At 43.2% G+C, this 63192-nt stretch overlaps 2 protein-coding genes across 11 annotated transcripts; both read right to left on the bottom strand.

Annotated features, from left to right (window-relative positions):
- Positions 1-4694: 4694 nt before the first annotated feature.
- On the bottom strand, positions 4695-25931 carry RAB9A (RAB9A, member RAS oncogene family). Of its 6 annotated transcripts, none has more exons than XM_049704460.1 (5): positions 25754-25931; positions 24259-24403; positions 9727-9819; positions 8895-9078; positions 4695-5795 (listed from the first exon to the last, which is right to left on the bottom strand). In XM_049704460.1, exon 5 carries the CDS (start codon positions 5762-5764, stop codon positions 5159-5161), a length of 606 nt encoding a protein of 201 aa, XP_049560417.1. In that variant the 5' UTR covers positions 5765-5795; positions 8895-9078; positions 9727-9819; positions 24259-24403; positions 25754-25931; the 3' UTR covers positions 4695-5158. The 6 variants fall into 6 exon arrangements, with proteins under 6 accessions (XP_049560417.1, XP_033283847.1, XP_049560416.1 ...); XM_033427956.2 differs by having other exon boundaries at positions 9051-9078; XM_049704459.1 differs by lacking the exon at positions 24259-24403.
- Positions 25932-27677: 1746 nt separating this feature from the next.
- TCEANC (transcription elongation factor A N-terminal and central domain containing) lies at positions 27678-61122 on the bottom strand. Of its 5 annotated transcripts, XR_007474705.1 has the most exons (5): positions 61031-61122; positions 58960-59084; positions 44533-44696; positions 31163-31274; positions 27678-30839 (listed from the first exon to the last, which is right to left on the bottom strand). XR_007474705.1 is itself a non-coding variant. In XM_049704455.1 (3 exons), exon 3 carries the CDS (start codon positions 52634-52636, stop codon positions 51578-51580), a length of 1059 nt encoding a protein of 352 aa, XP_049560412.1. In that variant the 5' UTR covers positions 52637-52753; positions 56209-56286; positions 58960-59067; the 3' UTR covers positions 51550-51577. The 5 variants fall into 5 exon arrangements, 4 of the variants coding, with proteins under 4 accessions (XP_049560412.1, XP_033283842.1, XP_004269730.1 ...); XM_049704455.1 differs by lacking the exons at positions 27678-30839; positions 31163-31274; positions 44533-44696; positions 61031-61122 and adding exons at positions 51550-52753; positions 56209-56286 and having other exon boundaries at positions 58960-59067; XM_033427951.2 differs by lacking the exons at positions 27678-30839; positions 31163-31274; positions 44533-44696; positions 61031-61122 and adding an exon at positions 51550-52753.
- Positions 61123-63192: the final 2070 nt, after the last annotated feature.

Genomic DNA, 63192 nt, shown 5'->3' with positions numbered 1-63192 from the left:
TTAAACCCAAAAGCTTCTGCAGTAGGGAATGAAGTTGATAGCACATACATGGGTTCATCTATACATCTAGAGATGTTATGAAAAGGTATAGGTAGTATACACAGAAGTAGTATATGTACACTAAGAAGCCAAGAAGCCAGAGCAGACAGCTTTGCAGTGCCAAGTGCCACAGGTCTGCCCCTGTCGGAGACTGGGAACAGTGATCCTGCTGTAATCCTAGAATCCTGGATCCATGTTTGTCAAGTGGGAGGCTAGGACCAAAGTGACAGGTTATGTTCTTATGTTTCCTTTCCCTCAGACAGTAAACTAAAGATTAAGTGAACCCGTTGATAGCTGTACTAGTAAACAGTTGTAAGGCAGTTTTAGAATTGTAAACAAAGAAAAGCTTGCATCACATTAACACTTGCGCTCTTGGCCATCTTGGCCACTTAGGCTGTATACCGGAGGGGGCAGGAGTGGCCTCTCTTTTGTACTGTAAGAGCGTGGGATCTTACAGTAAACCAGTAAATGTCCATTGAAAAGCAAGTAATATAACCGCGTTATTTTCTGTGCTAATGGTGAGCACCTGAAGAATTTTGTTCCATTCTGAATAACCTGAGCAAGTAATTCTAAGTTTGGTCCTGTATCTTTGCGTGAAGTTGCTAGCATAATTTTTTACCATATTTATTTGATTTCCTAAATAAAGATGTTTGTCCAAGATTATGGAAGTTTAATATCGATTTTTTTAATTCTTTTTTTTTGGCCACCCCGCGCGGCTTGCAGGATCTTAGTTCCCTGACCAGGGATCAAACACGGGCCCGGGCAGTGAAAACGCCGAGCCCTAACCACTGGACCGCCAGGGGAGTCCCAATATTGAATTTTTTAAGTGCTACTCACCCCACCACTACTACTACCATTTTAGTCCTGTTTCCCCTAATGAAAGTCTGCATATTAACATATATTGCAACTCATTTTACAGGATTCAAATCGCCTCAAACTTAGGTGCCGGAGCAGAAAAGAGATACTCAGCTAGAAATCCAGGAGTGATGTCCGCCATGCTAATTGGAGAGACCCACACATGTACTTACTGTATACAGTTTGCTCTGCCCTCAATGAGCATGTAGTGCAGAGGGTGGCAATGCTCCAGTGAGGAGTAGTGGCGTGGTGCTTCAGGAGGCTGTAGCATGGAGATGGTTTGGATCCCAGCTCAGCCACACAACAGCAGTGCCCTGCAAACAGCCTTGGCACCAGGCTTGTGATGGTGAGATGGGAACGAATAACACAGGCCCCATGGGAGTAGATCAGTGTAGTTAAGTGTCAGATTTCACGTATGACTGCCTCTGAAGGAGCATGAAGGCAGATTCAGTGATGAGCGTAGGAGTGGGTAGGACCTCAAAGGAGGGCCGTGCTGGGAAAGCCTGTGGGCACACGGATAGGACAGCCCAAAGGATGGAACCAGGGCTGGTACAAGGGGAAAACCAGGCGCTGACCATTAAAAAGCAAAAGAAGGGCTTCCCTGGTGGCGCAGTGGTTGAGAGTCCGCCTGCCGATGCAGGGGACATGGGTTCGTGCCCCGGTCCGGGAAGATCCCACATGCCGCAGAGCGGCTGGGCCCGTGAGCCATGGCCACTGGGCCTGCGTGTCCAGAGCCTGTGCTCCGCAATGGGAGAGGCCCCAACAGTGGGAGGCCCGCGTACCGCAAAAAAAACAAAACAAAAAACGGCAAAAGAGCCGGCAAAACTCAGATCTGGTAGTAGGTGACGGTCACTTAAAGCTCTGGAACACAAGACCAACTGGGGGACATCAGTAGCACCCAGGGCATCAGGCTCCACTGAGCACACGCAAGTCAGTATTAAACCTGTAATCTACGTTAGCACTCCCGAAGTGATCCAAATAGAATGCACAAATCGGGTTTGGTCCTCTTCCATTGCCTAGGATGCTTTGGTGGTGCCCACGTTCTCCATGTATGTAGAGACCTTTGGTCTCTCCTCCACCCTGCTACACCCGTGTCCTTTCACTTTATGGTCACGACAGCACTTCCTGGTTGACAGTCCACGGTGGTAACTTCTCAGAATCCACTGACTACAAAGATCCTCTTTTCTACCTAACGCTTCCTTGCCCCACAAGCCGCTGGCACTGTGGATGGAACTGGCATCACAGGGTCATGCTATTGAAGTGAAAGCTTACACAAGGTTTTATAGAAATGTAAAACGCCAGGTTTTAACATGAGGACCATCTAGGATGTTTTAACTTCAACTAGGGAGTTTTCCCCAAGGGGGAAGAAGGTCACAAAAGCAGTAATTCACTGAGGAACGTGCACTTTTCCATCTTCCACGCGGCACATTGTAATTGCTACATCGACTGGCAAGTGTACATCTGTCCATCCTCCCAAGTTCAGTAGTTTGCCTTTTTCTTAACCCTGAACTCTGTCTCCAAGGCTTTACATGCGCAGACAGCACGAAAGCACCTGTCATCACGGCGGCAGCCGCCGGCCCCTAACACTGGGGCCCGGCCCTGAACGGGACAGCGCGCTCCGCAGTCCTTCCCTCCCGCCTGCTCCGCAGCTGCTCCGCCCCTCTTGCCGCCACCGCAGTCGCCTGCTTTGCTCCCCAGCTCTCACTTTTTCCCTAGTTCTCATCTTTGTGTAAGTAACACCAGCCAGGCAAAGCCCGTGTTACTTTCTTAAAAGATTCAGATTTTCAGCTACCTTCTGCTGCTGTCTGAAGAGCTCCTCCGTCAGGTGAACGAGTTGTCGTTGCTGTGAAGGAGGAAGCTAGTCAGTCAGGTCCTGTTCCTCCTCCTCTCGTCCCATTTCAGTACTGGGTTTGGTCAGCCTCTGTTCACTGGGTCCCTTTAAGTCACGCTGTGAAGCTCCATTACTCTCCCTTCCGTCAGCCTGTCTATACACACGAGGATTCGGTCCTTTGATCCTTTTTCGCTGCCCAGCTCTAGACCTCTGGAATGCCAACTAATCTAATCCCTGAATATTTAGCTGAAAAAGAGGTTATTGAAAAGATGCTTCAAAGTTTAGAAAAACCACTAAGGTACTAGTTAAATCTACACAAGTATCAAAATTATACATTTTGTAAATACCTACATACACACACACAGACGTGTAATGAGCTGAATTGTGTCCCCCCCCCACCCAAAATTCATAATCAACAGACCTAGCCCCCAGTCCCTCAGAACGTAACTGTATTTGGAGACAGGCCCTTTAAGGAGTTAATGTGAGTTCAATTGAGCCCATTAGGGTGGTCCCTTAATCCAGTCTCACTGGTGTTCTTATAAGAGGAGGAAATCTGGACACAGAGAGACGGGGTGTGTGTGTGTGTGTGGAGTGTGTGCAGAGGAAAGATCCCCTGCAAGCCATGGAGAGAGGACTTAGGAAAAACTAAACCTATCAACACCTTGATCTTGGACCTCTAGCCTCCAGAACTGTGAGAAAAGAAATCCCTATTGTTTAAACCACCGGGTATGCATGTTATGGCAGCAGTAGTGAACTAACACAATATGCTTCCCTTACATACTAAAAATCTAGACGGATACCCAAGAAACTGACACACGGCTGCCTCCACGTGCAGGAACTCGGTGGCAAGGGTAGATATTTGTCCCTTGCGCCTTATAATGTTCAACCGTGTGACTCTATCATCTATTCAAATGATAAAAAAAGTACTCCTAACATCCATTGGTGAGCAAGGTGTGGGAAACTTTAATATACTACTGCTAGCTAGCTATCAGCAGAGAACGGTTTGAATAAACTGTTAGACATCCATGCAGCAGATAAATGAGGTAGATCTACTATATAATGGACATATACCCAGACAGATTGAGAGAAAAGGGCAAGTCACAAAACAATGAGTACACATGATTTAAAATAACAAAGCATGTCCCCTAGAGAAAAAAACAAAGGGAATATATAATACACACTCGTTTCTTAATGGTGGATTCCTATTTTGTTTTCTGAATGGAGGATTATAGTTTGGTGGGGCGGGGCGGAATTGATTATAAATAATAAAAACTACAGCTCTCTCTAACCTGAAACTGTAAGGAGATTTAATTTCCCCAGATTTAAAATGTGAAAATGTTTTGCTTAGAGCCAAATCTGTTGTGTTAGGAAATTAGATTTTCAAAAGCTGAGCTTACTGTACTGGCGTACTGTGTCAAGTGGTTCCAAGGAGCGGGGCCAGGGAGAGAAATCTCTCAACCTAGCTGTTCCGAAATGTACTCCCCCGCACAGGACAGCCCCCCCAAAGCTTGTCGCTTGATAACCCACCGCTCCACAGCCAAGGGTCCTGTCCTCTCTAACACGTGCGCCTGGCATTGGTGTGCCTCTGCGGGATGGGATCGGCATGAATGGCACAGTGGGTGCACTTTACCCACGAAAGACCACAACTTGCTCTATCAATAAGGCTGCTCATTGCAGCAGAATGACGAAAAATCTCCTTGAGACCAAATCACTAAACAAAGCTCAGTGACGTAGAAGACACAGAATAAATACATGACCAAATAAAGATGTCTTCATTTACCCGCACACACAGTACAATCCAGAAGCAGTACCTCCTCCAAGAGTGATAAAGCCGGCTTCTGTGTTGGGGGTTGAGGGGGGCACACAAACGACAAGTGATTACAAGTGAGATCAATCCTGATACGTAGAATGAAAAAGCGAACACGCACATAATTCTAAACCGAATGAACACATCCTCAAATCACATGACTACACGGCAAATGCACTGGATTTTAATCTTTAATATCTAACATTATTGCTTTAGGACATGTTTTCCCTGAACCAGGAACAGAGTGCTAATTACATAAAAATATACACATAGAAAAAGTAGTTCTCCATTTTCCCGGGGAAAAAACAGTAACTTCTAGAATACTCAAGTGTTTTAATTATAAAGTCTTGGTCATCTCATTTATTAGCTCTGTGACATACATATTTAAATTAAACATTATTAGACAACCGTTACAACTTATAAAGGTAAGGTGCCATTACTGCGTAAAGAGATTCTCCTGTGAGTGGATGTGTCCCTTCTCCCACCCACTAACAAGGCAGCAATATGGTTAGTTTAATTTTATGAGTACACGATCCATTGCTGCAAACACGAATTCTTGTCTCCACCCTGTGCTTATCTGTGCATGTGTGTGACCTGGTTAGATCGCAAGGGCAACCTCTCGAACTTCAACAGCAAGATGAGCTGGGCTTGGGCTTTCGGTGCAGACTGACCGTGTCTGTCTGAATCAAGTGATCTGACCTATCCTCGGTAGCAAGCACTCTTCGAACTGCTTCCTCAAAGGCCGCTGCAACATTCGTGGCATCTTTTGCACTTGTTTCAAAGTAAGGATAGTCGCCGTTGTCCCTGCACCAGGCTTGAGCTTCTTCTGCAGACACCTGCCGCTCGCTGATGTCAACCTTGTTACCCAAAATCACAAAAGGAAAGCTTTCGGGCTCTTTCACATCCGCATAATATATGAATTCTTTCTTCCAGTTACTCAAATTCTGGAAGCTTTGAGAATCATCGACGCTAAATGTAAGCAGGCAACAGTCAGAACCTCTGTAAAATGGCGTCCTCAGGCTTCTGAACCGCTCTTGACCGGCGGTGTCCCAAATCTGCATGGTAACAAAATGTCCATCCACTTCCAAATCTTTATTTAAAAATTCCACACCTATTGTATGGAAGAGTTGGGCATCAAATTTATTAGTCACATATCTGTTCATTAGAGAACTCTTCCCAACTCCACCATCTCCAAGGAGAATTACTTTAAAAAGCGATGATTTTCCTGCCATTTTTAATCTCAAGATCTCTGATTTCGGAACCCTGTAAAATAAAAGGGTACCATTACATTCCTTTAGACCTGTACATGGTTCTACATGCCTCTATGAATGTCAGTGTCTAAGGGAAATAAAACACAGAGCCCCAATTCCTTTCTGCACAGGGAATACCGGACGGCAAGAGATGTCACCTACTGAGCCCTCCACCTCGTGCCAGGCACCACCCGACCGTCACTCTCTCTGACAGCTGCTGAGGGCTCATTCTTCCCCTTCTTCGGGTCACCGTTGACTGAGGCTAGCACTCAAGGCCAAGTCTGACCCCAAAGACTGTCCTCTCAACCGTTCCTCTTGGCTCACAATAAGCCCTGCCACCATCTGTTAGAGATGCAGTAGGACACCGAAGTGGGCACGTTTCTGTAGCAACTGCAAACAGCCCTCTGGTGGCATGGTGACAGTGTTCACTGATGGCTTTCCTCTCAGGCCAGCGGGTTTCTAGACAACCCCCTCTTTCTCTCTCCCAGCGCCATCACCATAGGAGCTGGTAAGCAGGAAACCAGAGACAGAACTGACTGATCTGGCTGTGAACAGACCGAAGCCAACCACCGAGTAAAGGACTCTATTCTTTTCATTAGGAACACTATTTTGAGTTGGCTAACATTAATGTCAGCACCACTCGAATTTTTGATATAATATTATAACCTAGCACATTCTACCCACAAGATTCATTTGGGCAGCTCCAACTCTTCTGAACAAATGTGAGCCTGGGCTGTTACTCGTGTGTTTTGAGGGGGAATGAAATGAACATTAAACAAAAATGTGGTACCATGCGTACCCTTTAGGGGAAGCCCTGGGGCAGGACTAACTCCCCCTCCCCACCACCAGTCCCCTGGGGGGGGCTGGGGGGGTACAGAGATTCAGACGCCCTTTTGTAGGCTGGTGGGAGCACTGTTCCTATTTAAGGCTTCTGTTTTAATTCTTTATTATGAAAATTTTCAAACATACACAATTTCTGAATAATGAGAATAATATGATGACACCCCACAGACCCTAAACCTAGCTTCACCAATTATCAACTTACAGCAAATCTTGTTTCCTCCACAGCGTCCCATTCTCCTTCTGCCCAATTATTCTGAATCAAATTATATCATTTAAACTGTAAATATTTCAGTATTAAATGGCTTTTAAGATATTTGTAAAGGAAGACAACCTTTAGAGTAGCACTAACAGAATTTTCTGCAATGATGGAGATGTCCTCCATCTGGACTGTCAGCCACTACCCACAAGTGGCTAGTGGGAGCTAGGAAATGAATTTATATAAAATGAAAATGAATTTATATAAAATTATATTTTATATAATTATATACATATATATAAATGAATTTATATAAAATAATATTTTATATTATTTTCACTAATTTGAATAGTCACATTTAAAGAGCCAACAGCTGTATTGGACAGCACAGCCCTAGAGCAAAATTGGTAATTAACTTTAACATGAAAGTAGATATTGTGAATCCCTCAATGGGAAGGTAATAAAGGCATGAACAATAATTGTTGTATTGACTAGGATGAATTTGCAAAATCACTGCAGTAAACAAACATTATCTGGCAATCGCCTGTTTATATGCAAGTATGACCCAGTATAATGTAACTGAACAATTCCCATAACGTGCAAGAATTCTGCATTTCCTACTACATGCTACACACTATTCTTATAAATATGTGGCAACTCGTCCCTAACTCTTATTGGTGTTTTTAAATTACTACAGTAATTACTACTATAATTAATACAATTTAAATTGGCCAACAAAAGTGTGAGGCAGTTAAAGTGCGTACTACTTGGAGACTTTTCGACTTCAGTGGATGGCTCTGCCCAATGCCCCGGCTAAATTAATGTTAGGGAGGAAACTCAAACTATCTCAAGCCCTTTAATTTCCTGACATAGTAACGGTGCACTAAATCGGTTCCTTTGTTTAATTCTTTGGAATCTTGATTACACGACTTCAACTTAGAAAAAAACAGTAGCAAAACCAAAACAGCACACCAACTATTCTGACATAAGGAAAGCATCTAATGCTCCCTCCTTAACATTCTTCAGTGCTTCTCCAGAGATTCAGTTCTAAGGCCAACTTCTAAGGCAAGACACCTGACCCTGCTCCCCATTCCTGGCATCAGCCATTCAGAAATGCACTGTTACAGGGAAGTGAAACTCAGATCCACGGGCTCAGCCCTCACGCTCGCCCTTGCCTTCGTCCCGACACGTGCTGCTCGCTCTGCTGGCGAACCCAGGCCCGCTTCACGAACTAACCGCGGGGCCCTCAGAACCGCTCAGCACAGTCATCCCCCACACTGGGAACCTCCCCCAGCAGCCCCCCATCCCAAGATTGTTCCTTTCCCACGATTTTGAAGATACGTAAACACAGACGTTCCACGTTGTGTTACAAGGGTGTAACAGATGTGCTGAATTCTAGTCTATCATTTATCTCAGGATTTTAATAAGTCTCTAACTGCCTCACTGGACACAAAGTTTCATTGTACAGCATCAACTTGTTAGGATCTGTACATCAAATTATAAACCAGACTGTGCAATCTGACAACCTCCACCCAGATGTGTGGTTACATACATCTACCAAATTAAGTCTTAGAAATTCCTTGAGATTTGTAATTCATTAACTCTATCAGGACACTTTCATAGTTCTTTTCTTTTTTCATAATAATGTGGGATTTCCTAGTTTGTGCCCTTATTCTGAGCAAACAAATTTGGGATATGCTAGACCCACACACCAGGAAATAGGGTACAATTTTTTACATTTCTCATCTATAGTTTGGGGCCTCCCAGATATCCTATTTGGGGGTACGTTGGCATTTGCTCAAACAACTAATGCAGACACAAACAGCTCTCCGAGTCTAACTGCAGCATTGAATATAAACATGCATGGTGATATAGATAATTATACAAACTATCTTATTTCCCACTGACATCTAACAAAAGCTAGCTTCATGTAATCTCTACATTAACATAATGAGTTTATGAACATTAAAAATGTTCCCTTTTTCTTCTCTGAAAACAGTAAAATGCTTTGAAACTTCTTTAGTATAAGCTGAATGAATAAAGGTATCCTGATACGTTCTTTTCAAAACCTACCTTAAAATGTAATATGAAGGCCTTTTATACTCCAGTTTAGAAGGACTGCCCAAAGGCAATATTCTTCACCCAAGCTAAAACATGACTTCAGCAATCAGCTAAACCGTACAAAGAAATATGCGTAAGAAAAGCATGTCACATAAGCCATAATCTTACCTTAATTGTTCAGTTCAAACATCATCATCTGCAAAGAAAAAATCATAAAGCACACCTTAGCAATGTACATTCAATCTGTTTTCATAACTTTAAGAGTAAACACAAGAATTAAAATGCAAAAGAAATGTCTGACTTCCATTAGTAGCTAGATTCTTAATTTAAAAGGAAAACTACACCTGAAAGCTGCCCATGACCTTTCTCAGCCTAAAAATAGCCCTAGAATCAAATACTACACTTTAACCATTGTTGTTTTCCAACAAGTTTTTCACCTGCCCCCACCCACCCTACCTTTCTAAGTATCCCATTTAGACAGCTGTAAAATTTGGTTAAGATGAAATGTAAAATATAAATTATTCAAAATCTGCCCAAATTTTGAGTGGTTCAGAACAACCATATTCCACAGAATAAAGCTAACACAAAGAAGGAAAAAAGAAGGACCACTCAAGGGAGAGGCACCCAATGTGACACAGGAAACGTCAGGCAAAGACTAAAGGCAGTGCAGAATTTCGTGAAGCTTCTTTCTGGGCAGCCAAGGCAGACAGGAAACTTTGTGAGCGAATGGAGGCCCACCGTCAGAAAGAACTGGTTCCCTGTGCCAAAGGCCAAGAGCACAGACTTGTGGACAAGCTATTTGACATCCTGCAGCTCTGGGGACTCTGGTGACAGCAGTACCTACCTCTAGGGCTGTCGGGGAGATCCACTTGGACATGGACAACAGGGAAAGCGGTTCACCACTGTGCCAGGCTCATTATAGGAGTGCAGGGAGTTTCTGTGGAATGGACGCATGAAGAAGTCTTTACTGGGAGTTTTACAGAAACTAGGTAGATTTCTTTTATGGCCATTTCTTCAGTCAAATTTCAGAAGAGTCATGGGCAGAACAAACGAGAGGGCAATGCAGGCAGACATTAGGAAGCCAAAGGATCCCAGTCCTACAGACCAAATTCAGGGTGAAGGTTTCCTGTGCCGAGTAGGCAGAGCTGTGCTGAAGTACTAACCTCTTTCGGTCTAAACCCACAGTTCCAAACCCCTGTCCCTCCCTTTTTTAAAAGCAAAGGGCATTTTTGTGGGACTTACATAAAGCAGCCTTCAACTTATAAATTCAATCGATGAAAAAAATGCTACCCTTCAGAATCTTGATATTTGGGGGTAAGGATAAAATCACCACCATCACCACGCTAACACTGACTGAGCCCTACAAGCCACTGACTCTGCTTCACTGTGTTCACTCCTCACAAGCCTCTCATTATCCCTACCCTATGGATGAAGACTGACTCAGAGACGTTACGGTCCTTGCTTGAGCTCACACAGCTAGTGGGGGGGGGCACGGGGGAGTGAGATCGGAATGCGACCAACTCCAAAGCGCAGTAGTTAACCCACAGGCGCGGCAGTCTCGGCTGCCTTTGCATTTATTTCAGAGGGTTCTCCTGTTACTCTCGTATGTACAATGAAAAGAAGGGGTAGCAATGGCAAGCGTCTTCCACTTGCTTGCTTTATTTCGAGACCTGCACAAAAACAAGTTAATCTGACAGAACTACTAGTATTCAATCCACTGACACATAGATAAAGCACATCTGAGTTCTATTAGAGTTTCCACAGTTTGAACATGTTTTAAATGCAATTGCAATCACACATCTGCAGAACCCTGCGGCGCCTCCCAGAAGCGCGTGGAGCAGGTGGGAAAGCAGTTCTGCAGGAGTCCTCAGTGCGTGCCTCCCCGGGCCAGGCACTCAGGATGCAGGCCACACTCAGGCCCTGGCAGGTGGGGCTAGTAGTTGGGGGAGCTGACAATCCGGGCACAAACCCTCTTGTGTTACAACTGATGCAAGTCTTACAGATGAGAGGTACGTGCTATAGAGTACAACACCCAACCAAAACCCAAAGAACAGCTTAAACAGTGCAGGGATTCTGCCCCTGCGGCTCCCTAGGTCAGACCAGGCCCCAGGTGTGAGCATCTCACGGAGCTGCGTGATTCCAGCTATCAAGGGAATTACATTTTCATCCAACACGATCCTGTAACACAGAGAGCTACTTCACCTGCCGCTCAGTTAAAGAAAGTGGTAACTTCCAAGGCCAGAGGACCACCGGCAGTGTTCACCTGCGTTAGCGCGAGACTATGCACCAGTCTCCAGCGTGGCCTGTTCAAAAGCAGCGTCTCCATGACCATGTCAGGCGCACGCTGTCCTTAGGACCAGCCTCCCCAAAGGCTGAGTCCACTGCTGGGGGATTTGGTCTGACCACCGACAAAGCTCAGCAGCAGGAGGAGGAACCTGTGAGAAGGGGGAGGGGCCAGAACCAGGAAGCGGGACCAGTGGTGCGAAGGCCCTGCCAAGGCACCCCGCACGTCCTGGGAGAGCCCAGGGTGGGCCAAACACCTGGAGCCGCGGAGAGCGGAGCAAGCTGTGAGGACGGGACTGGAGGGGCAGGGCCTCAGCAGCCACGGAAGGATTTCTGCTGACACCCTCGGAGTGAGCGGAGCCCTGAAATGGCTTCTGCAGCCCACAACCTGAACAGATGCGGAGTCCAGAAAGGTAGCTGGCTGCGATCAAGAGCAGACTGTGGCGAGGGCAGGAGGGAGGCCTCGGGTAGAGCTGCGATGGATCCCTTACGATCCCTCTCAACTGTCAATACCAATGGTATCAGCGAGCTCTGGGGTTGAAAACTGCGGTGGTTGGGCCTCGTACTTGAGGCTGCAGTAGGATATTCACTACAAACCCTTCCTCCTGCTCTCTGGTGGGCGGCGAACTCCTGCTCACCCTTGGAGATGCAGCTAGACCTCGTCTCCCCGTGAAGCCCTTCCCCTGCGCTCCTAGCACACCCTAAACGTACCTCTATGTGCAGAGACAATACTGAAACCAGCATGCCTATCATGGCAATTTCATTTTTTTAAATAGTTATTTGCATGCGTGCGGTCTTGGTTGCAGCACGTGGGCTCCTTCGTTGCGGCACGCGGGCTCCTTAGTTGTGGCACGCGAACTCTTAATTGCGGCATGCATGTGGGATCTAGTTCCCTGACCAGGGATCAAACCTGGGCCCCCTGCATTGGGAGCATGGAGTCCTATCCACTGCACCACCAGGGAAGTCCCATGGCAATTTCATTTTTATAATGAAACAAGCTCTCTAAAAAGATTCAATTAATGGAAATGTATGGAAATGTATTATACCATGACAAAAATGCCCAGACTTTTCCCTGAGTTGTCAGTTTTCTAGACTCTACCAAAAAATACATCCCCATACCATTCTAAAACCATCTTGAAAGAAAGGAAGGGAGGGAAAGGAAGGAAGGAAGGAAGGACTTTCCCAGTGGGGCAAATGGAAATGCATAATTGGGGATCGTCTGCCGCCCTTGAGGAGACATGGAGACTCGGGTCTGTAGAAATACATTGTTAAGTGATAAACTTGAAGAACGTGCACACCGTGATGACACCACGTAAAAGCTCACAGGTTAACATGAAAGTCTGCAAGAAAACCTCGAATAATCAATACCGAGTTCAGTCTTCAAAGTCCTGATTTGGTTGCAAATTCATACTGCTTTTTTTAATGTCAAATGTGTATTTTTTAAAGCAACCAAAATAATTTATTTTGCTCTTGAATCTGCAATTTGGGCAGGGGTTGGCAGACTCAAAAGTATTTTTTAAAGCTTCATTTTCACTTAAAGCCTAGCTTGACTGAATGCCTTAATTGAAATGAAATAGAAATGATTTTCTTTTAAAGTTTCATCAAATACTGCTATCCACCAGACCTTAAGGACAACTGCTTCTTAAATTTTTCTGTAACTCAGATTATATTAAAAATAACTCAATATGAAGCCCAAAACCCAAGCAACAGAAGAAAAATTAGGTAAACTGAACTTCATCAAAATTTAAAACTTTTGTGCTTCAAAGGATACTGTCAAGAAAGTGAAAAGACAACCCACAGGATGGGAGAAAATATTTGCAAATCATATATCTGATAAAGGACCTGTATCCAGAACTCTTTAAATTAAACAATAATAATTTTTAAAAAAACAACTTAAAAATGGGCAAAAATGGTCAACATCATTGGCCAGGTAGTGAAATGCAAATCAAAACTATAATGAGACACCACTTCACACCCACTAGGATGACTAAAACCAAAAAGGCAGACAATAACAAGTGTTGCTGAGGATGTGGGAAAACTAGAAGTCTCATACACTGCTGGTAGGAAGGTAAAATGGTGCAACGATTCTGCGGTTCCCCAAAAAGGTGTAAACACAGAGTTAACATCATGACCCAGCAATTCCTCTCCTAGGCATATGCTTAAGAGAAATGAAAACACATCCACACAAAAACTTGTACATGAATATTCAAAGTAGCAGTATTTACAATAGCCAAAAAATGGAAACAATCCAATGTCCATCAACTGATGAATAGATAATAAAATGTAGCCTATCCATACAATGGAAGATTAATCAGTCAAAGAAAGGAATGAAGTACTGATGCACGCAACAACGTGGATGAACCTCAGAAACATTATAATTTAAAGAAGCCACACACAAAAGGCCATATATATATTATCCCATTTATATGAAATGTTCAGAATAGGCAAATCCAGAGAGACAGAAAGTAGATTGGTGGTTCCAGGGAATCGGGAGTAACTGCTAATGGGTATGGGGTTGCTTTCTTTCTTTTTTTTCGGGGGGGCGGGTATGACAGAAATACTCTGGAATTAGATAGTGGTGACGGTTGCACAATTTAGTGTATATACTAAAAACAACTGAATTGTATACATTAAAAAGGTGAATTTTACGGTATGGGAATTACATCAGCCTCAGAATTAGCAGTAAGACCCTAACATTAGATTTACACGTGCCACAGATGATCTCCTTGTCCCTTCAGCAGTATCCTTTTCAATAAGAAAGTTACACACACAATAGATACTCTATTAGGATTACAATACCATGTGGTAGCACCAATGCATGTCATACATGGCGCACAGTAATCTGAACAGGAAGTTGGTTAAGTAGGTTACTGGCAGGAAAGAAAATAAACCATGCTTTCAGCAAATACCTCAAAACTAAAGATAAAAAAAGTGCATTGTATGCCAACCCTTTCCTTTTCATAACACTATTTTTCCAGCTTTTCTATTGTGTACTTTTATCTTGCACTATCAATTGTTTATGGATAGTATATCAGTAGTAGCCTTTTCCCTGGCCTTCTCCACCCCCATGCTGGCTTCCAAAGCCAATTACTATATACAGTAAACCAAGGGGGAGTCAGACCCAAGCATGGAGAATATATATCTCAAATAGAAATGTTTGTATGGATTAAAGGTAGACAGTATTTATTGGTCATTGATCTAACTGCCTCCATTCTTACAGATAATGAAACCCATTTATTTCTTTATAACTTTTATTATACAGGATTTTGGGCATGGCATTCCAAGAGCGATCCAACCTCATATACCTGCCTGTCTCAATTATATCCCTACAAGTCACCATCCCCAAACCTATCACAGGCATTTACTGTCCAGCCTTTGCTCAGGCCCTTATCTTGGACTAGCAGGACCCCCGCACACATCAACAGCTATGAAAATCCTAGTCATCCGAAGGCCCACTTTTGCCACCCCCACCCCCCGCCCCCTGAAACCTAATCTTTCTCCTCATTCTCATCATCATTCCACCTCTATTACAGCTCTCCTTCACTTATGCTTTAACCATCTGTCAGTTGTGTACGTGTGTTTCCTAATTACAGCGTCAACTCCCTGGGAGGGACACACAACACCTAATGCCATCCATTCATTTGTCCTTTTTTGGTTCTGCAACATCTAGTACAAAGCTTTCCATTCGATGAGGTACCAAATGAATGCTAAACTGAGAACAAAGAGTGAACTACTTCCTCCTTCATTCTTGTTATTCTACTCTTATTTTTCTATTTGTACTTACCGTACTTACAGTTCTGTGTTTCTCTATTCAATTAGTTCCTTCCCCCATTCTATTTTTGAGGTCTATTAAAATGTGGGGGGGGGGGAAATGTGTGGGAGAGGACAAAAAAATTGATTCTTACTTGAAAGTCACATGAGGAAACCTCTTTAAAATAAGTACTGAATGCAACAGGAAACGCTGAAAAACGACATTCCTCTAACAAGTTATCAAAGGGAGAGTAGGCTGGGCTTATAAACTGCTTCCTCAAAATTTCAGATTTTCAAATCTGAAACCCCGTGACTAACTCTCACTTCCAAAACCTTAAACTGAATTTATCACTCCTGGTTTAAATTTAGGAACAATTTTTTTTCCCCCAAAATCACACATTCCTTTTGCACTCACTCTGAATGCCCTAGTGAGAGGCATGCCACTATCATTTCTATTTTTTTTTTTTTTTTTGCGGTACGCGGGCCTCTCCCGTCGCGGAGCACAGGCTCCGGACGCGCAGGCTCAGCGGCCATGGCTCACGGGCCCAGCCGCTCCGCGGCATGTGCGATCCTCCCGGACCGGGGCACGAACCCGTGTCCCCTGCATCGCCAGGCAGACTCCCAACCGCTGCGCCACCAGGGATGCCCGCCACTTCATTTCATAGCTTGAGAAACCGAGGCTTGAAGAAACTAACCAAGGCAACAAAAGCATGGATAATCCCTACATTATTTCTATTTTCGCCTGAGGTGTATTTGTTTCCTCATATCTTAATACAGGTGTCTCGCTTAACAGCCTATTAGCTCCACCCTTTATTTCCAGTCTTCCTGGTCGTCTTTGCTGAAACACACAACGAGAGAGGCAAGTCAAGGAAGTCATTAAGTGTAATAATGGGCGTGATCTCTTACAGCAAAAGGTCAACCAAAACAAAAAGAATTAAGCAAAATTCCACAAGAACAGACCAAACTGGAGGCACAACTTGACAGATGAAATAAATTATCTAGGTGGCCACTGAGCATTACCTCAGAGACAGCTAGACAAGGAAAATGCTGTGTAAATCAAACCACGCTACCACGATATCAGAGCAGCTCACTCTACTTAAGGAACTCGTTTCAGTAAGTACTCTTTTATGAAGATGAGCTAATTAAACTTTAAAGAAATATATACTTTCAATTTTGCTTAAAACAAGGCACCTTTGTAGTTAGGTATACTAACCATTAACAGTGGTGGAGAGAGTGGGAAGGGAGAAGAGAGGAGAAAAAAACAGATTTGGTTAAGGAATTCAATTTTCTTAAATCATCCTGAAAGTACAGAGCAGCATGATCCAACAGAACTTCCTGTGATGACGGAAATGTTCTTATGCCCAATACCGTCGTCACTAACCACATGTGTCTCCTGAGCACTTGAAATGTGGCTGGTCCAGCTGAAGAAGTGAATTGTTAATTTTATTTCATATCAATTCGTTTAAACTTAAATAGCTACATGAGTATTGTATTAAACAGTACAGGTATCCAGTGTGCTTAATGAAGGAGCTGCAGGGGGAAAATGCACCTCCTAGAATCACATGTGAAATAAGGATGAGGGTACGGATGGAAGCATGTACTTGAGCCTTTCTCTGGAAAGAGTATAAAAAGGTTTCACCAGATTCTTAAAGGAATCTGGATCTCAAGAAATGATCAATACATGTCGGCAATATTTGTATATTTCGTGTGATCGATCTGTGTAGTTCATAACACCCTCAAGACTTTCATCTTTACGTGGCGTTACTATTTCCCTCACCCATAAGACTTTCCTAATATTACACTTTGACCATGAACTGTGACAGTTCAATGAAGAGACTTATTCACAGGAAACTGCTAATCCTATAAGTGAGGATCACATTTTGTTCTTTGTTTTATTTAATGAAGTCCTTAAAAGGAACAAGCATAAATCTACCTATAATAAGACACCTGAAAAAGGCACTTGAAATGCTTGACAGAAAAGAGTGGGGATAGTTAAAGGCTGCACTTTGGGGGACAGAATTAAAATGCAAAGAAATGGATAAAGGTCACAAAATAGGAAAACTATACTGGGAAGTACAGCTAGGTACTTCAGGAAGAAGACTGCATTATGAAAGAAATGATTTTTTTTTTTTTTGCCATGCCGCACAGCATGTGGGATCTTAGTTCCCTGATCAGGGATCGAACCCTCGCCCCCTACATTGGAAGCACGGAGTCTTAACCACTGGACTGCCAGGGAAGTCCTGAAAGAAATGAATTTTAATATGCATGTTAGAAAAATACATTAAAGCAGCAAAACACAAACTAAATGTGATTCCTAAATGATCTGCTGTAACTTAAGGGAACCTTGGTTCTGACTTGTCTCTTCAAGTTAGATAAGAAAACTGGTATCCTTAATTTGGAGCAGAAAAGGTTAAGAGCTGGAGAACTTCCATATAAGCTCAGGGAAGAGTTAGTATAGCAACACTGACCACGAGGGCCACAGCAGGTAGAACTCTTTGGCTGTTAGAGAAATTAAATAAGAGGAGTGGAATTTCCCAAGGTCTATTTAAAGAGAACAGCTGTATGTCTGGCATACAGGACTCAACTAGATTAGAGGCTCCCATTCTTCAAGGAAGTTGTCACCAAGTCAAAATGAGAAGAAATTTAAGAGCACTGCAGGTAGCTTTTGTATATTTCGTGTGATCAATTAAAGAAATATAAAGTTCACTTCATCCCACTTCTCCATCAGTGATGCTCCAGTTTGTCCCCACCAAGGTACTGAAGCTGACTTCGCTTACAAAAAGCTTTCCAAGCCCCAACTTACTCTGCCATCACTACCCATTTCGGCTCTGTGCCTGATCAACCCTCTACCCTCTCACTAAACGCAGCTTCTCAACCCCTCTATCCCCCTGAATGTCAGCAAAAGTCACCAGAGACCTCCTAATGGCCAGTCCATTGGCTTCTCCTCGGTCCTCATCTAAATGCCCTAAGGCACATGCAGCCCTAAATAATGAAAAAAGTGCCTCTCTTAGGACTTCCCTGTGTACACTTCTAGAGACACACGCTTATGGTTGACCAATGTTCTCACCAGAGGCCCGCCTAGTAGACAGTGAACTCTGAGATGTAGAGATTTATCTGAATGTACATGATATAAAATCTCAGAAGAGTACACAAGGCTTTTTTTTTTTTTTTAAACAAATAAGGTAATGGAGGCCCAACTAGGAAAGGGTCTTGTAAGTATCACATCCATAGCTGGAGGCCTCAGTAGGACCTTCAAGTCTTAGCCAGGACTCAGCCACCATTACTGCCTCTATTAGGTCTAAACAGCCTGGCAATGACCTTGAAAATGCTTCCTACTTCATTGTTCATAAAACTACTCTGATAATAGTTTCTGCTTTCTCTTCCCCTCACCCCGTTGGCTTTCTGCAACCTAGATGGCTCCCTTTTCTAACGGGCTCTTAAGGAGATGTACCACAAGGTTGATGACCTTACCTCTTCCCAAACCATATCTTCCTGGGATATAAAACCCAGTGATTCCTAAACTAAAGCCCACCTCCACCCTCCCACCCCTTGGGCACCAGATAAGAATTCCAACCCCCTTTATAATATATTCATCTGGTACTCTGATGGCAGTTCAAATTCAACATATCTAACACCAAACTAAGTATTTCCCCCATTTTCAAAATCTCTTTCTTCTTCTGTCTTACCCACTTCATTCACCCACACAAGAAACATGTCCACTTCCCTCCCTACCTACTGCCATTCTCTTGTTTGCTCAAATAACAAATGCTATGACCATAGTAACATCAGCCACCACTGTTCACTGAATGTCTACTAGGTACCTGGCAGAGAGCACCTTGAAGTCACCTGCAAGTCGGACACTACCACCCATGTTTTATAGATCAATAAACCAAGTTCATAAAGATTAAATAACTTCCCCCTGGTCTAATTAAACAGGGCAGGTCAAACGTGTGTGACCTTCACTCCCATCAGAAGACAGGAAAGGTCTAAAAAATGTACAAACCCAAAAAGGACAATAAGAGAGAACAACTGTAGATGAGAGACAACAAAACCGAGAAGATGGAAAGCAAATGGTCCAGCAGTGACAAACTGAAGAGACAGAAATCCTAACTTGGGGAGAAGCAGCTGACGATGAGAAACCAGCCCCAGAGAGCACACAGACCCCAGAGGGCACGAGGCACTTCTCAACACTGACTGAGACAGGCTGGCTGGGCGGAAAGCACAAGGGTAGACCCCATGACACCTCCTCTGCACCCAGGGGCCCCTTTCCCCACCAGCAGACCCACTTCCTAATAAGCTGTGTGCAGCAGAAGTTGGGGATGGAACACTCTGGACGATGAGGGAGGGGAGATCAAGCGACAGTGCACACAGGAAACCAGGCAGGGCAGGGTATGTGATATTTTGGAGGGCACCACAGAGGTCCTGGCCGCCCACAGGATGCCACACAACTGGCGCTCAAGGGAGTTCAGTCCCCACGTTAGCTCACACCACATTCCTTTCGATGACACCGTATCTTTGTGAGGCGGGGTTTCCCAGGGCTAGTGTGATAAAATTCAGGTACTGTGCAAATATTAATGTGGAAGAGGATATGAGGGTAGGAGCTGTTTGCTCCCAAAGAGCATAGCTGAAATTTTATTTAAGAGTACTGGAACTCATTCTAGAAAATGCTCTGCACTCACCAACATGTGGCCTTCAAGCAGCTCTTCTGTTCTGACTTCCAACTAAACCACATATGTATGTTCAGGTGTATTCACCTAATCACTGCTCTGGTTACACATGCAAGTGTGAAACTGCGCACACCCGAGAGATCGCCTAGCCACACAGCACACCCCAGGGAGTTCCAGCATTTGCAAACCTGTTAAATCATTTAAACACTCCCTATCTGTTAAAGTTCTACAGAGCAAGTTCCAGAAACAGGAATCTGTAAGGCGTCTTTCAGGCTTCTCTAACACTGATAACACAACCACTCTCAAGAGAACAAACCTTCTGGAAACGAGCTTGGCTTCTGTACCCCCAAACCTAATCCAGTTCATAAGAACCTGGAATGAAAACAGTTCACGCTGACCCAGCAGCTCAGTTCACTGGCTACACTGCTCTGCTGTCCTTCACACTTGGATAATGAAATGTGGCCACGGGATGAATGTAGAAAGTTGTTCCATACTGTTTCTCCATCCCCATCAAACAACAGTAGACATTTGTAAGGCATCAGGCCTCGGACACAAGTGGAGCCTGTGTTCAGACTCCCCGTGATGAAATGAGCCGGGTTCAGTGAAGCCAGCGTGAAGCCTCCATTGCCTGCTTCGCTTTTTTCTATATTTCTTCCAAAACGCACGGCCGGCTCTCCCGAGCCCATGCTGATCTAGCTATGACCTCGCCTACATTCACTTAGATCTCATCTTCTCTGTGTTCATGATAAGCAACAGCATCCTAAACCCTGTACCGGCCACGGTCAAAAACTAACAGAAAGTAATGGAAGAACCCAGAACGTGGAAACACGGAGAGCTCAACTTCACTACACGTACAATACCAAGATTCACGCTGGGAAATGGAGAGTTTTCCGAGTTCTCTCCCCAGCGGGCATGCCCAGGCTTTCTGGCAAGCTCTGGCCTCACCTCCCTAACCCAGGGTAGCCGGCCCCTCTCCACCTACACCCCTGGGTCCCCCCTCCTTCCCTCAGGTACCCTGACCTTTCATCTGCATCACAGCTTTCCAAACTCGCTGAGGCGTTTTGTGAGTTCACCCCCTCAAAAAAAAAAAATCCTTAATAAATGTTCTGCTGAAGACCTACTTAGTCACAGGCCCTGTTTTCTTGTCCTTGGTTTTGACCAACAAATTTATTACCTAGCTAGCTTTCAAGTGAGATGTTTCCCAACACACACACACACACACACACACACACACACACACTCTCTCTCTCTCTCTCCCCCCCCCCATTTTGCTTATTTCCTCCTGCTGCTTGACCAGCAAATTGCCTGAGGCAGAACTACAGGCACACCTCCTTTTATTGCACTTCACAGATACTGTGGGCTTTTACAAATTGAAGGTCTGTGGTAAACCCTTGCATGGAGCAAGTTTATCGGCGCCATTTTCCAACAGCATTTGCTCACTTGTCTCTGTGTCACATTTTCATAATTCTTGCAATATTTTAAACTTTTTCATTATTATTATGTTTGCTATGCTGATCTGTGATCACTGATGTCAGTACTGCAAAAAGATTACAACTCACTAAAGACGCAGATGATGGTTAACATCTGTTAGCAATAAAGTATTTTTTAATTAAGGTACAAGCATTGTTTTTCTTAGGCATAATGCTACTGCACACTTAATAGACAGGTACAGTATAAATGTAACTTTTATAAGCACTGGGAAACCAAATTTGTGTGACTCACTTTATTGCGATGGTCTGGAACCAAATCCAAAATATCTCCGAGGTATGCCTGTACTTGGAAGCCAATTATGTGACGTCTTTACTTGGTGTCATGTATTCTCATACACATACATTATAAAGTAAAAGCATCTCATTTTATGAAGAAAGAAATGTGGTGACCTAACCTGGCCAGAGAAGCAAGCCAACTGCAGATCCAGCAAGACTCCTCCAAGTGGATGTTCTTCCTGCACCAATTCCTCTGATCCTTCCCAGAATAAAACCCCTCCAGTAGTAACAGAGCACACATCCCTTTGTTAGACGCCACGCGATAGCAATCATTTTTAGGTGTATAATTTAGCATCCCCTCTACCCCACAGCAGACAAAAATTGCTAAGAGGCAGAGAAATCTATCCATTAGCAATGAACAACACACTGTCCATAAGCACGAGTCAAAAAGCAAAGCTCCTCACAAAAGATGCCGTGCCGACCGCATGAATAACAGAATAACACTCACAGTGATTCCTAAACAGAGCCAACCCTTTTTTTGGCCGTGCTGCACAGCTTGTGGGACCTCAATTCCCCAACCAGTGATTGAACCCAGGCCACAGCAGTGAAAGCCCAGAATCCTAACCACTAGGCCACCAGGGAACTCCCAGAACCAACCCTTTTGGACTCCTCTCACTCACTCCCAAAGTTCACCTAAGAGTTATATCTGCCACCAGAATGAACCACTACATGGACTGAAGGGGCTAGATTTAGGCATGGTGAAAACAGGCTGGAGAATGCCAGAGGAAGAATGCAAAATTCAATTTAAAAAAATTTCACCGCTTATTTGTTCTTTTTTTTTAAAATAAATTTATTTTTAATTTTTATTTTTGGCTGTGTTGGGTCTTTGTTGCTGTGCATGGGCTTTCTCTAGTTGCGGCAAGCGGGGGCTACTCTTCGTTGCAGTGCGTGGTCTTCTCACCGCGGTGGCTTCTCTTGCTGCGGAACACGGGCTCTAGGCGTGTGGGCTTCAGTAGTTGTGGTGGCTGGGCTCTGTAGTTGTGGCGCACGGGCTTTGTTGCTCCACAGCATGTGGGATCTTCCCGGGCCAGGGATCGAACCTGTGTCCCCTGCATTGGCAGGCAGATTCTTAACCACTGCGCCACCAGGGGAGCCCCATATTTCTTGATTTCAATGATAAAATGCATGCAGAACTATTGTCTACTTAGGCTAATTCAAGGAAGAATTTTATGCTCAACAAGAATGGCTTCCCAATTTGTTTCTTGTAAATATTCACATGTGGTCAACTGACAAAACTATCAAAAACACATCAACCTTATAAATTAGGAGCTTAGGATTAACATACATACAGTAATATATATATATAAAATAGATAACCAACAAGGACCTACTGTACTGCACAGGGAACTCTATTCAATATTCTGTAATAACCTATATGGGAAATGAATCTGAAAAAGAATGAATATACATATATGTATAACTGAATCACTTTGCTGTACACCTGAAACTAACACAACGTTGTAAATCAACTATACTCCAATAAAATTTAAAAGAAAAACACATCAACCTTTCCCCATTTCACCTAAGTCCACCCACAGTAAATGCCATGACACAGGTACCTATGTGCTGGCGTGCAGCTGTTTTTTTTAAATTGTTAACAAATTTATTTATTTATTTATGGCTGCATTGGGTCTTTGTTGCTGTGCGCAGGCCCTCTCTAGTTGCGGCGAGCGGGGCCTACTCTTTGTTGAGGTGCGGGGGCCTCTCACTGCGTTGGCTTCTCTTGTTATGGAGCATGGGCTGTAGGTGCACGGGCTTCAGTCGTTGTGGCACGCGGGCTCAGTAGTTGTGGCGCACGGGATTCATTGCTCCGCGGCATGTGGGATCTTCCCGGACCAGGGCTCAAACCCGTGTCCCCTGCACTGGCAGGCAGATTCTTAACCACTGCGCCACCAGGGAAGTCCCAGCTGTTTTGTTTAAAGACACCTGGCCCATGACCTTGGCTGGGCAATAAATTTTGTTCTAGGACAAAGTTAGAACGTGATCTCATGACTGTGATTAGACTGTAACCTTCAGGGAGGTGGGGACTCCCCATTGCCCTTCATATCACCAGCACCTTTGTATCAGCAACCGACGGGCTACTCAGAAAATGTTTGTTGACAAGTGGAATAATACAGAAACCAAATTCCCTATGTCTGCTTCAAGGGCTCTGAGTGACTCTCAAGTTCTGACACTTTTGCCTTTGGAAGAAAAAAGGGGGGGAGGGATTTCCCTGGTGGTCCAGTGGCTAAGACTCCACACTCCCAATGCAGGGGGCCCAGGTTCGATTCCTGGTCAGGGAACTAGATCCCAAGTGCCACAACTAAGACCCGGCACAGTCAAATAAATAAATATTTTAAAAAAGGGTGGGGGGAAATTCTGTTATCAGAAATTTTTTGGTCAATCTTTCAAATGAATGAATATGTCCCTTAATCAAGGGAAATCTCTTCAAGTTCTCAAATCCTCCCCACCCCCTGCTCTTTCTAAAAATGAGGAGGCGGTACCCTAAATAGGAACCAACATCACATTTGAAGAACTAGAGAAGCGCTGACTGTGAGCTCTGGAGTTACACAGACTGAGGTCAAGCAGGGCTTCTCAACCTGGGTGCGAGCGACATTCTGGGCCAGACAACTGTTTGCCGTGGGTCCCGTGTATTGTAGGCTGTTGAGCAGCATCCCCGGTCTCCACCCAATAGGTGCCTGCAGCACACCCTCTCAGGTGTGAACCAAAAATGCCTGCAGACACTGTCAAATACCCTCCACTCCCCACTGAGAACTACCACTCTAAACTCACACAGCCCTGCTCTGAATCCCGGCTCTGCCCCCTCACCACCCAGACCTACCCCTCCTACGCCCCAGCAAATTCTTCATCTTTAAAATGGAGCTAATACCACAGAAATGCTGTGAGAAGTAAATGAAATGATGTACTTACAGGATTTACATGCACAGAACTCCCCGTGCTGGAGTGGCCGCCCAAGAAATGGTAAGAAATGAGGGTAGACTAAAAGTTTGTCTCTAGAACCAAAGGAACTTATCTGCAGGCCTCCAGAGTACCACAGTCTAGATGGAAGAAGTGGCTGAGGAAGAAAGAAATGAAAATAGGAGAGGCTGGACAAGAGGGAAGAGCACTGAAGTATTTCCTTAGTCTCCAAGAACCCGGCTTGGAGTCAAGGCCAGCAATGTTCTACTTAGTTTTCCTCCGTCTATTCTAACCTCACAAATGATAAACCAAAAATATCCCCAACTCACAAAACTCTCCAAAGTAAATAAGTCAGCAAGCCAGAAACTTTTTAGTACAAACAAGAGGAATTTACAATGTCCACACAAAAATACTGAAAGCCCCAGACGGCCACAGCAGATGCAGAGAGTAGGAGGCAAGCAGTGAAGATAACTTCAACCTAAGCTTCTAAAAGCGAAACAAAGAACAGTCTTCTTAAAAGTCCCTGGCTGAAGAATACCGAGCTTCCTTCATCTCTTCAGTTTTGTTCCACCCAACGGTTTTTGAGATTACGGGCAATTTACGTATTTTCCACTACAATGATGCCAGAGAAAGACAAACCCGGAAGAAAAAATTTTTAATTGATTTTTTTTAAAAGGAACCAAAATCTATTGATTTTTATCAGGCCTCCGAAATCCTACAAAAAGAGCGTGGTCACGTGACAATTTGGAAACTAGCAGAAAAGTCATTCCTAAAAAGAACCCCGGTCACGGGATGTGTCATCATTTGAAAAGAAAAAAACCACCACCCAAAAACCAACTGATACCTCCACAATTATTTGGTCAGCACTTAAAATTTTCATCTTGCCTCCCTACATACTAAGTTGAAAGAAAGAGAGGAACACGATTACGAAACCCTAGCGAGAGTCTGAATCCGATAACACCCCACACGTCCCAACTGGTCTTCCGAGTGGCCCCAACACCTTAGCAAATATCCACCTGGGAAGCAGGTCGGAGGTCGCCAATATCAAATCGTGCGCGCCTCTGCTTTCTCTCCATGAGTCATGCGGGAGTGCGCTGGGTTGGCGTGCCTGGGTGGGTTTCTCCGTGTGACCCTGTGTGTCTCCCCGGGGGTTGGTGTGGATGTGTCCCTCTCCCTGGGTGTTTGGGTATGTGTCACCAGGTGTCGATGGATCTCCTTCCTCGTGTGTGTGTCTCCAGGACGTCTGGGCGTCTGTCTTCGGGCGTGTGTCTCTCTCCCCGGGTGCGCGACCCCATCTTTCCACCTGCGTCAGTCAGTAGGAGGCAGGGGGCAACAGGCCGCCACCCCGGGGGCGGGAGAGTGACCCGCACGGGCCACGCACGCCTCCCGCCCCAGCTGCCCGAGGCCCAGGCCGCACACGCGGCCCGCGGGCTCCTCTCAGACTCTGACGCCCGCGCAGCCCGCCTAGGCCCCGCCCGGCCCCGAGGGGAGTCAGCGCCCCGCTCACCTCGCAGCCACACGGAGGAAGCCCGGGAGCTCCGGGCCGGCCCGTCCGGGTGCAGTGAGGAAAGAGAGAGGGTCGAGGACCCAGCGGCCAGCTGACGTCCGCAGCACTGTCCGGGTCCGACTACAGCTGCTCCCGTCCAGCACCGAGGGAACAACATGGCGACGGGGCGGGGCCGGGGAAAAGAGGGCGGGGCCTGGCCGGCGGGAACCCTGGGAAGGCGGGGCGGGGCCTGGTCGGGGGGCCCTGGGGCGGCGGGGCCTCGATGTCTCCTTCGCCCAGCCCTCACCCACTCCGTGCCTGTCAGTTCTAGCTAAATCCCGGGTTCTCCTCCGGTCGGCTATTCCTCTGGTCCTACGGCTACGCTTCCGCGAGAGAGAGCACGAAATAATAGTTATCTTTAAAGGGTGACGTAAAGTGGAAATATACAGATCGCATAAACACAATCACAGGATGCTGTGATTACGTTGAGAAATGAATATGCAAATAGACAAACGAGTAGATGAAAAATGAGAACAGCTGTGATACTGTGAAATAACAGGATTTTTGAGTAAATTTTTTAAATTTCCTTGCTCTTGTTAAAAATTTTACTGCCTCTGTCCTCTCTAAATAAAAAGCAGTAGTGGGAAAAGGGGGTACTGAGGAAACTCATCTTAATTCCTCACTTTAAACATGGAGTTGATCGCACGGGTCTTCCGATACAGGCTCCTGGAGACCAAAGAGGGATTTTTAGTCCCTTTAAATATATTTTGTAGCGCAGATTTAGTTTGTTTATTTTCCAAGAGAAGGATCTCACTTTTATTATTTCCTGGGCCCACAATCATTAACCTCTGGCTCTTTAGGGAGTCATTTTCAGGTAATGAATCTAATTTAAGACTTTTCATTCAGTACTAGAACGGTTCTATTTGAGAGAGTTTGTCACAAGTATCAATATAAAAGACAATTTTAGAATACTTGTGGAAGTGGGACATGTAATAAAGACTGAGTTCTAGTTTGAGCTTCAATGAATTTTTCTTTTATAGAAAAAAAAAATCTTAGGGACTTCCCTGGTGGTCCAGTGGGTAAGACTGGGCACTCCCAATGCAGGGGACCTGGGGTCCATCCCTGGTGGGGGGAACTAGATCCCACATGCATGCTGCAACTAAGAAGCCCACATGCTGCAACTAAGACCTGGTGCAGCCAAAATAAATTAATTAATTAAATTAAAAAAAATCTTATCCATACAGGTTATTTCCCCAAGGAAACATGAGTAAAGGCTTATAAAATACAAACCTATTGACAATAGGGAGGAGGAAGAGATATTCATTATCTTATTTTAAAACACATAATTAAAACTACACAACAAAACAAACATATAAGAACATTAGAGTTAATTTTCCAAAAGAAAATAAAAATACGTAGTGTCAGATACATTGGACTAAACTGCAACAAGCATTCCATAGGGTCACTAAGGAAATGCTACCTGAAAATCATGTGTCATAATCATAGCCAAGGAGTGACGGGGTAAGGGTTTATCTCTGTAACCGGTAATACCAACCAGCTATTAACAGGTGCACTTACGAAATTATTGTATCTTGACTTAAAGTAAGCCTTGAGAAAGCTAAGATTTTTCGAAAAAGGGCCCTAAGAAGGTCCTACAAGTGATTCTTACGCTGTTCCAAAATGTGAGTGAGGCATATAAACATATCTGAGTGTAGCCATAGTCAGCACCTGAAGAAAGAATTGCAGAAAGCTACTTTTTCTGAAATAACTCTTACTTGGACACTAGCCAGCTGACTCTTAAGAATACTTGTATATTTTGGTCTCTTCCACCATCCACTTTTTCTTTTTTTTAAATTTACTTATTTTATTTATTTTGGGCTGCATTGGGTCTTCATTGCTGTGCGTGAGCTTTCTCTAATTGCTGCGAGCAGGGGCTACTCTTAGTTGCGGTACGTGGGCTTCTTATTGCGGTGGCTTCTCCTGTTGTGGAGCACGGGCTCTAGGCGCAGGCTTCAGTAGTTGTGGCACGCAGGCTTCAGTAGTTGAGGCTCATGGGCTCTAGAGCGCAGGCTCAGTAGTTGTGGTGCACGGGCTTAGTTGCTCCGCGGTATGTGGGATCTTCCCAGACCAGGGATTGAACTCATGTCCCCTACATCGGCAGGCGGATTCTTAGCCACTGCGCCACCAGGGAAGTCCCCACCATCCACTTCTTTACCTAATCGATTTGACAGTGCAAGAGTAGGGTGGGTGGAAAGATTTTTCCCTGAAGGGCAAGTTTGGGGCATTTTTGTTGTTGGACGTGTGTGGCTGGCAAGCTGACACAACTTAGATAGATGGTCTCTATCACTCTTGCTCCATGAGCTTGTTTACTGAAGAAAAACATTGAAGAACTGACGTATTTTGGCCCCCTTCATCTAATTAGGGTTTTCGCCTTTATATTCTGTAAACATCTAGTGCATCACTCAAGGAGGAAAAAGAGATCAAGGCTGCTGGGCATTAATGATTCCTTTCCTTAAATAACACCTACTTATTACTATGAGCACTGGGAGTTAATACTCCATTTCAAGCTGGAGTCTGAAAGAAATCACCTCTGGTGTCTCTGATGAAAAGCTACAAGTAAGTGGACCCCAGATTCAGGTATAATAAATATTGATTATAATTAAACTGACTGTGGACTTCTTACACTCCACGCTTCCACTGCAGGGGGTGCGGGTTTGATCCCTGGTCCCCTGGTCGGGGAACTGAGATCCCGCATGGCCCGTGGCGCGACCAGAAAAAAAAGAAAGAAAATTAAATTGATTATACTTTTCACATACAGGGAAAAAACACAGGACTCAATGGTCGGCGATTTGACCATTAAATGACATATCTAAATAATCAGATATGTGACCTCTCAGGCATTGAGACTACAGCGGGTAGACAAGACACTGGAGGAATTCAGGGGTGTCCCCAGGCACCCTCCCTCATTTTTGCTTCTATCCACCAGCTGTGTTTATATCATATGACCTTACCTTGCTGAATAAATTGGATTCAGTCCCTTTCCTAAGAGAGCTCAGAAGAGTGGAGGAGACATTCAATAAGCAACTAAATAAATGTGCAGTTATAAATTGGAATAAGGGCCTTGAAGGAAATAAACAAGGTGCGGCTGGTGGGAATACAGGGTGATGGGACCAGAGAAGGCATGAGTGAGGAGGTAACTCATGATGAGCAAGTAGCAGTGGGCAGGGCTGGTGCAGGTTGAGGGCACAGCAGTTCACCAAGAACCTAGCATGTAGCTGCACTCAAATTCTAAATAAAGATGCAAACTATTACAAGATCTTCATCACTGATGGAAAAACTGAAATTATAATTTTTTCTCTATCCATAACTAAATCCAATGTGCTCTCTTAAAAGTAATAAGTACATGTTGAATAGCGCTGCTCTTTCTTTACCACACTCTAAACATAGCTTAACCTGGGCAATTACAGAGGGCAGAATGACACAGGCATTAACCTTCAGGAATGAAGTGGGGAATTTGATCCCTTTCCTGATGTCCTGGTGAATGTGAGTCATAAACTGAACTTCACCTTTAAAGGCAGTAGGAGGAAAATCCCAGGCACACCATGGTTACGATATGTAAATAGTATGTTTGTGTGTGTTTGTATGGGTGTTTGTGCACGTGAGTGTTTATTAAAAAAAAGAATGGAAAGGAAGTAGGAAACTCAAAACAGCTGAATTGTTAGGGGAGTAGAAATCTGGGTACTTTTTATTGAATTTTTGAATCCCATGTTACAATATGCTTTTGAGCAGTAAGTGGAAAATTTTTAATGAAGCAATTTTAAGCAACCTTTCGAAATACTTTCTATGACATCCAAATGTAATCTTTGCCTTAGGCTTCAATGGTAAGGGCCAGACAGAAATCCAGTTATCTTACCAACTCGTTCCTTCAGACAGAAGCCCTTCCAAATCCACAGAAACATATAAAAGTTTGAGCCGCTCCTAGAACTCAGGACAGTAATGCTGAAGTGTGCTCTTCCCACCTCCCCGTTGCCATACGTCTGAGTACCCAATGCCCATCAACAGCTTTCTTGACCTTTTCAGTGTAAAAGCTGAGACGACTATTGTGCTCACATAAGCAACTTCTTTCCTCTCACATCCTCCTGTCAGTGCCATCCACATAGGCATAAATAATCCATGCTGGTTCAGGCTGCTGGCCACAGCTGTAGCTAGGCTCAGCCTAAACTCAATCCCTGATTGGATTAAAGTGATAAATCCCTCACCCTGTCTGCCTAATGAAGGACTGTGGGAACTCTCAATGGTGAAAGATATTATCTAGACCATTTATGTTTCATTTATACACAATGCACAGCATGCAACAAAAAAATATTAGACATGCCAAGAAGCAGCAAAAAGTGACACATAGTCAAGAGAAAACAAAACAATAGAATTGAATATGTTATGACAATTTAAATGTATCTCAGGAATGCAAGGGTGGTTTAACATTAACAGTTTGAAAGAGGGAAAAAACATACAATCAAATCAATAGACGAAGAAAAAAATGCATTCAATAAAATTCAACAACCATTCGTGACAATCTCAGCAAAGCAGGAATAAAAGGGAAGGTTCTTAACCTCATAAAGAATATCTACTGAAAACCTATACCAAAACATCATTCATTCTTAATAGTTAAACTCTGTAAGTATGCCCTTTAAAGCAGGGCAAAGATAAATATGTCTCTTCAACATTGCACTGAAGGTCTTAGCACACAGAAATAAAAGAACAAGTATCATGATTGCAAAGGGAGAAACAAAACTGTATTAAGCACAGATGATATGCTTAGAAAATGCAAAGGACTCCATAGAAAACTTATCATTCAAAGAGTTTAACAACTTGTCTTGCTATAGACTGAAAGTGTGTATCCCCCCAAAATTCATAGGTTGAAATCCTAACCACCAATGTGATACTCCGGCCAATCAGATCCTCTCTTTGAAGATCTGAGTCTTGGGAAAGCAACACGGAGATGCTGGAACAGCTCAGAGTTCATTCTGCCATGGGTAGTGGTGGCCCCTGGTACCCAGTGACCACAGATAATGGCAGTGGTGATGATGCCAGTGGCAGGATCTAGTACCTATAGCAGTGACAGCATCTTAATTAAGCCATTCATGATCTGGATTCCTGTTTTCCTGCCCACTGTCCAAACTCAACACTCCAGCCTTGCCTCTAAGAGCTACCCAGCATCTCCCCAAGAAACTCCTTTTCTAAGTTAGAAGGAGTTGATGTCTTTATTTGCAACTATTGGGTTGGCCACAAAGTTCATTTGGGTTTTCCATAAGCTGTTAACACTCTCTTAACACTTTTGGATCAGCCAGCTTAAGCTAAGCCATGCAGTGGTAGAAAAAATGACCCCTCCTCAAATCTCCATGGCTTACAAAAACAAGATTTATTCCTTACCTTAATGTCCATTATGGGTCAGCTGTGGTTCCGTTCCATGTCATCATCCCTCTGGACCCAAACTGATGAACCTGAGCTAGCGGAGCAGCCTCTGTCTGATATATCTCATTGACTGAAAGAAGAGAGATCAAAGTAATACCCCTGCTGGCTCTCAAAGCTTCCACGCAGAAGCAGTGTTCATCATTTCCACCCATGTCATTGGCTAAAAAGCATGTCACACACTGGGATGTACAATCCTTCCAAAGGGAGGGGCACTGCAAGTCACGTGGCAAATCTGATCTGAGTGGTGTGGTGTTCTAGAACTGGCCCACTGGGAGGGTCACCAAATATTTGAACAGTAACACAATATAACACAACTCTTACAACTCAGGGCTTTGTTTTATTAATTTGATAAGTTTCAAATTGCATAACATCAATGAAATAAATTGATTTTGAATAAGTTCCTTTTCTGGAGACTGAGTTTGAAACATGAACAACAGTAACATTTGATCTAGTTTATTAAAGTTGGATGCGGGCTTCCAAATTGGTGGAATATGCAGAACAGAAACACATATGAACTCATATTGAAATTCCGCTCTAAGTAAAAACCTATTTTACAAAGTTTCATTAAGCATCTACCATGCCCAGAGTTAGCCTCTGGGCTTTGAAGGATATAAATACAACTAAAAACTTGATGGACAATTCAAGGGAAAAAAACATGTCCACAAATAATATAAGACAATGATAAAATAGAGATACAATAGAGAAAAATTCATAGGATTAGCTAAGTGTGAAATCCCCCACCCTAGAGATATAATGTAATTCAGTCTATGAAAATGTGAGGAAGGGACCACTTTACAACAAGGCATACAATTCAAATGCACAATAATTTTACACCACAGGGTATGTGTGTTTAGATGGAGATGTGCAGGGGAGGAGAGATTGATCCAATATGTTGCTAAGAATTCCCAACTTTAGTCCTTACAACGGTTAGAGTGATGACATTTGATTGAACTCATCTTTGTCAACTAAATTAAGAAACTAGGAGAAAATATCCAAATTTCCTTTTTCTTAAAGAAAAAGAATTTTATGACCTTTACCTTAGAGATAAGAGGGTTTTGTTTTTTTTTGTTTTTTTTTTTTTTGCTTTCAAAATGTCAAGTTTGGGCTGCTTAAAGGAGCTCCAGAGACGGGTGAGAGCCACGGCTATCAGTGTGTACCCCAGAGACGGGCACGGGACGCTAAGGCTGCTGCTGCCGCCACCAAGAAGCCTGTGTGCGAGCACAGGTCACTCTCCACACCTCCCTACCCGGAAGCCTGTGCAGCCCGCCACGGCCAGGGTCCCGTTATCCAGGGACAACTTCCCCGCGAGAACGCACAGCGTGCCTCAGGCTGCTGCAACGACATGCCAGCCTCTGCCGCCACAGGCTCGCCCCGCATCTGCACCCCTCCCTCCCCCCGGCCTGAGTGAGCCAGAGCCCCCGAATCAGCAGCTCCTTTAACCCCGTCCTGTCTGAGCGAAGAACAGACGCCCTCAGGTGACCTACACGCAGAGGCGGGGCCACATCTAAAGCTGAGCCCCTGGGAGTTGTGCGAACAAAGAAGAGACAGGGAAATCTCTCCCAGCAGCCTCAGGAGCAGCAGATTAAATCTCCACAATCAACTAGATGTACCTGCATCTGTGGAATACCTGAATAGACAACGAATCATCCCAAATTGAGGAGGTGGGCTTTGAGAACAAGATTTATTATTTTTTCCCCTTTTCCTCTTTTTGTGAGTGTGTATGTGTATGCTTCTGTGGGAGATTTTGTCTGCATAGCTTTGCTTTTACCATTTCTCCTAGGGTTCTGTCTGTCTGTTTTTTTTTAGTAGAGTTTTTAGTGCTTGTTATCATTGGTGGATTTGATTTTTGGTTTGGTTGCTCTCTTCTTTCTTTCTTTCTTTTTTTATTACTTAAAAATTTTTTTAATAATTATTTTTTATTTTAATAACATTTTATTTTATCTTCTTCTTTCTTCCTTCCTTTCTTCCTTCCTTCCTTCCTTCCTTCCTTCCTTCCTTCCTCCCTCCCACTCTCTCTCTGTCTCTCCCCCTCCCTCCCTCCCTCCCTCCCTCCCTCCCTCCCTCTCTCTCTCTCTCTCTCTCTCTCTTTCTTTCTTTCTTTCTTTTTCCTCTCTTTTATTCTGAACCATGTGGATGACAGGCTCTTGGTGCTCCAGCCAGGAGTCAGGGCTGTGCCTGAGGTGGGAGAGCCAAGTTCAGGACACTGGTCCACAAGAGACCTCCCAGCTCCACGTAATATCAAATGGCAAAAATCTCCCAGAGATCTCCATCTCAACGCCAAGACCCAACTGCACTCAATGACCAGCAAGCTCCAGTGCTGGATACCCCATGCCAAACAACTAGCAAGACAGGAACACAACCCCATCCATTAGCAGAGAGGCTGCCTAAAATCATAATAAGGCCACAGACACCCCAAAACACACCACCAGACGTGGACCTGCCCACCAGAAAGACAAGGTCCAGCCTCATCCACCGGAACACAGGCACTAGTCCCCTCCACCAGGAAGCCTACACAACCCACTGAACCTACCTTAGCCACTGGGGACAGACACCAAAAACAACGGGAACTATGAACCTGCAGCCTATGAAAAGATCCCAAACACAGTAAGTTAAGCAAAATGAGAAGACAAAGAAACAAACAGCAGATGAAGGAACAAGGTAAAAACACAAGGTAAAAAGAAATAAAAACACAAGGTAAAAACAAGGTAACAAATGAAGAGGAAATAGGCAGTCTACCTGAAAAAGAATTCAGAATAATGATAGTAAAGATGATCCAAAATCTTGAAAATAAAATGGAGGAAATACAAGAAACATTTAACAAGGACCTGGAAGAACTAAAGACCAAAAAAACAGTGATGAACAACACAATAAATGAAATTAGAAATTCTCTAGAAGGGATCAATAGCAGAATAACTGAGGCAGAAGAATGGATAAGTGACCTGGGAGATAAAATAGTGGAAATAACTACTGCAGAGCAGAATAAAGAAAAAAGAATGAAAATAATTGAGGACACTCTCAGAGACCTCTGGGAAAACATTAAACACACCAACATTCGAATTATAGGGGTCCCAGAAGAAGAAGAGAAAAGCAAAGGGACTGAGAAAATATTTGAAGACATTATAGTTGAAAACTTCCCTAATATGGGAAAGGAAATAGTCAATCAAGTCCAGGAAGCACAGAGAGTCCCATACAGGATAAATCCAAGGAGAAACATGCCAAGACACACATTAATCAAACTATCAAAAATTAAATACAAAGAAAAAATATTAAAAGCAGCAAGGGAAAAACAACACACAAGGGAATCCCCATAAGGTTAACAGCTGATCTTTCAGCAGAAACTCTGCAAGCCAGAAGGGAGTGGCAGGACATATCTAAAGTGATGAAGGGGAAAAACCTGCAACCAAGATTACTCTACCCAGCAAGGATCTCATTCAGATTTGACGGAGAAATTAAAACCTTTACAGACAAGCAAAAGCTAAGAGAATTCAGCACCACCAAACCAGCTTTACAACAAATGCTAAAGGAACTTCTCTAGGCAGGAAACACAAGAGAAAGAAAAGACCTACGATAACAAACCCAAAACAAATAAGAAAAATGGTAATAGGAACACACATATCGTTAATTACCTTAAATGTAAATGGACTAAATGCTCCCACCAAAAGACACAGACTGGCTGAATGGATACAAAAACAAGACCCATATATATGCTGTCTACACGAGATCCACTTCAGACCTAGGGACAAATACAGACTGAAAGTGAGGGGATGGAAAAAGATATTCCACGCAAATGGAAATCAAAAGAAAGCTGGAGTAGCAATTCTCATATCAGACAAAATAGACTTTAAAACAAAGACTATTACAAGAGACAAAGAAGGACACTACATAATGATCAAGGGATCAATCCAAGAAGAAGATATAACAATTGTAAATATTTATGCACCCAACATAGGAGCACCTTAATACATAAGGCAAATACTAACAGGCATAAAAGGTGAAATTGACAGTAACACAATCATAGTAGGGGACTTTAACACCCCACTTTCACCAATGGACAGATCATCCAATATGAAAATAAATAAGGAAACACAAGCTTTAAATGATACATTAAACAAGATGGACTTAATTGATATTTATAGGACATTCCATCCAAGAACAACAGAATACAGTTTCTTCTCAGGTGCTCATGGAACATTCTCCAGGATAGATCATATCTTGGGTCACAAATCAAGCCTTGGTAAATTTAAGAAAACTGAAATCGTATTAAGTATCTTTTCTGACCACAACGCTATGAGACTAGATATCAATTACAGGAAAAAAATCTGTAAAAAGTACAAACACATGGAGGATAAACAATACACTACTTAATAACCAAGAGATCACTGAAGAAATCAAAGAGGAAATTAAAAAAATACCTAGAAACAAATGCCAACGAAAACACGACGACCCAAAACCTACAGGATGCAGCAAAAGCAGTTATAAGACAGAAGTTAATAGCAATACAATCCTACCTTAAGAAACAAGAAACATCTCAAATAAACAACCTAACCTTACACCTAAAGCAATTAGAGAAAGAAGAACAAAAAAAACCCCAAAGTTACCAGAAGGAAAGAAATCATAAAAATCAAATCAGAAATAAATGAAGGAAACGATAGCAAAGATCAATAAAACTAAAAGCTGGTTCTTTGAGAAGATAAACAAAACTGATAAACCATTAGCCAGACTCATCAAGAAAAAAAGGAGGAATACTCAACTCAGTAGAATTAGAAATGAAAAAGGAGAAGTAACAACTGACACTGCAGAAACAAAGGATCATGAGAGATTACTATAAGCAACTCTATGCCAATAAAATGGACAAACTGGAAGAAATGGACAAATTCTTAGAAATGCACAACCTTCCGAGACTGAACCAGGAAGAAAGAGAAAATATGAACAGACCAATCACAAACACTGACATTGAAACTGTGATTAAAAATCTTCCAACAAACAAAAGCCCAGGACCAGATGGTTTCACAGGCGAATTCTATCAAACATTTAGAGAAGAGCTAACACCTATCCTTCTCAAATTCTTCCAAAATATAGCAGAGGGAGGAACACTCCCAAACTCCTTCTACGAGGCCACCATCCCCCTGATACCACAACCAGACAAAGATGTCACAAAGAAAGAAAACTACAGGCCAATTTCACTGATGAACATAGATGCAAAAATCCTCAACAAAATACTAGCAAACAGAATCCAACAGCACATTAAAAGGATCATACACCATGATCATACGATCAAGTGGGGTTTATCCCAGGAATGCAAGGATTCTTCCATATATGCAAATCAATCAATGTGATACACCATATTAACAAATTGAAGGAGAAAAACCATATGATCATCTCAGTAGATGTAGAGAAAGCTTTCAAAAAAATTCAACACCCATTTATGATAAAAACCCTCCAGAAAGTAGGCATAGAGGGAACTTTCCTCAATATAATAAAGGCCATATATGACAAACCCACAGCCAATGTCATCCTCAATGGTGAAAAACTGAAACCATTTCAACTAAGATCAGGAACAAGACAAGGTTGTCCCCTCTCACCACTATTTTCAACATAGTTTTGGAAGTTCTAGCCACAGCAATCAGAGAAAAAAAAGAAATAAAAGGAATCCAAATCAAAAAAGAAGAAGTAAAACTGTCACTGTCTGCGGATGATATGATACTATACATAGAGAATCCTAAAGATGCTACCAGAAAACTACTAGAGCTAATCAATGAATTTGGTAAGGTAGCAGGATACAAAATTAATGTACAGAAATCTCTTGCATACACTAATGATGAAAAATCTGAAAGTGAAATTAAGAAAACACTCCCATTTACCACTGCAACAAAAAGAATAAAATATCTAGAAATAAACCTACCTAAGGAGACAAAAGACCTGTATGCAGAAAATCATAAGACACTGATGAAAGAAATTAAAGATGATACAAACAGATGGAGAGATACCATGTTCTTGGATTGGAAGAATCAACATTGTGGAAATGACTATACTACCCAAAGCAATCTACAGACTCAATGCAATCCCTATCAAACTACCACTGGCATTTTTCACAGAACTAGAACAAAAAATTTCAGCATTTTTATGGAAACACAAAAGACCCCGAATAGCCAAAGCAATCTTGAGAAAGAAAAATGGAGCTGGAGGAATCAGGCTTCCTGACTTCAGACTGTACTACAAAGCTACAGTAATCCAGACAGTATGGTACTGGCACAAAAACAGAAATATAGATCAATGGAACAGAATAGAAAGCCTAGAGATAAACCCACGCACATATGGTCACCTTATCTTTGATAAAGGAGACAAGAATATACAGTGGAGGAAAGACAGCCTCTTCAATAAGTGGTGCTGGGAAAACTGGACAGCTACATGTAAAAGAATGAAATTAGAACACTCCCTAATACCATACACAAAAATAAACTCAAAATGGATTAAAGACCTAAATGTAAGGCCAGATACTTTCAAACTCTTAGAGGAAAAACATAGGCAGAACACTCTATGACATAAATCACAGCAAGTTCCTTTTTGACCCACCTCCTAGAGGAATGGAAATAAAAACACAAATAAACAACTGGGACCTAAGGAAACTTCAAAACTTTTGCACAGCAAAGGAAACCATAAACAAGACGAAAAGACAACCCTCAACATGGGAGAACATATTTGCAAATGAAGCAACTGACAAAGGATTAATCTCCAAACTTTACAAGCAGCTCATGCAGCTGAATATCAAAAAAAAAAAAAAACCAAACAATTTTTAACCCTATTTTGGATTGAGTTAATCCAAAAATGGGCAGAAGACCTAAATAGACATTTCTCCAAAGAAGATATACAGATTGCCAACAAACACATGAAGGAATGGTCAACAATCAAAAGTACAATGAGGGGCTTCCCTGGTGGCGCAGTGGTTGAGAGTCCGCCTGCCGATGCAGGGAACACGGGTTCGTGCCCCGGTCCGGGAGGATCCCACATGCCGCGGAGCGTCTGGGCCCGTGAGCCATGACCACTGAGCCTGCGTGTCCGGAGCCTGTGCTCCGCAACGGGAGAGGCTACAACAGTGAGAGGCCCGTGTACCGCAAAAAAAAAAATAAAAAAATAAATAAAATAAAAGTACAATGAGGTATCATCTCACACCGGTCAGAATGGCCATCATCAAAAAATCTACAAACAATAAATGCTAGAGCGGGTGTGGAGAAGAGGGAACCCTCTTGCACTGTTGGTGGGAATGTAAATTGATACAGCCACTATGGAGAACAGTATGGAGGTTCCTTAAAAAACTAAAAACGGAACTACCATACGACCTAGAAATCCCACTACTGGGCATATACCCTGAGAAAATCGTAATTCAAAAAGAGTTATGTATTTACAATAGCCAGGACATGGAAGCAACCTAAGTGTCCATCAACAGATGAATGGATAAAGAAGATGTGGCACATATATACAATGGAATATTACTCAGCCATAAAAAGAAACGAAATTGAGTTATTTGTAGTGAGGTGGATGGACCTAGAGTCTGTCATACAGAGTGAAGTCAGTCAGAAAGAGAAAAACAAATACTGTATGCTAACACATATATATGGAATCTAAAAAACAAACAAAAAATGGTCAGGAAGAACCTAGGGGCAAGATGGGGATAAAGACGCAGACCTACTAGAGAATGGACTTGAGGATACGGGAAGGGGGAAGGGTAATCTGTGACAAAGTGAGAGAGTGGCATGGACATATATACACTACCAAATGTAAAACAGATAGCTAGTGGGAAGCAGCCACATAGCACAGGGAGATCAGCTTGGCGTTTTGTGACCACCTGGAGGGGTGGGATAGGGAGGGTGGGAGGGAGGGAGACGCAAGAGGGAAGAGATATGGGGTTATATGTATATGTATAACTGATCCACTTTGTTATAAAGCAGAAACGAACACACCACTGTAAAGCAATTATACTCCAATAAAGATGTTAAAAAAATATCAAGTTTGGCATGTGGTTAACCAAAAACAACTATTGACACAAAAGCTTGAAGAAGTATAATTGTGACAGTGTAAATGCTAAATCATTTATGTAAATTCAGTTAAAGCTGCATTTTAAATAAAGGTCAGTACAGTTCCTTTGGTTAGTAAATTAGTTTACTACTTGAGTTTTCAAAAAACCACTCATGTGAAAGAAGCCAGACACAACAGACCACATATTACATGATTCCATTTATAGGAAATGCCCAGGAAAGGCAAATCCATAGAGACGGAGTGTAGATGATTAGTTGCCTGGGGCTGGAGGGAGGGGGAATGAGGAGGGACTGCTAATGGGTACAGGGTTCCTTTTGGGGGTGATGAAAATGTTCTGAAATTAGATAATGGTGATGGTTGTACAACTTTGTGAAAACACTAAAACCACTGAATTGTAACAAAAAATAAACACACATAAGGTTAAAATAAACTCTTAAGTTGCAAATAGGGTATTTATATATGATTTGGGGATGATTATTTTCAAAGAGCCACTTTTAAAATTACTGACATACAGCCAAGTACAGTCTGTAATGCATAGATAATTAAGTTAAAACAACAGGGAAGGGCTTCCCTGGTGGCGCAGTGGTTGAGAGCCCACCTGCCGATGCAGGGGACACAGGTTAGTGCGCCGGTCTGGGAAGATCCCACATACCGCGGAGCGGCTAGGCCTGTGAGCCATGGCCGCTGAGCCTGCGCGTCCGGAGCCTGTGCTCCGCAACGGGAGAGGCCACAACAGTGAGGCCCGCGTACCGCAAAAACAAAGCAAAACAAAAACAACAAGGAAATCACCAAGCAACTCTTTAAATTCTATTCCTTATCAAATATTTGTAGGGTCTTCAAGCAAGTAAAACAGTGAACAAACAGAATTTTGTTTTTGATCTCCTTTTCCTTATTTATTTCTGGTGACAATGCTATTGAACATGAAAATGGAAAATGCTAAATAAAGGGAAAGTTTATAAGACAACTGGACAATTGTCTGTACGCTAGTTTGAGCACGTAGCCTAATACTTGATGGTATATCTGATGCCCACTCAAAGACACTACATGGGGAAGAAAAGCTCAAAAATATTCCGGGAAGAAAAATGTTGTCTTTTCCAATTCTCCATTCACTCCACTCTGAAACTGTTTTGCCTACTGTAAACTACAATCACACCCTGTAAACTTGTTTTTAATCCTTTGTTTAAATGTACGTATGTATTGATAGGTTATATTCCTGGCTCTTCTGGTTTTCTTAAGCACATAACTTCAACAAATATTTGTTGGGGGCTTTCTATGTGCCAGAAACTGTCATAGGGGCTGGGGATAAGCTGTGAACCAAAAAGGCAAAAATCCCTGACCCCCATGGAGTGTACAATTTAGTTGGGGGGGAGGGGGGAAGCAGACAATAAACCATATAAATAAGCAAGGCATTGTATTTAAATGGTGAATAACCTCTATGGAAAAAAAAATCAGAAAGGGTGCTAGGAAACGTAATAAACAGCCAGGGAAACTTCACTGCCCAAGATGATATTTGACCTAGGGCTTGAGAAAGGTTGGTTAAGTTGTTGGGAATTTGGGGTAAGAGCATTCCACGCAGAAGCAACAGCTCACGCAAAGGTCCTGTGGCAGGCATGTGCCTGGCACAGTCAAGGACTAGCAAGGAGGCCAGTGTGACTGAGTGCAGGATGTAGCAAGGAGGGAAGTGGTAGTTGAGTTGGCAAAGTTAGGAAAAAGTCGAGGAAAGGTAGCAGAGGGGCCAGATAGGTAAGGCTCTAAAGACTTTGCCTTTCTCTTGGAGACAGGAACCAACAGAGAATTTTGAGTGGAAGGGTGACATGATTTGATGTGCATATTTCCCAGGATCACTCTGGCTGTTGTATTGGAAATACACCTAGGGGACAAGAGTGGAAGTCAGGCAACCACTTAGCAAGGTACTGTGGTCATCCAAGTGGGGGATGATGCTGGCTGAGATGCGGGATGGTAGCAGAGAACATAATGTGGTCAGATTCTGGATATTTTTAACAGCTTTAATGAAGTATAACTTACATACAATAAAATTCACTCATTTTAAGTGCATAGTTCAATGATTGTTAGAGAGTTTGTGCAGCCATCACCACAATCCAATTGCAGAACATTTTCATCGCCCCGGTTGGATCCCTTGTGCCCACTGGCAGTCAATTCCCAGTCCCACTCCCAGCCCCCAGCCACTACTCATCTATTTTCTATCTCTATGGATTTGCCTATTCTGGACATTTCATATAAATGGACTCAGAGAAAGTGTGGTCTTTCGTGACTAGCTTCTTTCACTTAGGAAATGTTTTGAAAGTGCATGCTTGCTACAGCATGTATCAGTACTTCATTCCTTTGTATTACTGAACAGTATTTCTTTGAATGGATAGACCGTATTTTGTTTATCCATTCACCAGTTGATGGACATTTGGGTTGTTTCCACTTTTTTGACTATTACGAACTATACTGCTGTGAACATTTACATACAAGTCTTTGTGTGGATGTATGTTTTCATTTCTCTTGGATATATACCAAGGTGTGGAATTGCTGGGTTGTGTAGTAAATTTTTGTGTAACTTCTTAAGAAACTGCCGAGCTATTTTCCAAAGTGGCTGCACCATTTTACATTCCCACCAGCACTGTACAAGGGTTCCAATTTCTCCACATCCTCACCAACACTTGTTATTTTCTGACTTTTTTTTATTATAGCCATCCTAGTGGGTATGAAGTGGTATCTCGTGCTGGTTTTGATTTGCATTTCCCTGATGACTAATGATGTTGGGCATCTTTTCCTGTGCTTATTGGCCATTCCTGTATCTTATTTCATCTTCTTTGGTGAAGTGTCTATTCAAATCTTTTGCCCATTTTTAACTTGGGCTTCTGTATATGTATTTGGAATACAGCCAATAGGATTTCTTGATTGCTTGGAAGTTCGATGTGAGAAAAAGAAAGGTATCAAGCATGCATGCCTCCAAGGTTTTTAGCTCAAGTTATGTAAGTATGGAGTTGCCATTAAGTAGACAAGCAGTATTGGAGAGAAGATCAGAAGGTTGATTTTAAAAATGTTAAGGGTGAGATGCTTATTAGACATCCAAGTAGACTTTTCAAGTAGGCTGTTAGACTTATGGGCCTGGAATTCAGAGGAGAGATGCTAGCCTGAAGATAAGGAAGGGAAGTCATCAGCATAAATGCTACAGAAAGCCATGGAACTAGATAAGTCAACAAAGGAATGGGTATAGATATCTAAGGTGTCCAAAGACTAAATTCTGGACACTCCAAAATTAAGAGGTCAGGAAAATAACAAGGAAGCAGCAAATAATATTGAGATGGAGTGGCCAGTTAGAGGGAAAACCAGAGAAAGCACAACCTACTGCAAGCCACATGGAAAAAGGTGTTCTCAAGAAGGAACCCAGTGTGTCAACTGCTGCTGATAGGTTTCAGGGCTGAGAATTGTCGCTTGGATTTAGCAACGTGGAGAGTGGAGGTGGCTGGTAACCGAGACAAGTGGAAAGTCCAGTGCTGGCTAGGAACTCGGGCATTTCATCCAAAGATATAAGCAGGAAGGCGGAGTTCATAGGCCCAGTTCCTGAGGATGAGTCAGCATTTCACCAGCAGTAATATGCACTAGAATCACTGAGAGCTTTGTGAAGAGATAGACTTGGATTCAATAGGTCCGGGATGGGGCCCCCGTTTCTGTATTTGCTCCCAGGTGATGCTGACGCCGCTGATGCCAGGGCCACACTATGAGTAGCAAGGGTCTAGGGCTGATTTTATCTGCTGTTTCTTTTCTGAGTGCAGATCTAACCAGAGACATAAATGGCAACTGCTCTGGGTTGATTCTACATGATTTGCTATGTTCCAGGGGCTTGATGTCGTTGATAGTGTAGCTCGAACCTGTGGCTTGAGAAACAGGGAAGAAAAAGAAGGGGCAATGATTGTGGATGGAAGCTTTAGCCCTGTTTGTTGTGTGACTGAAAGAGGGAGGGGCTTCTACGCAGAAATGCAGAGGCCAGGGCCCAGCACACTGCCTGGATAGAGGCCACTGCCTGCTGGATGGCTGTCAGTATGAACTGGCAGGGCGCCTCCCAGAAGGCCTCTCTGAGGAAGCCTGCCAGTATTTCTCGATAATATGTATGCGTAATTGGGATACTATAGGTTTAGAAAGACTCACTGAGATAAATATCCAGCAGAGATCCTGTCTCCAATTCCCTCCCTCAGTCCATTTGATTTTTTTGTAATAGCTTTATTGAGATATAATTCACAGACCACAGAACTAAAATAGGGTATAATTAAAATATAATTAAAATAGGGTATAATTCAACGGTGTTTAGCATATTGGCAGAGTTGGGCAACCATCACCACATTCAATTTTTGAACATTTTCATCACCCCCCCGAAAGAAATCCCCAAGCCCTTGAGCCACCATCTCATGTAAAAATGATATCAAAATCCACTAAGATGTTTGGAAACTTTCTGCTCAGCCATTGTTGAGATTTCACAAAGCTGGGGGGTAAAAGTCCATCTGTTGCATGAAAAAACTCTGCAGAGATGGAAGTCCTCAGTCTGAGCAGACACTAAAGACCAGACCAGATGGCCTAGTAGACACAGAGACGCCAACATACAGTCCACTGAAACCTGGGAGTTCTTTCCCCTCGGACATGGGTGAAGGTCTACTTCAGTTGACTCAGGCCTTCCCGGGCACCCTTGGAAATGTCTGAATTTTTTGTTTCCACCCACAAAGGTGAAATTTGCCTATTATGATCCCATTTTGATTATTTAAAAGCAACCGCTGGGAGCTCTCTCTGTTTATATACATTTTGAAACTGAATATATTCCAAAAATAAGAAGTTTTTGAATGGGCCAGGTTTTCATTTGCTTATTAATCAGATCTGTAACTTTTCCATGGCTGTTTTAGATTTTTTTAAATGTATGTCATCACATGAAAAAGACTAACGACTACTTAGAACCTACTCCTATTTGTACCTTGTTTATATTTTTAAAAGAAAGCAAGAATATATCCAAAAAATTTTATTTTAATTCTATTTTTTTCACTGTCCAGCATGGATGTCTGTGATAATTTAACAAAGGATGCAAAACAGCCTGCCTCTTTTGTCAAAATTGATTATCTGTATCATATAGTTTCCCTAGGTCATAAATAAAGAGAGTGAAAATGTAAAGGCCACTATATTTTATAGGGAATGGCATTTGAAACTGCATTTATATACTTACAGTCTTCAAATTCAAAAAAACATATGCATGTCACTTTAAAACTACATGTTTTCATATGTTTAAGTATTTTAAAAATCACTTTTCAGAACATCAGATAAATCACATGGGTGCCACTAGAAGTTTCGGGAAGGTTCCCCTGTGCCAGGAGAGCTGGCAACCACTGCCAAGCATTCCTGGCTGATCTCTCCACAGAGGGAAGCGTGCATAGCACTGCGCTGAGTGTAGTCTGCAAACCACACACTCCTGTCATTGGAAAAACAAACCACAATTGAAAAACAGTTGTACCTTGCATGGAATTAACAGGAAGCCTGCATGTTTCTGGAAGCAAACTGATATGCAAAAATAAAATTAAAAAACCCCACCTGTTCATCATGAATAGTCCTGGCTTTCTCTCCATGTACCCTTGGGCAAGTAACTTAATGTCTCTCAGCCTCAGTTTTCTCATCTCTAAAGTGCTGGCTGGGTAGTTGTGAAGCTTAACTGAGATGCTGTATATAAAGTGCCAGGAATCTAGCAAGTCCAGTGATGGAACATTGTCGTCTCGGCTTTCTCTGCCTGGCTTACCTCATCTCAAGATTTACCCTTAGGGTCACAGCCTTTGTAAAGCCTTCCCTGATCCTCCTGGGTCCCCTGCACCTCTGCCTCTACAGTCTGTCTCTCTTATAGTTCTTAAACTGTAAAGTGATTGTGGCTATGTCACCTGCATTTTGGGGGCCTGAGGCCTGGGATGGCATCTAGCTCATCTCTTGGCCCCCAGCACTTGGCAGAGTGTAAAGCAACGTGCAATCATTATGGCATAGCATTTCTGGTAATGCTTAGTAACGTCTATGGAAACCTAATTTTAAAAAATAATATAAATGGGATTATATGAAGTTGTCATCAGTTCTCCCTTCAGACTGTAGGCTCTTCTGAAAGCAAGAAGGCACCTTTTATTTATTTATTTAAATTTACTTATTTAATTTATATTTATTTTTGGCTGTGTTGGGTCTTCGCTGCTGCACGCGGGCTTTCTCTAGTTGCGGCCAGTGGGGGCTACTCTTCGTTGCAGTGCATCGGCTTCTCATTGCGGTGGCTTCTCTTCTTGCGGAGCACGGGCTCTAGGCGCACGGGCTTCAGTAGTTGTGGCACGCAGGCTCAGTAGTTGTGGCTCACGGGCTCTAGAGCGCAGGTTCAGTAGTTGTGGTGCACGGGCTTAGTTGCTCCGCAGCATGTGGGATCTTCCCAAACCAGGGCTCGAACCCGTGTCCCCTGCACTGGCAGGCGGATTCTTAACCACTACGCCACAAGGCAAGCCCCAAGAAGGCACCTTTTATAATCTAGGTATTTACAGTAAATACCTCTGAGGGATGTAAGAATATTTTAGTAAAATACTTTGCATTTACTCGGAAGCTATAAATAATAAAGCAAATCTGACCTAAAAGATGAAGGCCCAACCCTTGCAAAGGCAATGGAGCCCTGCCAGCTGCAGGCTTCCTGACTGGTGTTTAGAAATGGTAATAGGGAATGAAAGGAACCTCTCATCACAGGAAGTGCTCAGAGAAGAGACAGAGCTGCAACTGTATCCAATTTGTAGTCTAAAAAAAAGTAACATGGACAAAAGGAGAGTGATGTGTGAAATCCCATGAAGAGAGCCCTTCTACATTCAGGTATAACAATTGATGTTTATGCCCTGTGCAGGTATCACCCATAACCATGGCAACCAGGATCCAGGCTATACTGTGCTGAATTTCTGTGCTGTTTGTTTTTTATTATAGGCCATGGGTTGGGAATTCAGGGTTGGTTGTGTTTTATGAAACAACCATTTGCAAAACTGCCAATGTAGGGAAGGAAAAAAATCTTTTTTCTCCGAACCGTCTAGGTTCTTGGTTGGGGCTCTGTAACAAAAGACAGATTAACAAGAAGAAAGCACACTTGGCTGGGAAAACTGGACAGCTACATGCAAATGAATGAAATTAGAACATTCCCTAACACCGTACACAAAAATAAACTCAAAATGGACTAAGGACCTAAATGTAACGCTGGACACTCTTCGACATAAACCACAGCAAGATCTTTCTCAATCCACCTCCTAGAGTAATGAAAATAAAAACAAAAATAAGCAAATGGGACCTAATGAAACTTAAAAGCTTTTGTACAGCAAAGGAAACCATAAACAAAATGAAAAGACAACCCTTAGAATGGGAGAAAATATTTGCAAATGAAGCAACCGACAAGGGATTAATCTCCAAGATATACAAACAGCTCATGCAGCTCAATATCAAAAAAAAAAAAATTAAAAAATGGGCGGAAGATCTAAATAGACATTTCTCCAAAGAAGACATACAGATGGCCAAAACGCACACGAAAAGATGCTCAACATCACTAATTATCAGAGAAATGCAAATCAGAACTACTATGAGGTATCACCTCACACTGGTCAGAATGGCCATCATCAAAAAATCTACAAACAATAAATGCTGGAGAGGGTGTAGAGCAAAGGGAACCCTCTTGCACTGTTGGTGGGAGTGTAAATTGGTGCAGCCACTATGGACAACAGTATGGAGCTTCCTTAAAAAACTAAAAATAGAGTTGCCCTATGATCCTGCAATCCCACTCCTAGGTACATATCCAGAGAAAACCATAATTCAAAAAGATACACGCACCCCAATGTTCATTGCAGCACTATTTACAATAACCAGGACACGGAAGCAACCTAAATGTCCATCAACAGAGGAATGGATGAAGAAGATATGGTACATATATACAGTGGAATATCACTCAGCCATAAAAAAGAACGAAATAATGTCATTTGCAGCAACATGGATGGACCTAGAGATTGTCATCCTGAGTGAAGTAAGTCAGACAGAGAAAGATAAATATCATATGATATCGCTTATAGGTGGAAACTAAAAAAACGGGTATAGGGACTTCCCTGGTGGTCCAGCAGTTAAGACTCCACGCTCCCAATGCAGGGCGCCTGGATTCGATCCCTAGTCAGGGAACTAGATCCTGCATGCCGCAACTAAGAGCCTGCATGCTGCAACTAAAGATCCACATGCCACGACGAAGATCCTGCACGCAGCAACGAAGATCCCACGTGCCGCACCTAAGTCCCAGTGCAGCCAAATATATTTATTTAATTAATTAAATTAATTAATTTTTTTAAAAAAGGTACAGGGCTTCCCTGGTGGTGCAGTGGTTGAGGGTCCGCCTGCCGATGTGGGGGACGCGGGTTCGTGCCCCGGTCCGGGAAGATCCCACATGCCGTGGAGCGGCTGGGCCTGTGGGCCATGGCCGCTGAGCCTGCGTGTCCGGAGCCTATGCTCCGCAGCGGGAGAGGCCACAACAGTGAGAGGCCCACGTACCGCAAAAAAAAAAATAATAAAAATAAAAAAGGTACAAATGAACTTATCTACAAAACGGAAATAGAGTTACAGATGTAGAAAACAAACTTCCAGTTACCAGGGGGTTGGCAGGGGGAGGGATAAATTGGGATTGACACATACACACTACTATATATAAAATAGATAACTGATAAGGACCTACTGTATAGCACAGGAACTCTACTCAATACTCTGTAATGGCCTATGTGGGAAAAGAATCTAAAAAAGAGTAGATATATGTATATGTATAACTGACTCACTTTGCTGTACACCTGAAACTAACACAACACTGTAAATCAAATATACTCCAATAAAAATTTTTTTAAAAAAGAAGAAAGTACACATTTATGTAATGTAAATTTTATCTGACCTGGGAGCCTTTATAAGGAAATGAACCCCCAAAGAAACAGCTACACCTGGGTGTTTCTATACTCGGTTTGATGAAGAGTGGAAAGTTGTGGGAAAATGTGAAGGGACAAAGAGTATGAGCTAAGGGTGGTCAACTGGGGGAAACCCAGAAAGACCCGTTCACTGTGATTCCCTCCAGCATCCCTCCATCTGCAGAGATAAGGATGCTCCTTTCCTCGGTATGGAGAGGGCACCTCTCACTTGAGGGTCTTATGACCTCCCTCAGGGGAAGGTCAGAGAGGACTTCCTGCACCTATAGTTTCTCAAATTCCTTCAGCTTAAAATATTCACTATGCCAAAGTGCCAGATTTGGGGGTAGTGTGTCCTCAACCCCATCACCAAGGACTTTCTCAACTATACGGATGCAGGGAGACCAGTCTTTGTGTACTCTTGTTTGAAACCAGTTAAATGACATTTGGACCATTGCTACAGCCACCTAACTGGTGTCCCTGCATCTGTCCTTGCTTCCCTCCTCATCTAACTTAACACAACAGCCAGAAGGATGCTTCTTAAAGGTCATTCAAGTCTTATCACTACCAACCCCTTGGCTTCCATGGCTTCCTATCAGGCTTGGAAAAATCCCAAAGTCCTTATCATGACCGACAAGGGCCCTCACGAACCCGGTGGCTCTTCGACTTCACCTCTCATCCTTCTTCCCCTTGCCACTGTGCTTCAGCTCTGGTGGACTCTTGCTGTGCTGCCTCTGTGTCAGGCACCCTCCCATCCTGGGGTCTATGTACTTGCTGTTCTTGTAAAAATGATTTTAAATGAAATGAAAGATCCTTTACCTCATGAGCACTTAAAAAACAACAACAACAACAAAAACGCTTTCTTTTTAGGAGATAAGCATAGGATATAAAAGAATTATTATCTATACTTAGAAAATGTAGTGCTCTCTCATTGACTAAAAGTAAAAAAAAAACAAATCAGATTACTGTTTTCCTATCTATAGTTGCAGAAGTCACTGACAAAGTTGATACGAAATGAGGAAGACTACCCAGATTTTTATAGCTTGGAGAGTAAAGGAATTTCCATTTCAAGTGCTTTTATTTGTGTGCAAATTTAGTTTGCAAAAGTCCAGTACAAATAAAAACTACCAAAAAACCCCACCCCACAAAACACACCCAAAGACCCTAAAGCAAAAAACAAACACTGACATGAACCAATCACACATGGTATTCATGTGCTGTGCTCTTTTATAACCACTGAATAGTTTCTAAGATCATTCCAAGTCACATGAAACCACACTTTGTGAAACTTGAAGTTTTAGGTGACTTTGCAAGTTTTTCTTTAAAAGACCGTTACATCATAATAGGCAGCCCTGGGAAGCCACAGATACAAAGGTATCAAAATAGAATTGATAATTAATGGCCTCAAGCCCATTTCTTCAAAACCATTTGAAAACACAAACGTATGTTTAAACACTGTTTACAAAGGCCTCGAAGAAGTAATTTCCTCTTCGTTTATCAGAGAAACGTTGGTAGATTCAAAGGCTGAGGCAATGGACTTCCTCTGAGAGGTTAATGTCAGTTTTTACAAAAGCAGAATTGGAAATTCAGACCTAAAGGGGTTCAGAGCGTGCCACCCCCAAAATATAATGGCATAAGGATCATTCGGAGCTGAAAGCAAATGAGAAAAATCAAACACAGGGTGAGCTCTCTGCCCTCCCGCTACCTGCCTGAAAACAGAACACAAATTCCCCTTGTGAATTCCCTACCAGGAAGGAGGTAACAACGTCTTCACTGGAGGCAAGATGGCACCGGAAAGAGTCTACACAAACAAACCTTACTAAATGACCATTATCTTCCATTAGTTCCCCCCACCCCGCCCCCCCCCCCCCCCCCCCCCACACACACACACACACGCTAATTTACCTTCCCAGAGTTTGCTGCCACTAAAAGCCTAAAGCCCTTTTCCTTTGTCTTGTTACTTCTCTACAAACATACTATTTTTTCTTAAAATGCTATATAAGCCCAAGTTGTAACCATCCCTTTGAGTTACGCATTACCAAATTTCTCCTGCGGGTATGCGTGCTGCACATATAAACTACTTTTCTCTTGTTAATCTGTCTTTTGTCAGTCTAGTTTTCGTGGTCCCAGCTACAGGATTTTTTCCCCTCCCCTACAGACCTAACCCCTGATAACATGAAGACTCCCTAACATCAGGAACCTAATGTCATAGTTTATAAACCCTGGAGAACTTGTGTGACGGAAAAAAATACATGACTCCTTCGACTGAGCAAGAAGACTGGAAATAAAATTCTAACTGTGGGATTAGTCGCAGGGTAATTTTCAGGGTTCACGGGACACCTGTAAAGTGAGAAGAGAAAAGAGAGGGGAAAATAACAAAGCTCTTGTTCCCCAATGTTAGAGCTTGAAGACACTATTCATTTAGTTCCACATCTCCAGGACTGTATTTCTCAGAAGTCAATACTGAAGCGGTCTCGGACAGGGAATTGGAAGGAAGAAAATCCGGCAGCAGTTCAAGTTTGACTATTTATGGTGTGTCACTGGGGCGAGTCATGGCGCCTCTGTGGATGTTTCCTCAACTGTGAAGTGTATAGAATAACTTTCTTTTCTTAAAGGTGACAAAAGGATCAAGTGAGAGCCTATGGATGAGTAGTTCTCAACTCTGACTGCATCTTAAAATAACTTGAGGAATTAAAACCAAAATGTTGATGCCTGGGCTGCATCCCATAGATCCAGATGTAATTGTCCCAGGGTGTGTCCTCAGCACTGTGGGTTTTCAAAGCTCCCCAGATCCTGCTAATATGCAGCCAGTGCTGGGAACTACAGGCCTATTGCAGAAGCAGCACTTCTCCAATGACCTCGAACAGGATCACCTGGGGATCCTGCCAAAATGCAGATGCAGATTCAGAAGCATGGGACCGGAGAGTCTGCATTTCTCACGGGCACCTAGGTTATGTCTGAGTACAGCAAAGTACTAAGTAGCCACTAAGCATGATGCAAACAGGCGTCCACTCTCTCTCCCCAAACTATCAACTTTTAGTGACAGTGGTGTGAGCTTCAGCAAACAACCTTCCTTCCTTCTTCGTAGGATAGTTTTGCAAATAGTATGTATAACTCACTACTATATATAAAATAGATAAACAACAAGGACCTACTGTATAGCACTGGAAACTATACTATCTTGTAAAAACCTATAATGGAAAAGAATCTGAAAAAGAATATACATATGTTTCCATTATAGGTTATTTTATATATATATACAAATTAACTATACCTCAATTTAAAAAAAAGGATAGCGTGTACAAGATTTTAAAAACAAGCATAAAAGGGTGGTATGAATAAAAGGGATCACTCCAGTTATCTGTTAAGAGAACATTTATTACAATTACAAGCACTCCCACTTGCTATGGTACCACTGCTCCCCACATTCATTGCAGATTACGTAGGTCATCATTTCTTCATCTGGGTTGGAATTCTGCACCCAACTTGGAAGGAAGAGTGCCCCTCTGGCGATGACGGTGACCTGGCAATTGAATTTCTCGCAGCGTTGGCACTTTATTTTCTTGGTCGGCGTGCCCTCCACCACTTGGGGCAGGTAATGTTCCCGTATGCCAGATTCCGTGTAGGAGGCTCTCAACTGCTTCAGTTCGTGGCTAGCCATTTCCAAGGCGGTCATTTCGGCAAATTCCCTTGGAGACATGGTCCCAGAGAGCAAGTTTTGCTGTAAGTGAGACGTGTGGGGGGTTTTCAGATTGGCGACTTTGCTTCGGATGCAAGTTTTATATTTTTTGAGGTTCTTGGAGTGAAGGGTAAAAATGTGCTCTTCGATTTCTCGTGCAAACTTGTGCCACAGATCGGCTCTGGGCTGCTCTGTGCAAGGACCAGCTAGAGCTTCATACAGCAGCTCTGTGCATTTGGCTCTCACGGGCGCTGCAGGATCTGGCTGCCCACTCGCTCTTTCGTCGGGGGATTGAGGGTCACCGGCCCTGAGATGCGCTGCCTTAGGCTCTGCTCCACCAGGGCTATTTTCTGGCACGATCCTTTCAACAGCTCCTGCAACATCTTGGGATGAGTGCAGAGAATGACAGCGGGAGCTGCCCGGTATCTCATCCTGATTTGGGTCAGGAGAAAGTCCTTGATTTTCTTCTTTATTTCCACCTGGAGGAAATGGTTTAGGGCTGCCCCGTGGCTTGCAGTGAGTATCCTTATACAGAGCTTTCCATTCTGACAGCAAACGCTTGGCTTTCTTTTTCAAAGCCGCCGTGGGGCAGTTTTTGAGGACTCTGTACACAGCCCTGACCACATCCGTCTCCTGGAGATGCTCCGGAGTCACACACAGAGTTTCTAGCTCAGTAAGGTGGTTGCCGAGATCCTCAAAATTCCTTTTAGACATCAGTTGCTCAATAAGGGAAGCTCTGGCAGCTATCTGCTTCTTGTCAGACATCTTGTTACGGCTGCAAAGAAAAAAGAGGTTTCCGTTTTCTCAAGCTTGCGTTTGCCAGGCGCAGCTTCCTGATAGGAGCACAGCGCTCTCTGCCAGTTACCTATGCAGAGAAAGAGTCTGTAATAAAAATGGGTGCAATGTATTAGAAAATGCAATCTGCAATGTAGTATGGTTTAGCCTCAAAAGTTTGATTCTCAGTAGTTAAAAAAAAATATATATATATATATATCCCTGTAAACAGCTTTTGCGTTAACAATTGCTTGATAGAAGCATGCTGAAAGATCTGCTGTAACTTTCCCATCCCTAATTTTACAAATGAATGATCTTTCCAAATCAAGATTAGTCAACTCCTTTTTGTGGAATTTGGTGGTTATGCTGGGGATGAAAACATGCCAGTGTCAGCGTCAATGGGGGAAGGCTCAGGAGGCCGGACTATTTTCCCTCGTGTTCAGCTATTTCACCGAAGTCCTTGCTGATTTTACAGTCTTGAAGTAGTACTTTTCTGAATATAAAAGCATGAGAAACAGGGCCAAAAGTGGATGCTGTTTAGAAGTCCCAAGGAATCTAAAGAAATGATGAAGCGGCACAGGTTGGGAGGCAGCTGGATCCAGGTCAGATGGGCCCCAAAGTCAACAGGCCACACTGTGCTGACATCTGACTCTTCTGAACAACGGGGGGATTTATGACTTTGGACTAACAGGTCCCTAGGCCAGAGTTTGGGCCCATTAACTTTTCTCTTCTTTTTAACTTTTAGGTGTAAAAAGTTGCTTAATGGTTATGTCTGTGTGAATCTCATCCTGGGGAGGCGAATGTTCACTTTATCTAACCAGTCTCTTCTTCCATCCACATAATGCACATAACCTTGCCTACCAAATACCCTTGGATCTATATCTGCCCATTTGGTCTAACCGTGAACATAAGCATCTTGATGGCAGGGATACTGTCTTTTCAACACTCCACGGACTCTCATTTTATAGCACGTGATATTAAATAAACTATCACCGATCACACGCAGGCTAACAACGCTGAAGCGATTACAGGGAGAGTTAATGCAGTCTTCCTAGACACCATCTGACAAGGGCTGTAAAACGTAAGGTCCTTGCAGTCAGCAATTCTACTTTTATAAATTTACTTTAAGGAAATAAGAGATGTGGAAGCTGTTTTTGTAAGAATTTCCTGCAAACTTAGAAGAAACTATGAGGTCCCAAATGGTTAGACTTGCACATGAATGTTCACAGCAGCATTCTTTGTAACAGACAAAAAGTGGAAACAACCCAAATGTCTATCAACTGAGGAATGGATAAACAAAACATAGTATATCCATACAATGGGATGTTACTTGTCAATAAAAGGAAACTCTGATACAGACTACACATGGATGAGCCTTCAAAGCTCTATGTTAAATCAAAGACACAGAAGACCACGTATTGTACGATTTCATTTACATGAAATGTCTGGAATAGGCAAATCTGTAGAGACAGAAAGTAAATTAGTGGTAGACCAGGGCTGGGATGGAAGGAAGGGGGAGGGAACCAGTGGGGTGGAATGAAGAGTGAGTGGCAAAAAAAAAAAGTCATGAAGAACCTAGGGGTAAGACGGGAATAAAGACGCAGACCTACTAGAGAATGGACTTGAGGATATGGGGAGGGGGAAGGGTAAGCTGTGACAAAGTGAGAGAGTGGCATGGACATACATACACTACCAAACGTAAAATAGATAGCTAGTGGGAAGCAGCCACATAGCACAGGGAGATCAGCTCGGTGCTTTGTGACCACCTAGAGGGGTGGGATAGGGAGGGTGGGAGGGAGGGAGACGCAAGAGGGAAGAGATATGGGAATATATGTGTATGTATAACTGATTCACTTTGTTATAAAGCAGAAACTAACACACCATTGTAAAGCAATTATACTCCAATAAAGATGTTAAAAAAAAAAGTGAGTGGCTACTAATGGGTGCAGAGTTTTTCTTGGGGGAGGTGCACAATCTTCTCTCAAGTTGACTGTGGTGATGGGTGCACAGTTGTGAATAAGCTAAAAACCACTGAATCGTACACTTTAAGTAGGTGAACTGTACAGTACATAAACTATATCTGAACAAAGCTGTTATTTAAAAACAGCATCTAGGGACTTCCCTGGTGGTCCATCAGTTGGGACTCCACGCTTCCACTGCAGGGACCACGGGTTCCATTGCTGGTCGGGGAACTAGGATCCCACATGTTGCACGGTAAAAAAAAAAAAAAAAAAAGTTTTAATAATAAAAATTAAGAAACAGCATCTAGGGAATTCCTTGGCGATCCAGTGATTAGGACTCCGTGTTCTCACTGCTGAGGGCCCAGGTTCAATCCCTGGTCAGGGAACTGAGATCCCACAAGCCATGTGAGGCAGCCAAAAAAAAAAAAAAAGTTTTTTTAATTAAAAATAAATAAAAAGAAACACAACATCTAGAGTCTGATCCAAATTTTATTTAAAAATCACATGTGATGAGAAAAGGCCAAAAATAGATACAAAAAATTTCAGACAGAGGCATTTTCTGAATGGCAAGATTTTACGTGATTTTCCTTTGTTCTTTTACTCTTTCCTGAATTTCCTCTAATGTGTATGTATTGTTTTCCTACTCAGAAAAGTGATTAGTCTAGTTCAATTTCATGATAAACCCTATACATTTAAGATATGTGGCCACTGGAAAACGGCATGGTAAATGGCTCATTCCACTTCACCGCCCTCAGAGATCAGGGCACCACAAAGCAGCTGCCTCACCCCACCCGTGGCTCTGCATTCAGGTCAGCCCTCACGATTTCCTCACAAGTCCACTGCTGCATCGAAACCAGTTCCATCTTCCCTCAAGCTCTACCCCAAATGTGAACAGTTAAGTGCCCAGGACTACAACTCTGAGGTTCCTACTGGTTTTCCCCACTGCACAGCTCAGATGACCAAGATTCTGGGTCTTGCATTTTTACCGCCTGGGCAGTCTTTTTTTTCTCTATTTCTTTTTTAAAGTCAGTTAGCAATAACTCAATGAGCCACTGATTTTGGATCTTAAGTGGCATTTTCTAATTATCGAGAATTGGTACTTCAAGATCATTGTTTTTCCTTTTTGAATTCCACTTTCTTTTTTTGAATGATCAGAATGAAGATGTATTGATTTACTTATTTTTTTTATAAATAAAGTTTTATAGCCCTGCCCGTTTACTTACGTAGTTTTTAAAAAAATTTTATTGAAGTATAGTTGATTTACAATGTTGTGTTAATTTCTGCTGTACAGCAAAGTGATTCAGCTATACATATATATTCTTTTTCATATTCTTTTCCATTATGGTTTATCATGGGATACTGAATATCGTTCCCTGTGCTCTACTGTAGGACCCTGTTGTTTATCCATTCTATATATGATAGTTTGCATCTGCTAACCCCAAACTCCCAATTCATCCCTCCCCGATCGCCCCTCCCCCCTGGCAACCATGAGTCTGTTCTCTATGTGAGTCTGTTTCTGTTTTGTAGATATGTTCATTTGTGTCATATTTTAGATCCCACATATAAGTGACATCATATGGTGTTTGTCTTTGTCTGACTTACTTCACTTAGTATGATAATCTCTAGGTCCATCCATGGTGCTGCAAATGGCATTATTTCATTGAATTACACTTTTAAAGACTGAAAACAGTAAAAGAGGTCTTTCTAAGAATCAAAGACTCAGTAAACAAAGAACAGGCAAGACAGCACAGAAAAATTAAAAACACACATCCTCGATTGCTGAATACTGCTCTCAGCATTGTCTGCCTGAGATTTTGGGATCTGGAGGAAGTCAAGCAGGGGCGTCACAATGATAAGGTCTCAAGCAGCTCAATAAACTTGAGCCCTCCCCCCAGCTGTGGGAAAGTTTCCTAACAAGTATTCAACGTACCCGCGTCTATACTCATTCTATATGCATCACTACCAAAGAAAGAAAGCAAGATTGAAGTTGGCTGGATGTCAGCAAGGTGGTTAATAAGAGACCAGTCTAGAGTGCCCACAACGAGGTTAGGCAATATTTAACTCAGGTCGAATTTCTCAATGAAGGGACAGAGCTTCAAGGAGATTCTGAAGGGGAATTTAATTGTGGCTTCAGGGCTTCAGGGCGATGGGAGCACTGTTTGTCTTAATAGTAAAACTTTTTCTTTACTCATGGAAATCTACAGAAGTTAATGGATTCATATATTAGCACTCTGCTCTGCATTTCATATGTCCTTTTTTTTAAAAAAATAAATTTACTTATTTATTTTTGACTGTGTTGGGTCTTCGTTGCTGCGCGCGGGCTTTCTCTAGTTGCGGCGAGCGGGGGCTACACTTCGTTGTGGTGTGCAGGCTTCTCATTGCGGTGGCTTCTCTTGTTGTGGAGCACATGCTCTAGGCACACGGGCTACAGTAGTTGTGGCTCGCGGGCTCTAGAGCACAGGCTGAGTAGTTGTGGTGCACGGGCTTAGTTACTCAGCAGCCTGTGGGATCTTCCCGAACCAGGGCTCAAACCCATGTCCCTTGCATTGGCAGGCGGATTCTTAACCACTGCACCACCAGGGAAGCCCCTTCATATGTCCTTTTATTTACTGTTCCTCCATATTTTTTTGTTTTGAATTGTGGTAAAATACACATACCATATAATTTACCATCTTAACCATTTTTACAAGGACAGTTCATTAAGTACATTCACACTGTTGTGCAACCAACTTTCAGAACGCTAGTTGTCTTGCAAAACAAACTTTGCACCCATTAAACAACAACTCTCCATTTCTTTCTCCCCTGCAGCCCCCGGCAACCACCATTCTACTGTCTGTCTCTATGAATCTGACTACTTTAGATGCCTTATATAAGTGGAATCATACAGTATTTGCCTTCTTGTGTTGGGCTTATTTCACACAGCATAATGTCCTGAAGGGTCATCCATGTCGGAGCATGTGTCAGAATTTCCTTCCTTTTCAAGGCTGAATAATATTCCATTGTATGGACAGAGCATATTTTGTTTATCCATCCATCCACTGATGGACATTTAGACTGCTTCTACCTTTTGTGAATAATGTTGCTATGAACATGAATGTACAAATATCTCTTTGAGACCCTACTTTTAATTCTTTTGGGTATATACCCAAAAGTGGGATTGCTGGATCAATATGGTCATTCTATTTTTAATTTTTTGAGGAACCACCATACTGTTTCCCATTCTCCTCCATATTTTTAACAGCATTTAAATGCTGTCCAACTTTCTATTCTCCCTGTGGGACAGTCATGTAGATATAAAGCAATTTATTGCCCTAGGAGGCTATAGTGTGGAAGCACCTGGGATATAAAATTTTGAGAACTGCCACAAAAAGACAAAGTAGGCTGTGTGTCCAGTTTAGAGTTCTACACAGTTCATTCAATAAATATCTATTATGTATCTCATACACGATAAATGCTGAGCCTAATGAGCTACTCTCTGCCTTGAAGGAGCTGACAGCCCAGCGGAAGGAACACAGACAAGAAGCTGGCCAATTACAAGGACAGACACTGCTGCTAAGGGACACATGTAGGAGGAATACAGAAAGCAAACCTGGGCTTTCCATCATCTGGCCGGCTCCAATTACTTCTTCGCTGCTTTCACTCTGATTCACGACATTTTGTTAGAGGGATCATCCTCCAGTACAGATCTCAGCAAGAGATTCCCCCATTTGTCTGCTTAAAGCCCTTCAGAGGTTCCCCTCTGCTCTCAGGATGGAGCCCACGGTCCCTGGCCAGGTGATGAAAAGCCCCCTTCCAGCTTCCAGTGTGATCGCGCTGCATCGCTGACAGACACTGCCTACCTCCCAGCTCGATGCCTTTGCCCCATTAGCTCCCTGAGCCTGCCTGCCTGTCTCTCACCAGGAGTGGGTCTCACTCCTGACTGCCAATCTGAATCATCTGGAGAAATTAAACAGCAAAAGCAAAAGCAATGCCAGGGCCTCACCCCAGACAGAATGAATTAGAATCTCTGAGGGCAGGCCTGGGTATTTTGCAGCTCTCCAGGTGACTGTGATCTAAACCAGAGCTGCCACCACTGCCCTGTACACACAGGCACAACCCCCCTCCCGCAGCAAGACCAACCCAGCTCTGCTGCCATCAGCCGGAAGGCAGCTCCCATCCTGCCCCCACACTGAACGCGCACAACCTCTCTGACTTTGCATTTTGCTAGAGGAGCCTCATTAAATTAGGAAATGTTAAAAACGCTTGCTGTGCACAACTCACCTGAGAACCTTCTCTACAAACCACAACTGGTGACTGCAATGTTTTAAGTGTCACGATGCACCCAGAGTCCCGAACAGTCATTCCCGCACTTACCTTCTAACAGCAGAAGACAGTGCACATCGAGCAACTCTGTGTGCCGTATACACTCATGTCATCTCCATCCTCACAAAACCCCCGACACAGGTATAGCACTTAGCTCCATCTTACGATGATGAAACCTATTAAGAACATCAAATATTTGCACACTGGTTTTTTTTTCATGGTGCATATCACACGAAAAATTTTTTTTTATTGTGTGCCTTCCCTACAAGACCACAGAAGAACGACGTCTGTTTCATTCACCGCTACACACCTGGCAAACACCTGGTCAGGGCTTACTATTACTCAACAAATACTTTCTCCTCTCTGCTTGCGAGCATCATCCTTTTCACCACGGACAAGCTTGCTTGTACCCACTTGCGTCTAACTAAGCCCAGTGCCCCTCAGCTTCTTCCACGGGAGCCCAACCTCATCTCAATTCTAGTTCAGAAAATCATTTTAAAATATTCTAGTTCAAAAAAAGAAAACAGAAGCATGGTGCCTCCTGTGGGCTAATCAGGTGGGCTCCAGGAGTCAGGCCATTTGGGGATAAGGAGGGTCTAGAAGGTACAGTTGCCAGAAGTAGGGGGTGTCAAGTATATGTGGGGGGGGAGGGGAATCCAACATCCCAGAATTAATATGAGAATTAAACGAGAGAGTCCTTATAAAGTCCTTAGAACTATGGCCCACACTAAGCCTAACTGACAATTACACAGGACTACAATGAAAAGGTTTCCTTGTATCTACCATACCGGGCATTGTTCTAGAGCAGGGTGTCGGCAAACTTTTTCTATAAAAGGCCACATAGTAAATACTTTGGCCTTTGCAGGCCATGCAGCCTCTGTATGGACTACTCAACTCTGCTGTTTTTGTAGCAGGAACAGCAGCCACAGACAATACAGAAATGAATGGATATGGCTTCGCTCCCATAGATCTCTTTTGCAAAGACAGGAAGGCTGGATTTGGCTGCAGGCCATAGTCTGCTGACCCCTTTCTAGGGCAGTGCTGTCCAATAGCAATATAATGCAAGCCAAAGGAATAATGTAAAATTTCTAGTGGTCACGGAAAAAACATAAACAGGTGAAATTAATAATACATTTTATTTAACCCAGTGTATCCCAAATATTGCTGTTTCAACACGTTGATGGATATAAAAAAACTGGGATAGTTTACATTGTCTTCTTCATACTAATTCTCCAAAATTCGCTGTTTTACACTTAAGGCACATCTCAATTCGGACTAGGCACGTTTCAGGTACTCAACAGCCTTATGTAGCTAGCGGCTACCATATTGGACAACACAGTTCTAGAGCATATGCTAGTACAGATAATGCTGAGATACACACCTATACCCCTAGCTTCCTGATACATATTAAAAACAGTTTATACAGTGCCAACAACAGTAGGCCCTGAATATCTGTTGACTGAATGCATACAAAACCTTGTAAATATTAACTGACATAACGGATATATGGACAAAGTGCACACATCCGCCCTAAAACCTGATGAAAGATCAAAGAGAAATTTCCAAAAGCTGGTAACAAATCAGCAATAACCTAGATCTGTTTAGATCTTTAGATCTAAGATCTAAAGAGAAAATTTTAATTTCTAGCCGTAACCCACATACATCTCTCCGGCTACACAGGGAGCCCCTTCCTCTGTGGAGAGGAATGATGCCAAATGTTGGTAGGGGCGTCGCAGTTTCTGAAGTCACGCAGTACTGCTCTAGGGCCCTTTCGCCTTACGACGACCCCTAGCAAAGGTGCAGCGAGGGGAAGGGGCCTGCACAAGGGCCCACTCTGGCCCGGGTTCGGATACCAGTGGGTGGGGTGGAGCGACAAGCAAAGCCTGCTGCAAGCCGTCCAAGGGTGACAGCCTGGCACCCAGCACACAGGCAGCGGCGGCCCCGAAGGAGCGGCCCACCCGGGAGATCTCGGCTGGAGGAGAGGTGAGGGCGAGGGCACGTTCCGGTCTACCGGCCCTGGGCACACCGAGAACCTCCCCAAGCAGGGGTGGGCTTCCACTGGGAACAAGGACTCGCCTGACTGCAGTGACAGACACGCCGGCGAACACAGAGAATAGCTCACCGAGAAGCACAGGCGAAGCCCGGGAGGCCTCGGCGTCCAGATAGAACTTCCAGTCCCAGGGCGGGATCACGAAAGCTCAACCAATCCAAGCCCGCAAGCTGGAGAACACCGCCCGGGACCCAGCGCATGCGTGCTAGGGAAATGGCGCCTGCGCAGAGCGATCGGCGGCCCAGTGGGCCGGGCCGGGGGCCGGGCCCGGGGCCAGCCCCCAACCCACCCCCCCAAACCCCCCCACCCCATCCCACCACCCCCCACCACCCCATCCCCGCCACACACCCCCATTCCCGCAGCTCCCAGTCTGGGGTCCTGTGGTCTGGGGCCGAAGGTCCGCACCGGGCCCTGAATTGAAAGAAGCTAGCCCTACTATTGCTTTTGAGCATCGAAGTGTGTTGAACTACTCTGCCACCTACCCTTTCTGCTTCCAGTCAAGACAGCGCTCAACTAAATGTTGACAAAACTTTGGACAAAACTGTGACTTATCTATTTACTTAACGCAGTAATTAATTCAACAAGTACCTACTGCACCTTTGGCATGCATCAGCTGATATGAAAGTAGAAAACATTCATTAAGTAGCCTTGTGCATCCTGCACTTCCCACCTGTACACATTCTTTACCGGCAAGGGTCCAATAAAGACAAAGTGTTGGTAGAACTAGAGAAAGTGGCAGCCTTCTTTGCTGACCCCATACTGGAGGGTAACTTGGGGGAAGGTTAAAGGAAGCAGGGTTTTGCTCTGGATTGGATGCTGTCAGGAAGCAGGGTGATTCTATGACTGAGCAATGTAATAAACCTTACCTAGAAGGAGGGAAGACAGGACCAAGACTAAAGCTGTAATTAGTAAAGCAGCAGCAGCGACTCCATTTTAAAAACGGTTGAAACATTGCAAGTTTATCCTGGATGTAACCTCAGAGACTACTTTCAAAAGGCTATTGCTACAAAATTTCTTCTATCACAAGACCAAAGTGAGACACCTATTAATCTACTTTATTGAACAGGCCGGGCTCTGTAGGGTGTAAGAAAGAAGAAACTTTTAATTTTTTCTCACCATTGCCTCGAAACAAGCTCTGTTGGTTCTCTCCTGCCCCTCGGCTGCTCTAGGGCTGGAGCTTGAGGCTTGAGCAAATCCCACAGCTTTTCTTTTCTTTTTCCTTCCAGTTTTACTGAGATATAATTGACATACAGCACTGGATAAGTTTAAGATGCAAAGCATAATGATTTGACTTACATCATGAAATGATTACCACAATAAGTTTAGTGAACATCTCATATAAATACAAAATAAAAGAATAAAAATGTTTTCCTTGCGATGAGAACTCTCAGGATTTACTCTTAACAACTTTCATATTTAACATACAGCGGTTGTTAATTATCTTTATAATATTGTACATTACTTATTTATCTTATAACTGGAAGTTTGTATCTTTTGACTAAATCCATTCTAATCTAATATCAGAACTTCTATTACTCAACCAATTCAAAGTGCTGACCCTCGCTCAGCTCAGGTGTGATCTGTAACTCTGTGGCCCAGCAAAGGGAAAGACACGTGGATTAATTTCTTCACTCTCCTTACTGTACCCTGTCTCTGCTTCCTGCGCTATTTTCTGGTTTCCCCAGGGTGAGGGCAGGAGGAGGAAGGAGTGGTAAAAAGGTCTTATTTGATTAGTATTGTGAATTGAATGGTCCCCCCACCCCCCAAGATAGATACGTCCACTTCCTAACCCTGGAAACTGTGAATGTGACCTTATTCGAAAAAAGGGTCTTTGTAGGTATAATTAAGTTAAAGATCTTGAGTAAGATCATCCCGGATTACCTGGGTGGGCCCTAAACCCAATGACAAGTGTCCTTAGAAGAGACAGAAGAGGAGAAGACAGAGACAGAGGAGAAGCCATGTAAAGATTAAGGTGGACATCGGGGTGATGCAGCCACAAGCCAAGGGACTCCTAGAGCCACCAGAAGCTGGAAGAAGCAAGGACGCATTCTCCCCAGAGCTTTTGGGAGGAGCATGGTCCTGCCAACACTTTGAGGTTGAACCTGTGGCTCCAGAACTGTGAGAGAATACATTTCTGTTGTTTTAAGCCACCCAGTATTTTATGGCAGCCACAGGAAACGAATTCAGTTAATGATGTTGCTACCTAGTATTGGAGCTCTCTGTGTGCTGATATC

Source organism: Orcinus orca, chromosome X, assembly GCF_937001465.1.
Source record: "Orcinus orca chromosome X, mOrcOrc1.1, whole genome shotgun sequence".
Taxonomy (NCBI): domain Eukaryota; kingdom Metazoa; phylum Chordata; class Mammalia; order Artiodactyla; family Delphinidae; genus Orcinus; species Orcinus orca.
The sequence above is the reverse complement of the archived record's forward strand: the minus strand, read 5'-3'. Positions and strand labels throughout refer to the sequence as shown.

Excerpts from the sequence above, each read along its gene's own strand:
- TCEANC (XM_033427951.2), bottom strand. The coding sequence starts at position 52,636 with ATGTCTGACAAGAAGCAGATAGCTGCCAGAGCTTCCCTTATTGAGCAA.
- RAB9A (XM_049704460.1), bottom strand. The coding sequence starts at position 5,764 with ATGGCAGGAAAATCATCGCTTTTTAAAGTAATTCTCCTTGGAGATGGT.